The sequence below is a fragment of the Pelophylax lessonae genome, assembly GCF_965119305.1.
Source record: "Pelophylax lessonae genome assembly, chromosome: 8".
Classification (NCBI taxonomy): domain Eukaryota; kingdom Metazoa; phylum Chordata; class Amphibia; order Anura; family Ranidae; genus Pelophylax; species Pelophylax lessonae.
In genome coordinates this window covers 173,889,308-173,961,396 of record NC_138775.1, presented here as the reverse complement: position 1 = coordinate 173,961,396, position 72,089 = coordinate 173,889,308, and the positions used below count along the sequence as shown (strand labels likewise).

At 44.3% G+C, this 72,089-nt stretch overlaps 1 protein-coding gene across 1 annotated transcript; it reads left to right on the top strand.

Annotated features, from left to right (window-relative positions):
* Positions 1-22,138: 22,138 nt before the first annotated feature.
* Positions 22,139-65,530, top strand: LOC309561489 (pancreatic alpha-amylase-like; the record flags this gene model as incomplete). The annotated part of the gene is given in 11 exon segments (XM_082265436.1): positions 22,139-22,306; positions 32,430-32,576; positions 40,890-41,087; positions 41,232-41,462; positions 42,686-42,819; positions 45,760-45,882; positions 48,885-48,984; positions 49,087-49,208; positions 60,310-60,435; positions 65,190-65,343; positions 65,345-65,530. Coding segments are annotated over 11 exon segments (1,539 nt in total). The 3' UTR covers positions 65,381-65,530.
* Between the last annotated feature and the right edge of the window lie 6,559 nt (positions 65,531-72,089).

The window sequence follows — 72,089 nt, the reverse complement described above, 5'->3', positions numbered from 1 at the left end:
AAAGAGTTGGAATTCTATTTTCAAATAAATGATACAAAAGATGCACCAAAAGACATAGTATGGGAAGCTCATAAGGCCTATATGAGGGGCATATTTATCTCAAAGGGGACCCAAAGGAAAAAAGAAAGAATAAAAGATAAGATTAGGCTAATGACAGAAGTACATCAATTAGAGCAAAAACATAAAAATACACAAGATATATTAATAAATAATTTACTTGAGGTGAAGAGAGAAGAATTGAAAGATCTGCTAGAACAGGAAATAAAGCAGGAAATGAAAAGATGCATAAAAGAAAAATACATTGAAAGTAATAAGGTTGGGAAAAATCTAGCAAAAATCCTGAAAAAGAAGAAAGGAAAAAATTTTGTAGATAAAATTAAAAATAAAAATGGGGAAATAATTCAAACAACGACAGGAATAGCCAAAGAATTCCAAAACTACTATGCTAATCTTTATGCAGTAAAGAAAGGTGAGATACAGGGGAATGAAACAGAAAGGAGGGAGAAAATCAAAAAATACCTTGTAGACGCAGGACTGACAAAGATAGATGAGGAAAAGTTAACATTCTTAGAAAGACCAATCTCAGAACAAGAAATAGAGAGAGCCATTAAAGAAACGAGCCTAGGTAAAAGCCCAGGACCGGATGGGTTTACCATAGGTTATTATAAAAAATTTAACGACATTTTAATCCCAAGATTTAAAGAATATATAAACGGAATAGGGACTCAGTACGAGATGAGTAGAGAGGCCCTGTCAGCATCAATCACAGTTATACGGAAAGAGAGAAAAGACCCGTTACTATGTTCTAGTTTTAGACCCATCTCCCTACTTAATGTTGATACAAAATTATTCACAAAAATTTTGGCCACTAGAATGAAGAACCTAATGGGGGAGTGGATACACAATGATCAAGTAGGATTCATCCCGGGGAGACAGGGACGGGACAATGGGATAAAAACTATACTGTTGATAGACCATATGGTAAAAAGCAGAGCTCCCAGTCTACTCCTGTCAATAGATGCGGAAAAGCATTTGACAGGGTAGACTGGGAGTTCATGATAAACACTCTAGTGGAGTTGGGAATAAAACCTAGAATGTTGGCCTGGATCAAAACTTTGTATAATCAACCAACTGCAAAGGTAAAGGTCAATGGAACTTTGTCAGACTCGTTTAAAATGCTCAATGGAACAAGACAAGGATGTCCCTTGTCTCCGATGTTATTTGTCTTATCTTTGGAATCACTACTGGCAACTATTAGGAATAGTGTGGACATCGGGGGCATAAAGGTGGGACAAGTGGAGCATAAGGTATCTGCCTTTGCAGATGATATCCTGCTTTACATAAGTAATCCGAGGATCACTTTGCCCAACATAATTAAAATAATGAAACAATATGGAGAACTATCCAATTTAAAAATTAATAAAAAAAAATCAGAAATATTAAATATTAATATCCCTAAACAAGAAGAGGAGATGTTAAAAAAAGAATTTCAGTTCAACTGGAGAAAAGATGAGATTAAATATTTAGGGATAAAATTAACCCCAACTCCAGAAAAACTCTACAAAACAAATTTTCTAGAACTTCTGAATGAAGTAAGATCAGAATTAAATAGATTATCCCCGAGAATCTTTTCCTGGATAGGGAGAATAAATACGATAAAAATGATAATCCTGCCCAAAATTATATATAAATTCCAGATGATTCCGATTTCATTACCTCAAGTATTTTTTAAAACACTTAAAAGATTAATATCCCGCTTTATTTGGAAATACAAAAAGCCAAGGGTAAAGTACACTACACTATGTAAAGGTAAGGGACAAGGGGGACTAGCCCTACCCGACTTTAAAAATTATTATTTTGCAGCAATACTCACAAGGGTGATAGAATGGACAAAAAAAAATAATGATAGAAATTGGGTGGTAATAGAAAGCACGATGAGTGGTACACACCTAGCAAAAGTTATATGGATACCTGAGAGGTTTAGAAATCTGGACACTAACACGCATATAATCACAAGACATGCTATTAAGGTTTGGGATAATATACATAAAAAAGAAAATTGGAAACACAATTCACCACTGATCCCGTTACAGGGCACAAAATTTTTTGCACCAGGGGAAGAGAAGGAATTAGGTAAATGGATAGAAGAAGGAGAAGCACAATCAGGGGATATAGTAGAGAAGGGGAAAATTATAACCTTGGCGGAGCTGAAACAAAGGAAAGAAAACTGGAAGATAAATGAGTGGAGATATATCCAACTAAAGCACTTCACATTGTCACTACCGCAGCCATTGAGAGATATAAACGACCTCCGCCCTTTTGAGCAATTATGTCTTAAGGATAAGATAATAAATAATATTTCGAATGTGTACAAAATACTGTTAACAATAACAAAAGAGAGAGGAATATCATTAAAAGAAAAATGGGAAAGAGACCTCGGCCCGTGTAGTAACAACAAACAGTGGGATAAGAGCCTTCAATTAGTACATAAATCCGCGATAGACACCAACACGGAGGAGATGAACTACAAATTGATCACAAGGTGGTACAACACTCCTGATAAGATGGGAAGAATTCAGGTGGAGAGTTCAAGACTTTGCTGGAGGGGATGTCAGATGGTAGGGACTATAGCCCATATATGGTGGGAGTGCCCAAAAATTAAAGTATTCTGGAGTGAAGTTATAGAATTAATAAGTAAAATTACTAAAATAGATATTCCCTTGGATCCTTGGAAATGCATGTTTCATGGAACCCATATGTCAGTGAAGCAATATAAAAAAACATTACTCCCTCACTTATTAAACTCAGCTAAGAGCTTGATTCCCTTTAATTGGCAAAAAGAAGAGGCCCCCTCCAGGAAAGATTGGCTGTTAAAAGTAGAGAAAATAAGAAAGTTGGAGCAGCTGAGGACCTGGGAGGAGGAGGAACAGGGGAATGAAGAGGAGATTTGGGATGAGTGGCAAGAGTTTAAGGACACAAGGGAATACAGAGAAATAATAGGAGTCGAATGATAAGAAGAGACGGGGGGGGGGGGGGGGGGAGGGATAAGGAAGGGAGGGGGGGAAAAAAAGGGATAAAAGGTAATATGTGTAAAATGTATATGAAAAAATTCTCCAGCGATTGGAGTGTTGTAAATAATTTTTTACCTGGAAAATTTAATAAAGAAATATATAAAAAAAATTAAAAAAAAAAAAAAAAAAAAAAACAATATCTCTCAAGAAATATGAAGATTTAATCCCACGTTACACTGTGAGACCTATAGGCTGTTGCCATGAAGTCTGTGACTCCTAAATACTCAAAACAGTGCTTTAGATGTGTATTCCATGTACTTCAATGTAGGAGACAGACAGACTGTCACTGACAGGCTCTCCCTATTGTCTATCTATTGAGGTGTGATGTGGATTGTGTTTAGTCTGTCTTTTCCATTGTTAAATGTTAATGACCTCACATTGTTTCTGTCCAGATAGCTATATAATTAGTTCAGGTTAATTCTATTTCTGTATACAATTTCATCTGAATGTGATAATGTAATCAGGCAACCCCTGACCTGTGTGTGGTAATCTGATTAGGAGGGGGGGGGGGGTTTCATGCTGTATATAAATTCTGTGTGACTGTACAATAAATGGAGATTCCAGTACAAGCTAAGTTGTCGGTAGGGATGAGCTTTGAGTTCGAGTCGAAGCTAAGTTCGACTCGAACATCGGTTGTTCGATCGTTCGCTGAATGACGAACAAATGTGCTTCTTCGCTGTTAATTTGAGCGCTCATAATGCACTGCGCGCAAGCGGTGCGTGCAGCACGTTATGTGATTGGCCAAAGCATGCACCCTGACCTCATGCTTTGGCCAATCAAATGATCTCTTCCATGATTGGACAAAAGGCAGGCTGCCTTTAGCCAATCATGGCTCAGGGGTGTGCCCCACACTATATAAAGGCTGCTCGCGCAGCTGCAGCGTGTAGTGTGATTGTGCGGGCGAGGAGACAGGGAGAGGACCATGTTTGAGGCAGGGAGAGAATATTTTTTTTGCAGTTTGTCAAACAGTGCAGTGAGACATTGCTAGCAGTGTAGGGAGGGAGAGAGATTTGTGCTTTTTACAAGTTCAGAGATCAGATAGTGAAGTATATTCAGTAGTGCATACCATACACCATATACCATACATAGATCTCTATCTATATATAGAGCACTTGCGTATACCGATTCATCGCATCTCTATCTATATAGTGCTATCGATTACATCATATCAGGTCATTGTGTATTTTATCAGTCACTTGAGTATACTTTATATCCATCTCATCTCTATCTATATATATATAGGGCTATCAATTACATCATATCAGGTGATTGAGTACTTTATTGGTCACTTGCGTATACTGTATATTCATCACATCTCTATCTATATACTGTATATAGTGCCATTGATTACATCATATCAGGTCATTGGGTATTTTATCGGTCACTTGCGTATACCGTATACCCATCACATCTCTATCTATATATAGTGCTATCAATTACATCATATCAGGTCACTGCGTATTTTATCGGTCACTTGCGTATAATGTATATCCATCACATCTCTATATATTGTAACATGGGGGACCAATAGCTCAGTGGCAGAATGCGTTTTTGTAGTGATTCACTGTAGTCAGGACTGCGGTTTAACCACTTAAGCCCCGGAAGATTTTACCCCCATTCCGACCAGGGGGTATTTTGCGATTCGGCACTGCGTGACTTTAACGGACAATTGCGCGGTCGTGCGACTCTGTACCTAAACGAATTTGGCGTCCTTTTTTTCCCACAAACAGAGCTTTCTTTTGGTGGTATTTGATCACATGTGCGATTTTTTGATCACGCGCTATAAACAAAAAAAGAGCGTCAATTTTGCAAAAATAACAATATTTTTCACATTTTTTTATATGAAATTCCCCCCAAAAAAAATGTAAAAATCAAAATTTTTTAACATTTTCAGCCAATTTGTTTTATGCTACCTATGTTTGGTAAAAAAAATCGCAAAAAGCGTATTTTGATTGGTTTGCGCAAAAGTTATCGCGTTTACTAACAAAGGGAAAGATTTTTGTAATTTTTGTTGTTTTTTTTTTAACGCGTAATGGCGGCGATCTGCGATTTTTTTTGCGGTACTGCGACATTGCGGCGGATAGATCGGACCCTTGACTGACATTTTTGACACTTTTGGGGTTACCAGTGACATTTCTACAGTAATCAGTGCTATATATATGCACTGTTACTGTAAAAATACACTGGTAGTGAAGGGGTTAACTTTATTTGGGAGGGAGGGGCTGTGTGTGTCCCTAGGGGCGTGCTTTCTACTGTGATTGGCTGTGGCTTCAGCTGTAAGGACACTGATCAACGGATCTACATAGTAGATCCATGTGATCAGTGTCTTTGCAGCGAGGAGAATGACAGGCAGCTTGTTTACACAAGCTGCATGACATTCTCCCTCTCCCCCGCCGATCGCTGAGTGGCCGGCGGACATCGGGTCCGCTGGTCACACGCGCGGGGGGGTCCGTGACCACGTGGGAGCGGGAGCGCGCCTCCGGGGGCGCGCGCTCGCTCCCTAGACCCTCACAAGCAAGCAACGTAGCCCTACGTTAGTTTGCCTGTGAGGGGCTGACCGCCGACGTAGATAGTCGTGCGGCGGTCGGCAAGTGGTTAAGGGCATGGCAGCCCATTTTTATTAAAAGGCAAAACAACATAGTTTCCTACGCAGGGGTTCTTCTCCAGTAAATATACATCAAACTGAAAATGCTAGCCCACCTGGCTCTCTCGCTGTAGAAGTACCTCTGCTCTTGGTGCTGGTAACACAGACTATGGACTCTCTGAAGCTGACAGTCCTTAGGCCGTCTCCTGTCTCCTCAGACACACACACACACGTGCTCTGGCTGCCACCTGCAGCCACTGACTCCCGGAGAGTATTGGAGTCCTCCTGACTCCCCATGAACAGACCTCCTGTCCAAAACATGGACACAGAGTTGGAGATTCCGTCCCTCCCAAGAAACTATGAAATCTCCAAACTACAGAGCCCCTTTCAGGACTACCAAAACTTGGAGAAAGCTGCAACAGCAGTCTTCTCTACTGCACATATATGCGCTGTAGTCCTGCACAGAGCCAATGTGCACACTCTGTGTCCTTTAAATGACCACTTTCACCGTGACAGAGTCTCCACCTGTCACAATATATATATATATATATATATATGTAGGGCTATCGATTACATCATATCAGGTGATTGAGTACTTTATCAGTCACTTGCGTATACCGCATATTAATCCCAGCTCTATGTATATATAGTGCTATTGATTATATCATATCAGGTGATTGCGTATTTTATCAGTCACTTGCGTATACCATATACCGTATACCCATCACATCTCTATCTATATATAGTGCTATTGATTACATCATATCAGGTCATTGCGTATTTTATCGGTCACTTGCGTATACTGTAAATCCATCACATATCTATCTATATATAGGGCTATCGATTACATCATATCAAGTGATTGAGTACTTTATTGGTCACTTGCGTATACCGTATATTCATCACAGCTCTATCTATATATAGTGCTATTGATTACATCATATCAGGTCATTGCGTATTTTATCGATCACTTCCGTATACTGTATATCCATCACATCTCTATCTATATATAGGGCTATCAATTTTAATCATATCAGGTGATTGAGTATTTTATCGGTCACTTGCGTATACCCTATATCCATCTCATCTATATCTATATATAGGGCTATCGATTACATCATATCAGGTCATTGAGTATCTATCGGTCAGTTGCGTATACCCTGTATTGATCTCTATTCACATCATGTCCGAAAGGTGGACAAGGAGAGTCAGACGCTCACAGACCTAAAAAAGAGGGCAAGCAGCCTCTGTGTCCACTGTGAAAAGTGGTGGTTACAGTCGACATGGTGAATACTCTGCAGGTTGGGCATGCCCATCCTTTATTTCCGGTGCTGGCTGTCTTATTCAGCCACAACATGTGGAAGAGATGGTGGAGTGAATAGATAAGCCGTCCTCATCCTCCTCGTCCTCTGACACCCACGCTCACAGTAGATTGCCTTTCACCGCAGCTGCCAAAGCGGTCCGTTCTACAGGCTCCTTCTCCACAGCTACTCCTTCTGTCACCCCACCATCATGCACGGAGGAGTCACCTGAACTATTCGATCATAGTGTCAGTGACATGCTGCTGGAGCATGCGAGTGCCACAGAGACTTGCACCCAATCTGCTAGCAGTACACCACCACTTGATTTGAGCAGCAGGCAAATTTCACTACCCCAGTTGCTGAACCGTAGAAAGAAATACTGTCCCAGCCATCCACATGCTCAGTGTCTTAATGCTAGCTTGGCCAAATTGCTAGCATTACAATTGCTGCCTTTTCATCTGGTAGACACTGCTCTCTTTTGCAAATTTGTGGAATGTGCTGCACCAAAGTGGCAGGTCCCAAAAAGGCATTTCTTTTCGCGTAAGGCCATTCTGGTAGGGTTTTGGCCTCGCTGGACAGAGCAGTCAGCAGGAAGGTGCACATTACTGCTGACTCTTGGTCCAGCAGGCATGGACAGGGATGCTACATTTCGTTCACGGCGCACTGGGTAACTCTGCTGGCAGCTGGGAAGGATGCAGGACAGGGTTCGGTGTTGCAGCTTGTTTTGCCACCACGCCTCCAAAAAGCTGGTGCTTGTTCTGCCACATCTGGCTACTCCACCACCACCTCCTCCTCCATGTCTGTTTCTGCTCAATTGTCCTCTGAAGCAGCAGCACTCCCTAAGTGTTCAAGGGGCTACGCAAGAAGTCAGGCTAAAAGATGCCATGCCATGCTTCAACTGGTCTGTCTAGGGGATAAGAGTCACACCGATGCAGAGATTCTGTCAGCTCTGCAGGGGCAGGCTTAGAGATGGTTGACGCCATGACAGCTTGGGCCAGGAATGGTTGTATGGGACAATCGCACCATCCTTCTCTCCGCCCTCCGACAGGGACACTTGACACATGTTCCATGCTTGGCACATGTTGTGGATCTGGTGATGCAGCATTTCTTGAGCAGATACCCGGGCTTCCAAGATCTTCTGAGGCAGGCCAGAAAAGTCTGTGGCCATTTCCGCCGTTCTTACAATGCCAGTGCTTGCTTATCTGACATTCAACGGGAATTCAACCTGCCCACCAACCGCCTCATTTGTGACATGCCCACCAGGTGGAACTCAACGTTGGCAATGCTGCAGCAGCTGCACACGCAGCAGAGGGCCATCAATGAGTACCTGTGTAGGTATGACACAAGGACAGGGTCAGGGGTGCTTGGCCTTTTTTGATATAGGATGCATGCACCGTCCTGTCACCATTTAAGGAGGCCACAAGGATGGTGAGCTGGGATGATGCATGCATCAGTGACACTATCCCTCTAGTCTACCCGCTGGAGCACACGCTGCGTGGAATCATGGACAGGGCACTTGAGGCAGAAGAGCAGGAGGAAGAGGAGGACTTCCTATCCACACAAGGCCCCCTTTATGCAGATATCATTCCTGCAGGGCCACAAAACACACAGGAGGAAGAGGAAGAGGAGGAGGAGGATTGTGGCAGCATGGATATAGAGGATAGCATACAGTAGTCTTCAAGGGATGGTTTTGATTCCCCAGAAACCCCAGGAGTTGTACGTTGTTCGGGAGAGGTTGCTCCTTAGAGTTCATCCTTGGTGACCCAGAGGACTCAGAAGCTCATGCCTCCACCAACTTATGTTGCATGGGCTCCCTGATTCTGCAAAGCCTGCAAAAGGACCCGAGGATTCATGCTATCAAGGAGAGGGATAATTACTGGTTGGCAACCCTTCTTGATCCATGTTACAAGGGTAAAGTTGCAGAGCTCATCATGCCTTTGCAGAAGGAGCAGAGGATTAAACATCTTGAGCAGGATTGAAAAAAGAATTTGTGTACCACCTTTCCAGACACTGGGAGGTCAACATTCTCTGGACATGTTTCTGAGGCATCGTTCAGCCAAAGGAGGAGCGGTGGAGAAGGCGGTCGGCTGACCAATGCCTTTAAACAGTTCTTTAGTCCCCTGCAGCACCCAACCATCGGCAGCGTCTCCATCATATGGTGCATGATTATCTAGGCGCAAGAGCAGACTTGGAGGCCTTTCCAGCTGAGCATCCACTGGGTTACTGGGTCTTGAGGATGGACCACTGGCCAAAACTTGCTCAATATGCAATGGAGCTACTGGCCTGTCCTGCTTCCAGCATGCTTTCCGAATGGACGTTCAGTGCTGCTGGAGGTTTTGTGACGGGACAAAAGAGTGCGTCTGTCCACAGACTCTGTTGACCAGCTTACTTTTAGCAAAATGAACCAGTCTTGGATCAACAAGAGCTATTAAGCCCCTGATGATGATGTAACTGATGGAATTTGCTAGGGGTCTGCCATCCCTTGAAGACTGCATGTGCTGTCTATCCTATTCCTCTACCTTGATTCTGCTAGATTCCAACAATGTTTTTGGTTTAGGTCACTACCAACCCTCAAGGCCTAATTTTTTCTGCACTTGTATGACAGGTTCATACAATTTAAATGTTGTATGTACTTTTTAACAGCAGGCTCTGTCCCTTTGCCCTTTGCCCAGCAAGAGTAACTGTGAGGGGTTACAGTGTTCAGGCACCACCAACACCAAATGCCCAATTTTTTGCACCTGAATGACAAGTACATGCAATTTCAAATTTGTATGGATTCTTACCAGCAGGTCCCATTCCTCCGCCCAGCAAGAGTAACTGTGAGGGGTTGGTTACGATGTTCAGGCACCACCAACAACAAAGGTCCAATTTTTGCACCTGTATAGTACATACAATTTCAAATTTGTATGGAATTGTTACCAGCAGGTCCCATTCCTGTGCCCAGCAAGAGTAACTGTAAGTGGTTAGTTACAGTGTTCAGGCACCACCAACAACAAAGGCCCAATTTTTGGCACCTGTATAGTACATGCAATTTCAAATCTGTATGGAATTCTTAACAGCAGGTCCCATTCCTGCGCCCAGCAAGAGTAACTGCGAGGGCTTGGTTACGGTGTTCAGGCACCACAAACAGCAAAGGCCCAATTTTTGGCACCAGTATAGTACATGCAATTTCAAATCTGTATGGAATTCTTACCAGCAGGTCCCATTCCTGCGCCCAGCAAGAGTAACTGCAAGGGGTTGGTTACGGTGTTCAGGCACCACCAACAGCAAAGGCCCGATTTTTGGTACCTGTGTAGTACATGCAATTTCAAATTTGTATGTAATTCTTACCAGCAGGTTCCATTCCTGTGCCCAGCAGGAGTAACTGCGAGGGGTTGCGGTGTTCAGGTACCACCAACACCAAAGGCCCAATTTTTGGCACCTGTATGACAAGTACATGCGATTTCAAATTTGTATGAAATTTTGACCAGCAGGGTCGTTTCTGCGCCAAGCAAGATGATTCTGAAGAATCATTTAATATACTTCCCAAATTCCACAAGCTATGTGCCAGAAAGAGAAATCAGAATCGTCGCTGTCGTCACTTTCCGTACCTGATGATGAATTTTCAAACGAAAGTTCTTCAAGTAACTGGGTTTCACTGTAGCTATTTTCCCGTTTGTCTAAAAGTGCTTTTGCGCAAAAAGAACGCTTTTTAGATGCCATGGTCGTTCAAAATTTTCCAGGCACAAAGCACTGGAAAAGCACATACAGGGCGCTGGAAAAGTCACCAGGTGCAATCCTGTGGTGAAATGGCATGATACAGTGTGATCCTTTAGGATCACAGCTTTTTATCATGTCATTTGTGTATTTACACTTTTGAATTTGCCTCCAGTTCCACCCCCCTGCGTCGCAATGCTCGCAGGGAAGGGAACCGGAAGGCAAGTGTTGGCAATTGGCCATGCACAGAGCGGGGAGAGAATGTAAGGACGCTGGGGAGGACAGCGGGGGATCGCAGGGAAGGTGAGTAACATTCTGGGGTAGTCTCGTGTGTGGCTCGGGGTTACCGCTTTTGGTACTGAAAGTTAACCCCGAGCCACACTCGGGAACACTGCCAGGGAGGTTAAGCCTCATTAAAATCAGTAAATCACTGCTCCTTTAAAAACTATTGTTTGAAATGAAAAATATGAAAAATATTTTTCATTGCTACATGTTCCCCAGGTCAGTACCCGGACCCCCATACACTTTTTTGGGGCAATAACTTGCATTTTAGCATTTAAAATGAGGCCGTATGATTTTCGAGGTTCGAGTACCATAGACTTCAATGGGGTTCGTTTGTTCAAAAAACTGTGTTCGGCTCATCACTAGTTCCCAGCCACGGACCAGGCCATCTCAGAAAATACAATGAAAAATATGCTCCTTTCTCTCAGGAGAACCCTATTCAATGATTTTTCTGACATATTTACACCCCTGAATGATACTTCAGTTACATAGTTAGTGAGGTTGAAAAAAGACATCAGTCAATCCAGTTCAACCTTTGATGTTTGTGTTTGTGTGTATGTGTTTACTGTTGACCACACATTGTATACCCCTTTATGTTGTGGTCTTTAAGGTGCCCATCTAATAGTTTTTTGAAACTATTGATGCTCCCTGCTGATACCACTGCTTGTGGAAGAGAATTCCACATCCTTACTGCTCTGACAGTAAATAACCCTTTACTGTTTTTCCTGTAGTTTCCTCTAGATACTGTACAAACCCACTCTAACAAAATCCAGCACTTGGAATCTAAAATGGCGAATCTTTATGCCGTACATAATAATCTTGTTGATGCCTATGCTAACCAAGAATCCGAGCTCCAGCATCTCAAAATAAACTATTGGACCTAGAAGACCGCTCAAGGCGGAATAACATTAAATTTAGAGGAATACCCGAATCCATACCCCCAATGGAGCTGAACAACTTTATCCAATGCCTTAATGAAGGCCCTCAATCCATCTCTAAGTGACATTGAATTGTGCATAGACAGGGCCCACCGCATACCCAAACCTAAATTTCTGCCAGACACTGGGAGACACTGGTGCGCATTTACTATTACCATGTGAAAGAGTGTGTTATGGTGGTGGCAAAACAGTGCCCGGTAGTACCGGATGAGTTCTATAGTATTTCCCTATACACGGATATTTCACAGCAGACAGTAATGAACATCGGATAGCCAAAACGCGTATGGCCTCACTGCATCGCTGCCGCCTTAGCTTGGAACGCACTTCCGGTTACGTGGAACGCATAGTGTTCCGGAAGAGCCACAGCCTCGCTTACTACACAGTTTATGACGATTCTTATGCCTGTTTTACTGCGATATATGTGAGTACTTTTCCTTAATAAAATTAAACGCTTTTAAATGGTACTACACTATACGAGCCTTCTTTCCTCTTATGTGTACCCGGAGTACATCTGTACTCTGAGTCACCACGCCATAAGACCCCCATTGATCGTCCCCAGTCACCTATGGTGATAGGATCCCTACTGAGGATACTTCCAGAGGAACCCAGGACCACTGAGGAACATAGGAGTCACGCTCGATCTGGAATATAGGCTTGTTACCCCTGTAGGGGTTCCCCTTTCTGGTAAGTGCGGTCCTGGAAGTGAGGGGAGCACCATTAGCCCATCACACCGACCACACTTGAAGAACCACTGGAAGCACTTTAGTCACCTTTGAAGAGAAGCTGCACCAATTTAAGCCTACATAGGAGCACCTAGTGTGCAATTGGGACTATTTATATTTTTATACTAACTCCTAGAGAACTATATTTCACCCACAACACTCAATATTTATCTTCTTATCCATTTTTGTATTATGCGATTTTTGGAATCGCATCACTTTACATCTTAAATTCTTTATTAGATTACTAGGATCCACTTGCACTTGCCCCTCTTTGGGGCTTGCTCTAATTTGATTGGAGCTTATTCACTTTTGTTTCTGTTTCTTAATGCGACTTTGGAATCGCATCACTTTGCACTCTTAACTAATTAGCACTTTTATATTTAGGTTACCATTTCTGATACCACTTAGCATCCATCTGCACTTGTCTCTTTGAGGCTTGCTCTATTGGATTGGATCTCATTCACAATCAGTCACTAGAGCACTTTTTTCTTTGTACCCTGATTGTTATTTGCACTTTCTATTTGGTTTACAAAGTATATTTTTATTACTTACTGTATGCATGTAGTCACTTTATATTGCTGCAAGAGATTCACTTATATCTTCTTATTACCAAGGATTTTTGTCACATCTGTATTTATCTGATGTTTTACGTTTGATTGATGTTTTATTGATACATATATTAAGTGTATACAATTTTCAGTCACACATTTATTTACCTGGGATAGTGCAATTATAATTTATCGAATTTATATACCTCTAGACATCTGACAGCGCCATTTACCTCCCCATCTAACTTGTTAATTTGCTGTTCACTTGTGTGAACAATCTAGAGGTAGGCTGCAGTTAAAACTTCCACATTCTCCTTTATGCTAAGCGCGGATTTCCCCTCTCTTTAATGAACAGGAGGAAACTCACACCTCTTAAAATAAAATTACGCAATAACAACAATAATCAGTTACCGGTGGGTTTTCCCCACAAAACTCCTTGTCACCTGGTAAATTGAATCCCAAATACAGTGAGGACAAAGGCATCCAACTCTTCAAACAATGGCAGCTGCTCCCCCCAGATGCACAATCTCCTGATTCGCCCTCCCCGGAATGGCCTAACATGGACCCTCCATCCAGTTTGACAAATGTGACCTGCACGAAGGCTTGTATCACGAGTCAGGACAGAACACAGCTACACTCTTCGGATGTTGAACCTCGCGTCTGAAAGGTACTTTTTTCCCCAAACTTTCCCCAAACAACAACCTTTGATATGCCTTTGAGGATTATGTCCATGAATACTAAGGGCCTTAACAGCCCCTTTAGCTGCACTATTAAAATAAGCCCATTCGGGGAGCGTGTCCTGAACATGGCGGTGTGAGGAAGCACATTGCTTGAGCTCCGGCCACCTCACCCTGTCCAACACGGCTTTACTGCCACTATCTACCCCGTAATGAGCACCGGCCACAGGAGAGGACCCAGGAAACCTCTCCGCACCTCGCCCGGCTTGCAGCTGCACCGGTATTTCCCCCGGGACCCGCTCCTCTTCAGCCCACGCTGGTCGACCCCAGACACGTGTGGCCGACTCCGCGCCCATGGCATCCGCACCGGCATCGCCGACTGCCCCACTCCTCTTCGAACTCGGGTCACAATCCCCGTCTCCCACAGCTCCCTCCATGAACTCCCTTACTGCGTCTACTTCTCAGGGGGACGCGGGAGACCTCTGGGCCCTGATTCAGGCCTTGCCCACGAAGTGGGACTTTGAGGCCCTGGCTCTGCATTTGGAGGAGGCCCACGCCAAGGACATACAAGCGGTATGCTCTGACGTCCAACTACTCACCGACAGGGTGTCCGTGGGAGAGTCGTCGGTAACTTCTCTTGAGGCGAGAGTTTCGCGGCTAGAGGCTGCCCAGACTGCACAGGCTGTCCACGTTGGGGAGCTGCAACTGCGCCTGAAGGAGATGGAGGGCCGCAGCCGCAGGAACAATTTTCGGCTGCGGGGGATCCCGGAGGCCACGGGCCAGGAGTCACTGCAACACACAGTCCGGGCCATTTGCCAACGTCTAGCTCCTGACATCCCGCCCGCCTCCCTAGAGTTTGACCGGGGCATAGAGCACTGGGGCCCCGGTCCTCCGATGCTGAACGGCTGCATGATGCCATATGCCGGCTGCACCGTTATGCCCATAAACATGCCATCATCAGACAAGCCTGGGAGGCTGGCGACGTGGACTTTGACTGGGCCAGAGTCCGGATACTGCCTGACCTGTCGCGGGCCACTCTCCAGCGCAGGGCCCTGATGCGCCCCTTACTGGAGCGGATTCGACAATTGTGATGCACATACCGGTGGGGATTTCCTATTTCCCTCACGGTCCGTAAAGGATCCTCCTCATTTTCGGTTCACCACCCGGTTGATCTCTCAGCCCTCTACACCTTCCTGGATATGGAACCGATTTCGGTTCACAACTGGCTGCAGCATCTCCAGGGTCCGGGCCGAAGGCTACCATCCACCCCCGGCCGGGACAGGGGCTTCCAGCCTCGCACACCCAGAGGCCAACGACTCCATCCGGAACCGGCGACGGCGGTGCGGGAGGACTGACGGACCTCCTGGTCTCGCCCCTGAGCATGACTTCCAGATGAGGACTTAAACTCTGCATGTTCACATGCATCCCTTTCCCGTAGCTGCTCTCAATTGGAACCGGTTTCTTACACTTCCCCCCGAGACCTTGGATTCTTCGGCTTTCCCCTGTGCTTCACCCTCTGGAACGATGGGTCAGACACCCGGCCGCTGTGGCCGCCATGGCCCCCGATTCTTGTTTCCCACAACACCCTATGCAGATTGAGCAGGGACTGCTCCCCATCCCAGCCCCCTACCTTACTTACCATGATCTCTGTGGGACAATTGCCGACTCGCCATAACCACCCACCTCTGCGCCAATCTGGAGAACCTGGATGCCTTTCAGCCCTGCTCTATGGCATACGAGAAGTATCATCAGTTTTGGCTTTAACTTTTTTAGTTTTTTATTACTTTAGTGACTTTATACTGCTATAGATGGTTCTCGATATAGCGTTAGGCTGCTAGCCATTTTGCACTGCTTGCCTTAAATCTGACAGATTGTACGATGCTATGTTCATATGGGCATTTAGTAGCGGGGGGGAGGGGGGGAGCTGGCTTGTGTTAAAACTCTAACTGGAACAGTCCTGACGGAGGGGGTGGATGGGTGGGGGGACAACACTGCCGCCAATTTAGCGTGTGTCCGTCCTCCTGCTCCCCGGCCCCCGCAGTGGCTCCTACCGGCTGGGGGAGGGGGAGGTGTGACCGCGGATGAGCCCCCAAAACTGCGAAAAGCATCTGGCAGTGAATGGGGACACATGTTGGTCTGGGAGGAGGGGGCTGCATGGTGGTTGGGTTGATTGCGGGATGCTGTCCGGGCCCCGGGGAGGTATTGCTCCGGATGGGGGCGGGCACCGCGGTTTGGCGGGAGGCGGCTGATGGCTCCCGTTGACCGGTGGTGGCCTTGGCCTCTGGATGGAACAGGGGAGGTGTTGTCCGGATGGTGATTGCTGGATAGGTGTGGAGTGTCTGCACTGGACTCCCTGCTCTTCAATATGGGTATGACTCAGGGAAGGCGGACCACTCTTCGGTACTGTACCCCTGAGACCGCTGGGATAGAGGTCCCCTCCCTCTGAGCGTGCGGGAGCATGCAGGAGTCTACCTGTGTTATTGTACCTCTTCTGTGGCTATGGAGGCACAGTGCCCCAGGATTGGGAACCTGCGGTGCGGGGGATGCCTCTATCTTCTCACTTTATTGATGACACTGAGAGGATGGAGGCTCCAGCTGCACGTGTTCATCTGTTATGTTTTGTTTTTATTCACTATGTTTTTGGCAGTACATTTTGTTTATTGCAGTTATGACAGGGGGAGCTCTGACCGCAACGCTCACCTTCCCCTGTATCGTTTCCATGTTCAGGCCTACCCCCCATTAAGCCCACACCCCACCATAGGGTTTTGTCTCTACTGGAGAGAAAACCCCGGGGTGTCATGGTTTTGGTTCTTTTAGATTTCCCCCCATTTACCTACCCTTGATATACCCTCCCTCTCCTTCTCAGATATCTCTGGTTCTTCCCCCTTTTCCTTCCCACTCCTCTTCAACACTTTACCCCCCCCTCCTATCTTCCCCCTTTCCCTCCTCTCCCCTCCTTCTCTTCCTTTATTTCACCCCAAGCTGTTCCCCGTCTACTGCTCCTTATGGATCCTGTGCGGGTGACCTCGCTCAACGCCAGGGGGCTCAATGTCCCTGAGAAAAGACGCATGCTACAAGGTGAGCTGCGACGTCTTCATGCGGACATCGCTTTCATCCAAGAAACCCACTTTAAAGTGGGGAGTTTTCCCAGAACAGATTCTACCCATGCGTGTACCATGCTGCCAACTCTGAATCCAAATCTAGAGGGATGTCTATCCTGATCTCAAGTCGTCTTCCCTGGACCCTCCTGGACGGCCGGGAGGATCCGAGGGGCAGATTCCTGGTCCTCAAGGGCCACCTGGGGGAAGTTAAAGTTACCCTCGCCACAGTTTATGCCCCTAATGCTAACCAGGAGGTCTTTTTACAGAAATCCCTAACCTCTCTGTTGGACTTTGCGGAAGGCAAACTCCTACTGGACGGTGATTGCAATGTCCCGCTCGACCCATCTCTGGATACCTCCACGGGCACCTCATCGGTCCCCCGAGGCACGCGTCGACAGATCCAGGCCCTATTGCATGACCTCCAGCTCGTTGATGCATGACGTATACCGCATTCGGGCGAGCGGGACTATACGTTCTTCTCAAACCCAACAAGCCCCTGATGGTATTAGACATCTCATAAACTTAATTTCCTGGGCTAGATCCTCAGGAGTGCCTTCTCTGCTCCTCTCCCTGGATGCAGAGAAGGCATTCGATAGGTTCCACTGGGGCTATCTCCAGTTGGTACTTAACACATTTGGAATTGGAGGGTGGTTACAAACTGCCATCCTAAACCTTTACTCCACCCCATCAGCTCGGGTACTTACCTCAGGGATCACTTCTAAAGCCATAAAAATATCTAACTGCACCAGACAAGGCTGCCCCCTATCACCACTTGTATTCACCCTCATTATGGAACCACTGGCCCAAAGCATTAGAACAAACCTTAATATCACAGGCCTCTTTATAGCTGGTATAGAACATAAAATAAGTATTTTTGCAGATGACGTTATGCTCATACTCTCCATTCCTCTGACATCCTTACACGAGTCACAGAAATTGTTAAAGAAATTTAGTAACGTGTCCTATTATAAACTAAACACCACAAAGTCCCAAATCTTAGGCATTAATGTACCATCACCTATGCAATCCTGACTAGCCGAAAAAATACCCATTCAGCTGGTTCCAGCAGTCCCTATGATTTCTAGGTACTTAATTAAACCCACACACATCTCAGCTTTATAGTGTAGATACAACTTCAAGCCTTACTGTAGATACAACTTCAAGCCTTTCTTGGACATGTTACCCCAACAACTATCCCACTTAAGAAACCAAGAATTATCCACAGCTAAGAGAATAGCGACTTTGAAAATGCTGCTTCTCCCTAAACTCCTTTACCTGTTCTGCACGTTGATAATCCCCCTACCACATACATTTCTTACTTCTATCCAGAAACAGTTTACCCAGCATATATGGAATCATAGGCCTCCTAGATGTTCTCTCAACATTATGATGAGACACAAAAAACATGGAGGAATGGGGACCCCTAATATTATGGCTTACTACAAAGCCTGTGTTTTGGACCAAATCAAACATTGGCAGACCCCCTCCAAACACAAAACATGGTCAGTTATGGAAGCCACGCGTCCCTCAAGCAGACCTTAAATCGTCTCTTATTGCCGCTAAACTGGGAGCCCTACCTCTGACTCTTGCTATTTCGACAATTCAAGCCTCCTTTAAGATATGGTCAGAATTTTCTATTTCACCAACAAATGCAGGTACACTGTGCAAAATCTCTACCCCGCTATCGGTACTGCAACTTTTCTTACCTTGCATTGACTTAAAAGTATGGATAGACAAAGGCCTCACTCTAGTGAAGGACCCATTTTAGGATACTACATTCCACACTTTTGAAGACCTATCCTCTCTTTACAACCTTCCCCCAACAGCACATTTTACCTACCTACAAATCCGATCCTTTCTTCATAAACACCCCCTACCTCTATACCTAGAATTGCCAGTCTCAACACATGCATTCCTTCAAGAAACAATAATCCCCTTAAGAGGAATATCATTATTCTATAGCATACACAACGCCCACGATTCCTTTTCCAAAACAACTACCATTAACAAATGGGAAGAAAAATTTGGGTAGGACTTTCCCAGATATCTACTGGGAAAAAGCCTTTTCCATCACATATACCTCATCCAAGTGCATGAACCATTGGTAACTTTTCCAGAAGGTAATTAATTCTTGGTACCTTACCCCATTTAAACTCTCCAAGTTCTATCCCTCTCATACAGCCCTTTGTTGGAGAAAATGTGGAGAGGCAGGTACATTGTATCACATATTTGGTCTTGCATATTACTAAGGTCATTTTGGAGTAAAATCTTCTCTATATTGTCAGAGATAGGTGGCCATCATATCTCTCCTAACCCTGAGCTTGCCCTCGTACATTAGACTATTTATGATTTACCAACCAAATAGAGAGTAGTGACTATACAACTTCTTCTGGCAGCAATACGTACTATTACGAAACTCTGGAACTCTCCAAATCCACCTTCTCCTAGCAACATTATCATCACTCTTAACCATCAATGAGAGATGGAAAAACTACTAGCTTTTATGAATCTTACTGTCGGGTTCTTTGAAGACAAGTGGAATTCCTGGCTATCTAACTCTAAATGCTCGGTCAAAATGTGAAAACTGTGCTTTAAGTCCTGTTTATCTCTGGGTTAATGTAAAAGATGGTCCTTGTAATGCCAGTATATGAATATGCTCACGGTATTGACTGAGATGTCCGACCCCACCCCTCCCCATCTCCATCTCCCACCCTCCAGCCTTCCCTTTCCCTCTTTTGTTTATTCCCCTTACCCCTGATAGATGCAACTAGACTACTTGACCTATGACACGTAGAATTGTTCTCTCTTGTTTAAATATATAGGTATTGTATTTTATGATTAATTTCATGGTATTTTTCAACTTAACACTTACAGAAGTAAGCTACTACCTGTTTGTGATCTCATTACTTTTTGTCACTGTATCACATTATTTACTTCAATAAAGATATATTGAGATTAAAATATTCCATGGACTTAACATGCCTCTCAGCAAATAGCTTAGGGCAGGGATTCCCAAACTACGGCCCTGCAGTTGGTTAGGAACTACAATTCCCATCATGCCTAGTCATGTATGTGAATGTCACAGTTTTACAATGCCTCATGGGATGTGTAGTTCTGCAACAGCTGGAGGGCCATAGTTTGGGAATCCCTGGCTTAGGGTGCCTACTTTCCGAAAAGGGGTCATTTGGGAGGGGTTTTGTGCTATCTTGGCATTCCATGACCTCCGAAACTGTGATAGGTAGTGAGGAGGGACATCAACAATTTATGCCCTTAGAAAGCCTGAAGGCAGTGATTGGTTTTGGGGGTCCTGTACGCAGCTAGATTGCCAAAAAATCTCACACATGGGTTTTCCTCATACTCAGGAGAAGCATCAGAATGTATTTTGTGGTGTAATTCCACATATACCCATGGCATGTATGAGCAATATATAATTTCAATGACAACTTTGTGTAAAATTGTATTTATTTATTTATTTTTTAATTGTCATACACCTGTGAAAAAAATATATATATATTCAATGGGCTGAACATGCCTCTCAGAAAATTCCAAATTCCTTGGGGCATCTACTTTCCAAAAAGGGGTAATTTGGGGGGGGGGGGGGGGGGTTGTACTGCCCTGCTATTTTAGCACTTAAAAAAAATGAGATAGGCAGTCAGAAATTAAAAGCTGCGTAAATGACAGTATATACACTATAGTTTGTAGATGCTATAACTTTTGTGCAAACCAATAAATATTAAATATACACTTTTTGAGATTTTTTTTTTATCAAAGTCATGTAGCTAAACACATTTTGGCCTAAATGTATGATAAAAGTTGAGTTTATTGGATATTTTTTATAAGAAAAAGTACAAAATGTCAAATACCACCAAAATAAATCTCTATTTATGGGGAAAAAAGGACATACATTTTGTTTGGGTACAGCATTGTATGACTGCACAATTGTCAGTTAAATTCACACAGTGCCAAATTGCAAAAAATGGCCAGGTCATTAAGGGGGTAAATCCTTCCGGTCCAGAAGGGGTTAAGGGATGTTAAGGAGATCTTGGCTGACTTTAAAGCCCCGTACACACGTACCGATTGTCGGCCGCAAATATTGTAGGCTTGTAGGCTTGTTAGTATGAAGCTTCCGACAGCCGACAGCGCATTTTCGGCCGAACAGAATCTGTCGTACAGGCATTAAAATTTTTGTAGGCCAACACCAGAACAGCCGATTGTTCGCCAGTCAGTGCAGATTTCGGCCGACAGACAGCAGATTTGCAAGACTGGGCATGCTCAGAAAAGAAAAAAGACAAGGAAAGTTAACCATCACATGACATCACTTCTGCAGTCGGCTGTTGTTGGCCAACAAAATTCGTGTGCAGTCTTTAGCACTTTTCAGCGGACAGGACAGCCCTGGACAAAAGACGGCCGATCGTTTGGCCGACGATCGGTACGTGTGTACGGGGCTTTACTAGAGAATTGTCCAACCAAGTGACAATATGGTGTGTAAAGCCTCGTACACACGCAACGATTGTTGGCCGTGAATTTTCAGCCAACGTCCGATCGGCCAATTGTCGGCTTGTTAGTATGATGATTCCGACAACCGACTGTGACTTTTCGGCCGAACAAAATCTGGTGTGCATGCTATAAAATTTTTGTTGGCCTTCAACAGAACGGCCGATTGTTCTTCAGTCAGTACAGATTTCGGCAGGCAAAAATGTGATGAGCAAGACTGGGCATGCTCAGAGAAGAAAAAACACACGAAAAGTAAACCAGAACATGACATCACTTCTGCAGTTGGTTTTTGTTGGCCGATAAAATTTGTGTGCAGTCTAGAGCACATTTCAACCAACACAACATCACTGGACAAAAGACGGCCGATCGGTCGGCCAACAATCGTTTTGTGTGTACGAGGCTTTAGATACCATACTACCACACTATACCACAGGATCCCCAAAAAAAAGGATCTGAAATAACAAGTTTAAGAACATTTTTTTTCCTATTTAATCTCCAAGATCTAGGGAAAAGCAATTGTGATGAACTCTATTTTCCTTGTTTATCTGTTACAAACACTTCATGCATTTGAGAAAAACAAACCTGCTTGTAGGAATTTCCATATTATCATCACCTGGCTTCTATCACTCTAAACAATCACAGGTGGTCATTTGACACGGTTATGCAACACCCACCATTTATAAGACCAGTAGTATGAGAGTATCTTGTCACATTAGCAGGCAGGATGAAGCTCCTAGTTCTGTTGTTGGCAGTTGGGCTTTGCGCAGCCCAATACAACCCCAACACAAGAGCCGGACGGACATCAATTGTCCACTTGTTTGAGTGGAGATGGGACGACATTGCAGCAGAGTGTGAAAGATACTTGGGACCCAATGGGTTTGGCGGAATCCAGGTAAGTAGACAATACCCAAAACATCACCCAGATAAAATTTAGAATTCCACTTATTTGTTTTTGAATAAGAAGAACTCAGGACAGCAGTATGATCTGACAGGGGTTGTAATCTTTCCTCACTCTGTGATGTTTTAGCAATAGGTACACATCTTTTTCTTAGTAGCTGTAAACTGGACACATTTTGTTCTATTAAGCAAAGTGATGGATGGATTGCAATTTCTACTCTAGGGTTATACTCCCTATTTATTGTAATAAACATCAGCTCTGCTAGTTTATAATCAATCAGGCTGATAGCTAGCTAGTTGGTTGCTAGCCACAAACTTTCTTCTACCCTCTATTTGTCTAGACTTCTGAAAAGGCTTGTCTAATGGATATCTAGTATATTGTACTGTTGCTCCTGAGTCTTGAATACTAATCTCTAGGCTGTTAATTGCTGATAGATTTCTGTAGTCTACTACTTTTCGGATATCTCACCGGTTCTCCTTGAATTGGCTTTGAATTGAAGAATCCCTAATTCTGAATTTCTGAGTTCAGCCTCCATGCCCATTAATCCTTTTCCATTTACACTCTCCAATGCAAAATTACTTCTTACAACTCTACACATATATGGGCTCTTTTCAAATATCTGCTGCAGGGGAAGTTTATACATTTTATTAAGATGTTTAACTGTAATGCCGGTTCTCACACCTGTGATGAGGGAACCCTGTGAATCCACTGCGGGTTCTGGCATCGCACTTGACTCGCAGACAGTTCACACTGCCATATGCGAATCACTGGGGGTGTCAATACAAAGTTAATGACGACCCCCCCCCCCCCCCCCAGATCGGCTTGCATATTGCAGTGCAAACTGTCAATTTGGACATGAATTGGATCACATAGGTGTGAACACCCATGTGATCCAAGTCTGGTGCAGACCAAATAAAGGGTTCTGTGGGACTTTGGTCCAAATGCCATGCAAATGCAGCCATACTTTCTGTACGGCTGGATTTGCAATGCACAGACATCGCATGTGATTTGCAGTGCACTGCGAATCGCATGCGACATTGCATATTTGTGAACCGGCACTTAATGGTAACATAAGGCCTCATGCACACTGGACTTTTTTTTTTTTTTTTTTTTTTTACAGCTGCTGTTTTTCGCGTCAGATGTGTTTGTCGGGTTTTTTTTTTTTTTTTTTTTTACAGCCAGAAGCCGCCCCTAACAAAAACTGCTTATGTGCAACTGTGCATGGACACATAGTATAACATGCTGGGGCAGTTATTGGCTGTAGAAAAAAACAAAACTAGTTGTTTTTGAGTGGTTTTTCAGCTGTGAAACTGCTCTAACCTCATAAAACACTAACTGGCATTTTTTTAAGTGGCTTTTATTCCATATTTTTTTAAGCCTGGGTTCTGTTTTGAGGTGTTCACAGAATATAGCCTGGGTTCACACTGGTGCATGCTGAACACCACATGTGATTTGCACCAAAAAACACACCACATTCCTGTGCACGTCACAGGAGATGTCTGTGCGATGCAATTTGAGACCTATATTTTGTATGGCTTAAATTGCATCACATTTGTACCAAAATGTTGTAGGACCCTATATTTTTTTTTTTTTTTTTTTTCCACACCTAATTGCATTGCATGGGTGTGAACACCCATGCAATGTGATTCTGGCAAGCGCACTGCATTTTGCAATCATTTTGGGATATTGTTCATGGAAAATTAAGCCTTATTGGCATTGTGCCGATTTGGCAAGTGATTTGTCATGTTGAATCGCATTTCAAATCGGAGCCTATAACAGCAGTGGTTCACACTGAGAGCAGGTTTGAAATCATTCAGCTGAACGTGCACAATTTCAAACTCGCATGTCTGTGCGACTTTGGGGGGCGATTTGACAGACATCTGTAGGGGGTCATGCACAGATGTCTTTTACAATTGCCCCTGAAGTCCCCAAAAATAGTGCAGAAACTACTTTTGGGAATCTGTGCGGCGCCGCAATGTCAGTGTTTCACCAATTCAGACAGTGACCTTGTCGGCAATAGGCTCTGATTCAGGATGTGATTTGACATGTCAAATCTGCCCAATGTAAACTGGGGCTTAAAGTTCAATGGACTGGTATGATTAGCGCATGGATGGTGAATATCATTTGTGTGTTTTTAGCTTAAAGTTCAATGCACGGCACCCCGAAACAGATGCAAACTGCGGTGAGCTTGACAGAATCGCATGGGACACTTTTGGGGCTACTAGTGACATTACTACAGTAATCAGTGTTATACATATGCACTGTTACTGTAAAAATGACACTGGGAGGGAAGGGGTTAACTTTATTGGAGAGGGAGGGGTTGTGTGTTTCTAACTGTGCAGGGATGTGGCTGTGTGTAACAGCAGAGATCAACGGTCCTACATAGCAGGACGGTTGATCTCTGCTGTTACACAAGGGAGAATGACATGCGGCTGTGATTAGCCGCCTGCCTTTCTCCCTCTGTAACTGACGATCGCCTCCGGCGCCGCGCGCTCGCCCCCTATTGGCTCACAGGCTAGTGACGTACCGGTACGTCACTTTGCCTGCACGGGGCTGACCGCCGCAGTATATGTACTTGCGGCGGTCGGCAAGTGGTTAATTTAAATCTACTGTAGATGAAATCCAGACTACAGTGTAGAAAGCAATCTTTACATTAGCCTATTTCCTTGACGGAACATGTTCACCAAGTCCCTGCCACAGGGCCCATACAGTCAACCATACTAGTGCCAAGTTTGGGTAAAATCCAGTTAACCTATTTTTTAACTGTGAGCCAAAAACTGAAACCCCTTGCAGGAAACCCATCCTAACATTCACAGACCATATAAGCTCCATTTAGATACTTGTAGTAGACTCTTGAGGAAGGCGAGAGTGTTCTGTACTAAGGCAGCCTTAATTTTACTCATGAGCTTGATGGCATAGTTTGCATTAATTAAACAAACAAAAGAATATACTTCATTAGTGTTGAGCGAACACGGACTGTATTATTCGTGTTCGTACCGAATAATTGGATTTTTTGTACCCGGACACTTTACTGTATGTTCGGGTAAAAATCTGTGTTCGGTCGTTTTATTTCCGGGTTTTGCATGCTTTGGCGCTCTTTTCATGGCAGGCTTTCAACAGCCAATCAACAATTGTTTAACTGGTGTGCCTTAAGCCATCCCAGCCATGCCTGCAAATGTCTCAGTAGCTGTGATTGGCCGTCTGACGCATGTGACCAAGTCTTTATAAGTTCCAGGCAGCCGCATCGTCTTCATTCTGCTGCTTAGATCAGGGACAGAGCACACATCAACGTGCTGGCTGCTGATTAGGGAAAGACAGGCAGGAAAAAAACATTTGTGTCCGGATAGAATTGAGGGACAGGTCGGAGTGTTTAGGCAGGGCGAGTTGTAGGCATTTTAGGGATAGAGTCTGCTGAATTATAGGGTCTGTGTCTTCTACAAACTACAATCGATATTGCTGTGTGGGGTCTGCACTTAGTCCCGATCTACGATCTCTTCTCAATCCTGTTAGGGAGAGGCTGCTGCTGAATTTTAGGGAAACTGTGTTCTACAAACTACAATCGATATTGCTGTGTGGTGTGGGATAGGAGATAGGCAGGTGTCAGTGATCCACATCCATTTTTCTGTGTGTGAGCTGCAGTGAACACAATCTTTTTGGGGTGCAGTGAACACAATCTTTTTGGGGTGCAGTGAACACAATCTTTGTGGGGTACAGTGAACACAATCTCATACTTCTGAAGATTTGAGGGTGCTGCCTGTTCCATACTCCTCCTCCTACTGCTCAACCATCCTTTTAGGGGTACAAACAATAGTAATTGGGGCCTAGTGTGGTGGTGTACGTGTGAGATACATACACTTTCTTTTAGATCATATTTTCTATTCTGCTATTCAATTAAAACCTTTGGGGATCAATTAAATTGCGTGATAGTCTGTGTCGGTACGTGTGAGATCCACCTTTCCAAGTTTTTGGGGTTCATCTCATACTTCTGAAGATTTTTTAGGGTGCTGCCTGTTCCATACTCCTCCTCCTACTCAACCATCCTTTTAGGGGTACAAACAATAGTAATTGGGGCCTAGTGTGGTGGTGTACGTGTGAGATGCATACACTTTTTTTGGATCATATTTCCTATTCCGCTATTCAATAAAAACCTTTCTAGGGCAAGATCTTAAATTACAGAAATATGAGGAGACCGTCAAATAAGGGCCGTGGCCTGGGTCGTGGTGCTGCTGGTAGAGCTCCTGTTGCAAGGAGAGGACGTGGTCGATCTGTGCCAGCTACACGCACAAGTGAAACACCTTCCTCAAGTGTGAGTAGGCGACAGAACCTGCATCAGTATTTGGTAGGGCATCATACGCCCCTAGAAGTGATGAGGCCAGAACAAGTGGAGGCGATAGTAGACTGGTTTGCTGCTGACAGTGCCTCCAGTTCCTTCACATTGTCTCCCACCCAGTCTACTGCAGAAAGGTCACAGTTGGCACCTGCAGCCGATGTCCAACCGTCTTTCACCTCACCCCCTTGCAAATCAGGCAAGCAGTCTGAGCCCCAAGCCATACAGCAGTCTCTTCTTCTTTTTGATGACTGTCAGCAGGGTTTCCCAGGGCCATCCACCTAGCCCTGCCCCAGAAGTGGAAGAGATTGAGTGCAGCGATGCCCAACCACTTATTTCTCAAGATGAGTACATGCAAGGATCATCGCAGCACGTCTCCGATGATGACGAAACGCAGGTGCCAACTGCTGCGGCGTTCAGCATTGTGGAGACCGACAAGGAGGGCAGGGGTGAAGACTGGGTGGAAGATGATGTGGAGGACGATGAGGTCCTCGACCCCACATGGAATGAACGTCATGCAGGTGACCTGAGTAGTTTGGAGGAAGAGGCGGTGGTCGCACAGAGCCACCAGCACAGCAGAAGAGGGAGCAGGGTGCAGAAGCGGAGAGGCCGTGCCCTAGACACTACGCCCGCTACTGCCCAACGCAGCAAGGCAACGAGCGCACCAAAGTCAGCTCAAAGGAGTTCTCTAGCGTGGAAGTTCTTTAGAAAATGTGCTGATGACAGGACACGAGTGGTTTGCACCCTGTGCAATCAGAGCTTGAAGCGAGGCATAAACCTTTTCAACCTGAGCACAACCTGCATGATCAGGCATCTAAGTGCAAAGCACGAGCTGCAGTGGAGTACACACCTTCAAAACCAAGAAACGTCTCTGGCTCATCCTGCTTCCTCTTCTGCTGCAGTCTCGGCCGCTCCAGCCACATCTGTAGTGATACCGGCACCTGCCACCCCGCAAACAGACGATCTGTCAGCAACACCACCACCTGGGTCACCAACAACCATCTCCACAATGTCCCGTGGAAGCGTTCAGCTTTCCATCTCCCAAACACTTGAGAGGAAGAGGAAGTACCCCCCTACCCACCCGCGATCCCTGGCCCTGAATGCCAGCATTTCAAAATTATTGGCCTTTGAAATGCTGTCATTCCGTCTGGTGGAGACGCCCAGTTTTAAAAAGCTTATGTCGGTGGCTGTCCCACAGTACGTCGTGCCCAGCCGCCACTACTTTTCCAGGCAAGCCATCCCTGCACAACCAAGTGGGGGAAAAAATCAGGTGTGCACTGCGCAACGCCATCTGTGCCAATTTCCACCTAACTACTGATACGTGGACCAGTAAGCACGGTCAGGGGCGTTATATCTCCCTAACGGCACACTGGGTAAATGCAGTGGCGGATGGGCCTGAGGCGGATAGCAATTTGGCGCAAGTCCTTCCACCACCGAGGATTGCAGGGCGCTTCAGTTTGCCTCCTGTTCCTAACTCCTCCTACTCCGCTTTCTCATCCTCTACCGCCTCCTCATCCGGACAGCGTAACACCTTCACCACCAACTTCAGCACGGCCAGGGGTAAACGACAGCAGGCAGTTTTACAACTTGCCTGTTTGGGGGACAAACCACACACCGCGCAGGAGTTGTGGAGGAGCATGGAACAGCAGACAAATGAGTGGTTGCTGCCAGCGAGCCTCAAGCCCGGCCTGGGCGAAATCTCATAGCAGCTCTGGGCCTAGCCGGTTTGACGCACATCCCTTGCCTGGCGCATGTGCTGAATTTGGTGGTGCAGAGGTTCCTTAAAAACTACCCCGATATGTCAGAGCTGCTGCAGAAAGTGCGGGCCGTTTGTGCGCACTTTCGGCGTTCTCACCCTGCTGCTGCTCGCCTGGCAGCGTAACTTCGGCCTTCCCGCTCACCGCCTCATATGTGACGTGCCCACAAGGTGGAACTCCACCTTGCACATGCTGGAAAGACTGTGCGAGCAGCAGCAGGCCATAGTGGAGTTTCAGCTGCAGCACGCACGCGTGAGTCGCTCTGCGGAACAGCACCACTTCACCACCAATAACTGGGCCTCCATGCGAGACCTGTGTGCCTTGTTGCGCTGTTTTGAGTACTCCACCAACATGGCCAGTGGCAATGATGCCGTTCTCAGCTTAACTATCCCACTTCTATGCCTCCTTGAAAAAACAATTCGGGCGATGATGGAAGAGTATGTGGCGGAGGATGAAGAGGTAACCTTTCCAAGGCTTTCAGGGCAGTCATTCGCAAGGGGCTCCGAGGGTGGGTTCCTGCACACACAAACGCCAGGGACACAATTGTCCAGCAGGGGCACAGTTCTGGAGGATGAGGAGGAGCTGGAGGAGGAGATGGAACCATGTTCACAGCAGGGTGGCACCCAGGCCAGCTCATGGCCATCACTGGTGCGTGGCTGGGGGGATACAGAGGACACGGACGATACACCTCCCACAGAGGACAGCCTTTCATTGCCTCTGGGCAGCCTGGCACACATGAGCGATTACATGCTGCAGTGTCTCCACAACGACCGCCGAGTTACACACATTCTAACTTGTGCTGATTACTGGGTGGCCACGCTGCTGGATCCCCGTTACAAGGACAACGTACCGTCCTTAATTCACTCACTGGAGCACGATCGCAAGATGCGTGAGTACAAGCGCACGCTGGTAGACGCCATGCTGCTGGCATTCCCATCTGGCAGCAGTGGAAGCACAAGGCAGAGGAGGAGGAGGTCGCCAACGCAACCAGGGCACCGCCAGCACCTCAGAAGGCAGGGTTAGCATGGCCGAAATGTGGAAAAGCTTTGTCAGCACGCCACAACAAACAGCACCAGCAGCTCAGATGGAACATCTTAGCAGGAGGCAGCATTTTACCAACATGGTGGAGCAGTATGTGTGCACATGCCTACATGTAGTGAATGAGGGGTCTGCCCCCTTCAACTTCTGGGTCTCCAAATTGGGCACATGACCTGAGCTTGCCCTTTACGCCTTGGAGGTGCTGGCGTGCCCTGCAGCCAGTGTATTATCTGAACGGGTATTTAGCACGGCTGGGTGCGTTATAACAGACAAGCGCAGCCGCCTGTCCAGAGACTATGTGGACAAGCTCACGTTCATTAAAATGAACCAGGCATGGATCCCACGGGACTTTTTCGTACCTTGTGCAGATTAGCAATGGATACCGACCTTACCCACCCATTGTTCCATTTTTGCTCTTTCTCACTCTTTTGGGGTGTACCCTCATTTAAAATTTGTGAAAAGAAGCAGTGTTGGCTACCTTGTCCTCCTCCTCAGGGCCAGATTAACGTAGGGGCTATTGGAGCTGCAGCTCCAGGCCCCTACCTTTTTTTATATAGGCCCCGGGTTGGCCATATTCACTGTTACCGCTCTTCTGTCACTTGTAAACACAGAAGTCTGGCTTCTATGCTCGCTTCCCCAGGCAGCACCCTCAGAACCTCCCCACACAGCGCGAAGGAGGGACAGTTGCCGATGCATGGATGTGTTTATGGGCTTCAGAGACAGCATCCCATGTTGAATTAGGCATGCATAGCTGCACCCTTCCTCCTCTGGGTGCATGGCAAGGCACGGCCCTTAAGGCCCTTCAAAATCCTCAGCACCAAGCCCATGATGCTCTTAATCCAGCCCTGGTCCTCCTCCACCGCCGCTTCCACCTACACCGCCCATAGGTGTGCGCAGCCTATTGCATTAAGGTGTGCACCCCAAAGTTGAAATACACATGCATGTGTTTGCCAGCAGGGAGAGTAATGTATCTGGGCCATGTACCTGTAGGCAAAGAGAAATAGAGCAGAGCAGGTCCGAGGGAGATCTTTCCCATCTCCTCACTGGCAATGCTATGTGCCCTAGGTGATTAGGGTGTGCCCAGGCACACCCGGCACACCCTGTGCGCATGCCTATGTCACCGCCACATCCACCACCACCTCAACCTCCTCAAAACTCCATATGGGCCTCGTCCTTCAGAGATGAAGAAGAACATTGTTTTATTTTGTTTTTTTTTTTTTTTTTGTGTTAAGTTATTTCCCTATCCACATTTGTTTGCAGAGCACTTGCCATGCTCTTAATTACGTTTTGCAGCACTCTAGCCCTTTCCTTTGGTGTTTTAGAGCCATTTTAGTGCCTTAAAGTTCGGGTCCCCATTGACTTCAATGGGGTTCGGTGTCCGGGAAAAGTTCGATAAAAGTCCGGGACACGGACCCGGACTTTTTTTAAAGTTCGGCCGAACACGGACATCTAGGTGTCCGCTCAACCCTATACTTCATGTGTTACCATCCCACATGCTTTCCACGGGAACCCCAGAATTTCTTGGGTGACAGCCAACAGTGGTGCCATCCAAAGCAAAAAGGAAAAAAATGCCAGCACTTTGCCACTTGCTTACACAGATATCTTCAAGTGAAGATTTAGCAGATAAACATTTCAAGGACATAGAGGTCTCCTTATCAAAGTCCTTGGTTACAGTGACCTGGGCATCCTTAAAATGTGAGTCTGCTAAATTTTAATGCAAAGTAAATTGCACACACTAATTAATAAACCCAAGCAATCGTCTATGGCTATAGTTTTAAAACCAAGATGTTGCCCAAAATGAAGTCTATTCAGCAAAAGTCCAATGATGGTAGGACTTTTATGTTGCAGCACTTCTTCCTCTGTTAATGCCCTTTTTTTTTCTACAAAGGATCAATTTTCACTGACTAGAAGGGCCCAAGCACTGTTAACCTTGAGTAATAATGGATTTGTATAGTGCCACCAGTTTGTGCATCCCTTTTTAGATACTGTAACAAAGATGTTTTGCCACTATTTCCCTTGAACCTAAAGTTGGCTTTCTCTTTATCCCTCTTAGGTCTTTTACTTGAACACAGCAGGGGCAAACTTCTGCATAGCCATTATAGGTCATGGTCTAGGCCAGGCTCTTTCAACCAGGGTGCCCAGGCACCCTGGGATGCCTTGAGGCTTCTCCAGGGGTGCATTGGCAAAATGTAAAGGAGAGGAAAAAAAAACAGCAGGTGGATGAAGCCTGCATCTTAGTTACACAAAGACACAGGTTTTTATTATGCACTGTTATGACTTTTAGACACTGGCATCCTAACAACCAATGATATCAGTTGATAAGGAGGATGTTGGTTGCCTCCACAGCATCCTTGTTTGACCCTTCTCTTAGCACTGGGGTGACATTAGCTGATCTAAAGGGGTAAAATTGAGGGAGAAGAGAAACATTGGAATACTAGTCAGTACCAGTGTGAAGTATATTTTTGTTTTGGGGGGGGGGGGGAAAATCACCTAATGTTGGGTGTCCTACGTGTGGATGTTGCTGCATTGTGTAAAGCTATTAGAATATGGTGCCTTGAGACCATATTCCATGAGTCCATAATTTTAAAGGGTGCCTTGATTATAAAATTGTGAAACTGGTCTAGGCTGCCAGAGTTTTTTTAAGGAGGCATACAGCCAGAAACGCGTCAGCAACAAATTCAGAGCCGGTTCACACATATGCAATATAATACAACCCTACAGGTATAAAAAGCAAAATTGCAAATCCCCTCCAAATGTTATCCAAAAATCTTACAACTTGACAACCTTTTGCAACTTGTAGAGATTTTCATGGCTAGTAAAACAACCAGTTTTCAATTTTTATGTTTTGTTTATTCTTATCTGTGGAATTAAAGTAAATCTATCGAACTGTATTTGTAGTAATACCATTCTATCCGACTAATAAAAAGTAGACTTTTAAACCCAGTGGTATAATGCAGATATTTTCAGCACATTGCATGTCTTTTGCATTTTACAGGTTTCTCCTCCAAGTGAAAATGTTATTGTCCGCAATCCCTGGAGACCCTGGTATGAAAGATACCAGCCAGTCAGCTACAAACTCTGCACCAGATCTGGTAATGACCAGCAGTTCAGAGACATGGTGACCAGATGTAACAATGTTGGGGTAGGTGAATCAATATTTTTTAAGACCATGTTTAATGGTAAAACATAATTTATTATACACACCGATTTTTCAGATAGCTCAGCTCTACAACATAGTCATGTTTTAGATGCAAATCATAATGGGTAGGTGCTACATAAACAGCAGCTAACTAATAATAAAACATATGAAAAATAGCAGTACATGTGATTGTAACTTGCAATGCCTTATGTTGGAAGACTTGTTTTTTATCATGACTTTTATTGAAGGCAAAAATATATTTTCCCATAATATTGTGTTTGTTCGACCGCTGCGCAAATAACAGTGTGATACAAATATTGCAACGATCTCCAAGTTGTTCTCTAGGGTCTCTGCTAGGGTGTGTGTGTGTGTGTGTGTGTGTGTGTGTGTGTGTTCATTCTAAGTAATTTTCTAGCAAAAAAGTTGATGTTTAACCTGTAAACAAGTGTCAGAAATAAAAAAGAAAAATAAGGGGCTATAGAACAACCCCCTGGAAGGGCTGCAATGAGGGATGCTCAGACCAACTTAGTAGAAATTTCAAATACAACTTTATTGAAGAGCAATTGACACATTGTCTAAAAATACCCCTATACGGGGAAACAATGTGCAAGGGTTAATAACCAACAACAAGCAAGACAGATGACCTAAAACAATGACTCACACTCACAAGGCCGGGCACACATTCATTCCCAAAGATCTGACCAACAGATACCCAGACAAGCTGCAAACATTCCAAACCGGAATATGTGAATGCATGCTGCTATCTCATGGGTCTGCTGGTCGGCATGCCTCAATATATTAGATAGGCTTATTCCTTATAGGACCACAGACTTCACCAAAAATTCATCAAATTCAAAGACATCGTAGTGTATGTTCCCATCTAGTCAGCCTTATACTTCTAAGCCAAAAAATGAATAGTAATACAATTCTAAAGTCCGCTTAGCGGGAATTCAAATAAATAAATACTGGTTCATTATTCAGACTTAGACCAAACCGTTTCACTCCTGTTCTTAGATGAATGATGGTAATTTTCGCTCTTTAACTTCCATAACAGTCCCAAAATGGGGGAGTGAGACTAGAGGAATGTCTGCATGCCGAAACTGACGGGCTATATATAGTATCAGTCCTTCAGAATGGACAGTGATGGATGTCCTGGAAAAGGTGAGGTATGGGCCCACTGAAATTTTGAAGTGGCGATGTCAGACCAACATGATCACCCTGCCACAGAAGAGTCTCTCCTTATGTGTGGATGTAGGTGCGGGAGCTGGGGAGAGACGCAGTGTAACTTAATGACTGCGCAGGCTCACACCGTGATTAGGCTGTATTTAGTATAGGCAAGTTGCCGTTGGCCCATCAATGGCCTTTCACTGGAGTGCATTGGCTTAACTATGTGCCCAGAACAGCCGGTGTTCACTGCCTTTACTCTATCCCCTATTTCCAAAAATGGCTTTGGCTCACCGTTCTCAGGCTACTTCTGGAGGAAAGGCTTCTGTGGTCCCTCTAGCGGGTGAGATGGAGGCCCGACAATCACGTTCGGCTCCGGCGTGCCACGAGGAGGCAGCGTGTACCGTATTTCACGGTGTTACAATGCCATAAGTGGGAGCTGGAACGCATCGGTGGCTCTTGCGTGTGACGTCAGCGCGTTTCGCGTGACGCACGCTTCGTCAGGACCAAGTGTCAGAAATAGGCCCAGTCCTTAAGTGGTTAAGGCAACCTGACAACACTGCTGTCATAAAAGTAGGAGCTGCCTCCTTTTGACTTGTACATTATCGTTTCTCCTCTCGCCTTTCAGGATGGCAACACATGAGATGAGAGGCTCCACCCTACAGGAAACACAATCAGTTCACAGCTGTTTAAAGGCCCCACCCTTCCCCTTTTTCCTCCAGTATTGATTTTCTCCTACAGTGAATTTTTTTTTTTTTTTTCTTTGATTGAAGATTTGAGTCGGGGTGGTCCCCCTGTGAGGCAGGTTCAGGAACACTGGTGATGGCCACACTCTTCCTAAACGCCTTTCCTGGGCTTCTCTCAGGTCACCTCGGTGACAGTCACAACTGTGGTGGTCCCTCCGCCTGCTACCTACTCTACAGCAGGGAGTCTCGTCCTGTCCTCCCATGCAGGCACAATGCCGGAAAGTTCAGCCACAGGACATAGCGGTGGCCTGGAAAAAACTCGGCACGCGCCAAGCCTCGTTTTGAAACCGGAACTTCTGGTTTGTACAAAGGTAGAGGCAGAGCATGCACAGCACAACCCAGAAGTGGGAGTCAAGCGCAGGGGAGATGCTGGACGCGCATGGTGACGGTAAGGTGGCAGACTCTCCAGTTAACAGGAGCTGGAAAGCTGCCACAAGTGTTAAGCCCGCCTCAACCCACCTCATGGAGAAGGAGGGAAAGACAGCACAGGTGGCTGCAGGCAAGAGTAAATTGGGGCCTGGTAAGTGCCATTTCCTTTTTGTGGGGTAATGCCAGTGTCAGGCTTAGTCCCTGGTAGTTACCTGTGGCCTATGGTTAACTTATTGTGGGGCAGGAAGAGTCATCTTTTATTTTTCTCCTCTTCTCTTGTAGAATCCCCAGGTGGAACCCAGGAGGCCTCTGATAAACCAACCCCTGTATCAGCTAGCACTAGCTCCTCTAAGAAGTGTGGTAATTGTGGGGAGAGATTGCCCAGATCTCACACAACACCTTTTGTTATAGGTGTATGGGCAAACTGGCTGGTAAGGAGGCCTCAAGGTTAATGACAGATTTCCTTAAATATGTTCAAGAGTAAATGCTAGCCACTATCCAGTCCTTTTCGCACCTCTGTAGTTTCAGCCCAGGTAACAGACTGCTCAAGTTAGGGAAGAGGACTTGGAGCCAGGAAGTCAGGCAAAGTCTGAGCTTCACTCTGGGGAGGTGGTTGATGTGGACCCAGATAGTGAGGCAGAGGAGACCCAAGTTAAACACAAATTGGTTTGGTCTGGAAAATCTTGAGGGACTCCTTCAAGCTATTTATGCTACGGAAGAAATTTCGGAACCCCCCCCCCCGAGGAGACTTCAGCACAGGATAAGATGTATAAAGGATTGGTTAAAAACCAGTCCAAAGTATTTCCTGTTCACCAGTCTTTGAAAGATGTAAATCTTCAAGAATGGTAGGTTCCTGAAAGGAGGTTGGTCAGACCAAAGGCGTGCAAAATTGGGACACCTCCCTGTCTCAAGTGACTAAGAGGTCTGACCTCTCCTCTGAGGACACAGGGAATATCCGATGCTACGGACTGTAAGTCAGAATCTCTCGTAAAAGCCTGGGATTCCAACTCCACTATGGCCCTCAGCACTGGCTGCAACCTGCGTAGCTAGGAATGCAGATTTCTGGACAGAAACTTACAAAATGCCTTTCACAAGCAAGTAAGTCTCTGGAGGGGTTGGATTCTCTCTGTTATAGGGAAAGCTGTCGCTTACCTTGCTGATGCAGCGGTTGAGTCAGTGATGGCCTCAGCTAAGACCGGCGCTCTCATTAATTCAACTAGGAGGGCCATTTGGGTAAAAGCTTGGGAAGGTGACTTTACTTCAAAGGTGAAGCTGTGTGGTCTACCTTTTTTGAAGGGTCCTTGCTGTTTGGCCCAGGCCTGGATAAGGTTTTGTCCAGTTCCTCTGAGAAGGGGAAGGCATTTCCTAGCAAGCCCAAAAGAGCTATAGGGGAAAAAAAAAATTGTGGGCCCCCTGGGGCAAAGTCAGCAGAGCCAAAAGGAAGTGAGGCTTTGGTAGAGGTAGGCAAAGAAATAATTGGCCCCCTCCAGGTTCGAGCACAAAAGATATTAAGTGACACCAGAGTCAAAGTGGGGGGGCAGACTCATTTAATTTCCCAATGGGAGGAAGTTTCAGGCATTCCATACTTCCTCACCTCATTCAGGAAGGCTACTGCCTAGAATTTTCATCCATACCCCCACTGGAAGTGACTTTAACACATCCTCCAAGTATGTACTAAAAAGCAGAGCCCTTTTGAATGGGGTTCAAGAACTAGCTGAACAACTAGTGATGGTTCCCATTCCAGAAAGTCAGCTTTACCAAGACTTTTATTCCCACGTGTTTGTGGTACCCAAGCCCTCGGAAATACCACTTTATCATATACCTCAAACTTAAAGCAGTTCCTAGGGTACAAGAGGTTTTCAATGGAAGGTATTTATGCAGTTTGCAAAAACCTGTTGAAAAATGTGACTACTCTGGATCTCAGGGATGCCTACCTACATGTTCCCATTCATCCGGAACACCAAGCCTTTCTGAGATTTGTGGTGGTTACCAAAGAGGGGATTGCACATTGGAAGTTCAGGGCACTCCCCTTTGCCCTTTAGCAGCCAGTCCAAGGATTTTTACCAAGATCCCAGCCTATCTTCCATCTACAGGGAATGGCTTTGATTCCTTACCTGGCAATCTACTGATCTTTGGTCCATCGGCCGACCAGGTGAGATCAAACACCCAGAAGGTGTTAACAGTCCTACAGATGCTAGGCTGGTTGGTCAGCATGGGGAAAAGTCATCCCTGGAGCCGGCCCAGGTTCAGACCTATTTAGGGTACCGGGTTGATGGTCGCCCCTTGTGCTCCAGGAGAGAGATCCTGAGAGTTCTGGGGCTCATGTCAGCCAGCAGTAATTTGGGTGCTATTCAGACCTTCAATTCTTCCACCTTTCCTCCTGGGACAAAAAGATTGAGTCCCCAGATGAAGTGTGATCTCACCCTTCAGATAAAAGCCTCCCTGAAGTGGTGGTCCATACCAAGCAATTTGGAGAAGAGCAGACCTTGGGGTCAGTCGAGCCCAGTCACCACAGATGCAAGCACCTGGGGGTGGGGGCTCATCTAAAGGAAGCCAAAGCCCAGGGCACGTGAGACAAGGAAGTAGCCCAGTCCTCTTCCGATTTCAGAGCAGTGGGTGAAGCTCTAAGCCTTTGAGTTTCATTTCAGGCATGGACATTCGGGTCTGCTACAACTGTAGCTTACCTGAATCACCAAGGAGGTACCAAGTCCAGACCCCTTTTGGAACTAGCCAACAAAATCCTAGGCTGGGCCAGAAGGAAGGGTGATCTCCCGGTCAGCCATTCACCTAAGCAACTGGGAAGCAGATTTCCTCATCCGCCATCTAATAAGACCGGGGGAGTGGGAGCTGAATCCAAAGGTATTTTAGACCTTAAGTCTGGAAATTCGGTTGCCCAGAAATAGACCTATTTGCCAGCCTACTAAACGGGAAGGTAAGGATATTCTTCTCCCTTTCATGGGAAAGGGATGGTGGGTCTGGATGCTCTGGCCCAGAGCATCCAGGCCCACCTCTAGCTCTAATCCCTCGTTCTACAGAAGCTCGGGCTTTCGTCGGGCCACCGCCTCCTCCTGTAAAACATTTTGTACCTGGTGTAGGCAGAAGCAAATTTCTTCCATCTCTGTCCTCATTATCTTGGATTTCCTACAAGGTGTGGTGGTTAATACCCTTCGGGTACAGGGTACAAATAGCAGCTCTGTTTTTCTAGATTCAAGACTTGCAAAATAACCTTTTAGTTAAAAGATTTGACGGCCAGGGATAGCTACCCCCATCCACTAGATGGGTTCCCTCCTTGGGACCTGACTAGGATTCTAGAGGCATTATCCAGAAACCCTTTTTGAACCTAAAATTATTTCATATATATGCAATACCAAGTGCCCATTTACTCACCATGCTCAGATGCATGTGCAGAACAATTTAACTAATTTCAACTACCTGCATTCCTGTTCCTAGGGAAGATACGTTTCTGAGCTTTCTTTAGCAGTTTAGAGAGGCCACACCTGAGGCCCTCAGTTGTCAAAACCAGTGTGCAGATAGACAGACAGGAGCCTAATAGCTCACAACTTATCCAAAAGACCCAGTTACTCTGGGGCGCACCTCCCTAATTGCTACCAGTGTACTAAAGTTGTTTGGGGTTTCCCCCTGGGATCCTTCAAGTTGTACGCTTGTTTCCAGAACTTCCTTAGCCTTCACTGCTGTTTATGGGAATAATCTCATCCCCACTCTTTAAGCTGTTATTTTTCGGAACCAGGAGAAGTGACCTTGACTTCACAACATACCATGGGGGTGAATAAAAAGGTTGCTGTTTTCAATTTTGTTACGCGATATTTGCGCAGCAGATTTCCAGGAAAAATACTTGTATAAATTTTAGTGCACAAATGCAATATAATTTTTTTTTTTTTTTTGGTAAAGCATAAATGGTGAGGTTGCGCCACGTAAACGGATACCTAAAATGTCACACTTTAAAGCTGTGTGCACCCGTGGAACAGCACCACCATACAGTAGCTAAAATTCCCCATAGGTGAGGCCCTAAAAGCCTCTTACCAGTCTTAAAGTTATACCTCGTGTGGTGCGATCACCATTTGCGCACATAGGCAATGCACACATGTAATCTCCTTTGCATGGGGTGGATGGCTTTAAATGTTTTCTCATCCTATATTTTTTTTTTTTCTACACTGTACCTAGAAATAAGGTTGACCCAAAAATATTTATATAACAATGGATAAACATCCCTTGTAATAGCATGGACAATGACGGGTGCCCTTTATTGAAGCTCTCTATTCTGCCCTCCAAAGCATCTGATAAAACATGTGTATATTTTTTTTTTCAAATGCTTTCACAAGCTGTAACTGCTTGTTTACAACAAACCAAAACCAACAGTGACTAAATCGTCATCGCTTCCAGTTTTTGAGATCAGAGGAAGGAACAATGTCAGTTTATTTCACTGTCTTGGGGCATGGGCAGCCACATCCTATGTCCAAGACAGTGAAATAAACTGACATTGTAACACTGTTACCAGTCTTCTCAATGAGGAGAGCCTGTTACAAGCGGGAGGGGGAACCTCTGAAAAGTGATCAAGCGGCTGTATAGCTGCTCGATTAATTTTACTTTGTTGGAAAATGCTGGCCCTAAAAAAAAAAAAAAAAAAATTCCTGAAGAGGAAGTAAACTTCATTCTCTTGCTTTTACCTATAGGTAGTGTAAATATCTCCTAAATGGCACTGTTTAGGAGACCTTTACATTGTATGCAGCCAGTGACATCAATGGCGTATACGTTCTGAAGGAATGGCCACCTGTGTCGGGAGTGACATTGTAGCTCTGGCCAGTCAGAGCTGGAGTCGACGAACCCGGAGGCAAAATGGGTGAAGATGGAGGCGCCTGTAGCACTGACTTCTTGGTGCGGGAGGGCTTAATTTTCAGCTTAAGTGGATTTTTTTTTTTTTTCTATATAGTGTGATGCATACTAGCACATAATGGCTTTACCCCACAGGTTCCCCCCCCACTATATATATATATATATATATATATATATAATTATTAGTTCTAGCAGTTTACAACAGCTTTAATGATAGCTGCAGTGATGACCAAGATATCACCATTCCTGTCCCAAGACATACGGTACATTCTAAGGGTGAGAGATGCCTAAAGAGTGGGGGCACTTACTTTGAGCTATGAATGGGGGCACTTACCTTGAGCTATGAAATGTCCAGCATAGTTCAGGGAATTGTTGCATAAGAGTGATGAGACCCATTTCTCACAGGAGGGGGGGGGAGGGGAACCCAGAGTCCAGCATCTTAAAGCAGGAAGATGCAAGTAGTCTCCTTCTACTGCTGGCTCCCCCCGAAGGAAAGCTAAATGACAAAAGCCTAGCTGCATATATGTTGAACTGGTCCAGTTCAACCACAGAGAAAAACAAATAGTAATCACTCTTATTCGTGGCAATGAATATATCCTTACCCAGAGTAACCCTCTTTAACAGGGACAGGTCTGCCACTTAACCCAAGCCGCTCCTAAACTGAATCTTTTTTTACAAGCTATAGTGGCCAACCTGGGGAACTAGCACAGCCATTTTTGTGTTCACTGTTTTACTGAAGTAGTGATTCTCAGCTAGACTGTTATAGAATTTTTTAGACTATGCTAAGTAGTCACATGTTACCCTGATTAGGCTGTGAACATTTCTGTGAAGAGTACATGTTTGCTTTTCTAGTCTTCTGTTTGATATTCTGCAGTATATGCACGTCAGATGCCATTCTGCCCCTGTTTTGCATTTATTCTTATTTTGCCCCTTCGTAAACTTCAAGTTATGAGTCTGGTCATTTGGCCGAGTACCAGTTCTGCAAGTACAGTACCAGTTGGTACTAACACTAATGTATAGTTGCATTAAGTACTTGGCCTAATTTATATATATATATTTTTTTTTTTTTTTTAACTAATATCCCTAATTTGTTATACTATGTGTACCAATAATGCATCTTTATACACCTAAAGTTTCAGACCCTTTGGATATTTATGATATATAATTTTGGTTCCTCCTTATACAGGTATACATCTATGTGGATGCTGTCATCAATCACATGTGTGGCGCTGGCATGGGTGCAGGCACGTATTCAACTTGTGGCAGCTATTTCAATACAGGTTCAAGAGAGTTCCCTGCTGTTCCATATTCTAGTTGGGATTTCAATGATGGAAAGTGTAAAACTGTCAGCGGTGAAATTGAGAACTATAGGGATGCTGATCAGGTAGAAAACCTGTAATATCATTTTAACCTGTAATATCATTTTATCTTGTCTGTCTAATCTATCGTAGCAATATGCACCTTGTCTTATGACGCAATGGAATTAATAAATGGCCAACAAATAATGAAATTTATTTCCCACACCTAGGTTAGAGATTGCAAACTTGTTAACCTTCTGGACTTGGCTCTAGAAAAGGATTATGTGCGTGGAAAGATTGCAGACTTTATGAACAATCTCATTAACATTGGAGTAGCTGGTTTTAGATTGGATGCTGCCAAACACATGTGGCCTGGAGATATTAAAGCCATTACAGACAGACTGACAAACCTCAACACCAGCTGGTTCCCTGCTGGAGCTAGACCTTTAATTTTTCAAGAGGTAATCTTGTTAAAATCCTACAAAAACTGTGTATTATACAATATTCTGTGGACCAATATTGAAGATATTGGTGTGCTAAGTTTACCCTACAATATAATTCTACTGTTTCTAGCCCAACAATGTTGGTTATTGACTATCTGTGCCTTTAAAGCGATCTGCTAAACAAAATTTATGGATTAATCCAAAGCCTTTAAAATGCTTTTCTAAACAGTTTGCATGAAGGTTGGACATGGGGGGGGGGGGGGGAGAGAACCATTATAGTATTATACTACCTTGCTTACCCATTAGCGCTACCTTTTTTTGAGAAAAACTTAATGTTATAGCATTCTCATCCTCTTAAGACTGTCCTTACATGGCTCAATGTTCATTTAACTCTCAAAAGAGGCTGGGTTGAAAATTGCTGGCTCAACAGTGACTGCATGCAGTCAGATGTGGTCACTGTTCTGAATTTCAGCAAACAATGGGTCTTGATGGCTGCTGAATACAATAGCAGTTTAGCATGGATTGAGGTGCCCATCAGATTTATTTTTTTCTAAACTATGCACATAGTCTTGCATACATCCACAAATAAAAATATTTTTTTTTTCTTCTGTATGTAGGCATTCCTTTTCCCTAACCCCTAACGGTCAAAAATTAGTCTTAACAAAAGCTTTAAGTGGTAGTCAGTCAGTATGTGGTACAAGGCACAAACGCCTGGGACATCGTGTCAAAATGTGATCAAAATTTCCCATCCTGTGTGAATGGGGCAATTTCAGTCTCATCTTGTGATCGCTCAAAACCACCATTTCTTTGATTATAATGGAATAGAAAGCTTGCTTGCACTATTAAATTCCCACATGTAAGGCCAATTTTACAAGTAACACAAAGACCAACCTGTGCTGTAGGCGAATGCAAACAAGACAAGGGCCTATTTACTTGACAGGCTTTTGCCAGGCACTTCAAAGTCACCTGTTTACACCAGCTATGAGAACAGAGGTGGAATGTGTTAAGTGTGAATACTCATATTTGTCCCTGACCCCCAACATCCATGCATTTTTGCTTTTCACTGGCAAAATTCAACTCCCAAGAGACTAATCACTCTTCCAACATATATGGCTTATAAACCACAAGATGTAGAGTTATGGAGTGTACCAATCACCTTTTTGTTTACATGCATCTTTTACATGGATGGATTTGCCCCATAATGCTGCTGCACAAAGATCATATATAACATGTTGTTTCAGGTAATTGATCTTGGAGGTGAGGCCATTTCTGTCAGTCAGTACTTTGGAATTGGCCGTGTCACTGAATTTAAATATGGAGCCAAACTCGGTACAGTCATCCGCAAGTGGAATGGAGAAAAGATGTCGTATTTAAAGTAAGAAAGTAAAGGATAATTTTTGTTGGATAATGTGAGTCCATATTTTATAGTCATGCATCAACCACTTTTTCTCCAATATCTTCACAAATGAAGAAAGAAGCCAAAGTAAAAGCCAGTTTGTTTACATCTTTTACTAAACCAAAATTTGCATTGATCTTAACTTTAATTATAGGCATTTTTAACATTCCCCATTTTTTACTGCTACTACCCCTGAAGGGGCTAGATGTCTCAATCCTTGCTTCCCGCCACGACTCTTCTTACCTTGCTGCCTTCTTTTTAATAAAGGCAGCAAAAGTGTAGCACCCTCCTAGATGGGTGCGAAGAAAAAGCAGTATGCTCCATCTCCATCTGCTTATCAGGGGAGCCTGATCTGTTAGTCATGCCTGTTGCATGTGTCCAGGTGCGAGTCACTTGGTCTGAGGGTGTGTCCCCACTGTATCCAATAGGGGATTTTTGTGGGAGGGCACTACCGCAGTGCATCCTGGAATTGACCATAAAAGCCAAGGGCACATGTGACGGGTTGTCTTTGGCAGGAAGCAGTCCCAAGAGGAGGGTGTTGGCTGTCTCTCCTCCTGTCTGAGAAAGGTTGTTACAGGCAGTCGATCTAGTGAGCCAGGTGTGGAGCTGAGCCTCAAGGATCCTGGAAAGCTGATGGTGCTGCTGGCAGTCATCTTGGAAAAACGGTGTCCCAGAGTACCGGGGGGGGCTTGCCAAGGGGTCCGCCCAGGAAGGGGGACCACTTCAGAGAAGTCGGAGGATAGGTCAGCTCACACATTATGCAAGAGAAAAGGGGTGCCAAGTAGAACCCTGAAGACTAGGGGTAAAGAGGGTGCCAAGCGGGGCCCTGAAGAGTAATTCACTACAGTTTGCTTATCAAATTATATAGGTAGGGTGAGGTAAAGTGGCGCTGCCTGGTAACATATAATTACCATAAATGCGGTTGAATTGTGTGCAAATTAATAAAATATCATAAAAGTATCAAATTAGTAAATTAGTGGGGGTGTCTCTAAAGTGGTATGGTGCAATGTGCATTAATATGGTGTCTATTGGTTTCAGAAAGGTCAAATATAAAATCGTGCTTCATATAACCTAAGCTACAAATATATAAACACAGTGCATTCACATTTTATAAATACAAGCAATCCTAAAAAGTGCTTGTGCAGTGAACAAACTGAAAACAGTCCAACGATCTATTAACTTGCTGAGTGAGTCTGTGAATAAAAAATCAATATATTAGATCGTTGGACTGTTTTCAGTTTGTTCACTGCACGAGCACTTATTAGGATTGCTTGTATCAGAGGCGTAACTAGAACCTTCAGGGCCCCGGTGCAAGAAACCATGAAGGGCCCCTTGGACCCCTGGCCGGGGGGCTCTTCTCTAAGCCTAGGGCTCTTCCCACTGATCCTGGGGTCCTTTACTCACGTTGCAGGGCCCTTTTATTAGGGTCCCGCTGCGGGACCCTTTCACAAATTCTGCAGTGGGCCCCTTTCCTTCCATCTTGGGGCCTGCAGCTACAGGAGGAAAAATGAGTACAGTGATTTCTCTACATGCTGTTCCTGCCGCCCCTGCTATCCAGGTGTACAGGGGAGCTGTACAGGCCCCCTGGAGCATGGGGCCCGGTTGCGATTGCAACCCCTGTAGTTACGCCCCTGGCTTGTATTTATAAATGTGAATGCACTGTGTTTTATATATTTGTAGCTTATGTTATATGAAGCACGATTTTATATTTATATTTGACCTTTCTGAAACCAATAGACACCATATTCTGAAACCAATAGACACCATATTAATGCACATTGCACCATACCACTTTAGAGACACACCCCACTAATTTATTTACAAATTTTGATACTTTTATGATATTTTATTAATTTGCACACAATTCAACCGCATTTACTGTAATTATGTTACCAGGCAGCGCCACTTTACCTCACCCTACCTATATATTCTGATATAGCCTTTTGGCCATATTTTGGGGTAGGCTGCAGCCTTTGCCAATTGTCCACAAGCGCGGATCCTTTTCTCCCTATTGCTTATCAAATTCTTCACTACAGTGGCAAGGTGAAGCAGCGGCCTTGCCGCACTGAACATAGTTGGAAGGCCTAAAATTGTGGCGTATCCCACCCATCCCTTCTCCTCCTATCCAAGTTAAAGTACTTTGAATTGCTAATTTTGTTGCTATGGGGAACCCGCTTCAAGCAGCTCCCCAGGAAGTAGTGCTACGTAAGTAAATGCCAGGACACATAAATTGTCTCCAGATGGGCTACAACACCAAAAATCTAGCACAATTTTCTTATAAAATTTCAATAGGTACTTTATTTTTATACTGATTTATTGTTCCTCATAACTACTGAATATTGGTTTGCTTTAAATATACTACGCTTTGGAAGAAGTAATTTTAGTCCTTGTTTTGTGACTTGGGGTCCTTTCACACGGGCGATCCGATCCGCCGGTCATTTCAGGTGGACCTGATTGGCTGCTCCATGCATCCCTATGGGGCAGCGGATGTCAGCGGAGACATGTCTGCTGACACCTGCTGCTCTCCGATCCTGTCCATGAAAACTGGAGGGATGGAAACCCTATTTTCCTTCTGTCTGGCGGATCGGATGAGAAGGGACAGGGGGTCCGTTCTCATCCGCTCTCCCCATAGAGGACAGCAGGGATCTGACGGCTCCGTCTGCGCACAGAGTGGAGACGGGAGCTGTCTTTGCCTGCTCAGCAGGGATCGGCGCATCAATCCCCCGCTGAGCAGAAAAGACCTCGTCAGACGGCGCACTGCGTGAAAGTACTGTATCATTGGCAAAGAATATGGCTTTAGAAATATGCCAGTAAACCAACAAAGCTTTTCTAAAAGAGTATCTTTGGTAAAAGTTTTCAATAACCTGCAACTGATGTTACATTTTTCTAAACTGCTCTTCCTTTATTGTCCCTCTGTAGGAACTGGGGAGAAGGTTGGGGCTTTATGCCAAACGATAGAGCCTTGGTCTTTGTCGACAACCATGACAACCAGAGAGGACACGGTGCTGGTGGAGCTTCTATCCTTACCTTCTGGGATTCTCGGTAATTTACAAAAAAACTGTGTGTGGGTGTGTCGGATTTGAACCTCTGGCCACAGGTGATATGCCAGTAATGGCAATCCGTCAGTCGGCAAGAGAATAATCATAAAAATCGGATTAGGGCAGGCAGCATTTAGCTAATATCATGCACAGGTCCATGGTGACATTATTTAACTGCTTACATACCAGACCAATTCTGGCACTCCCCTCCTAGACATAAAAATCTTTTTTTTGGGCTAGAAATTTACATGGAACCCCTAAACACTATATATATATATATATATATATATATATATATAATGTTTGTATTTTTTCTGTGGGTTTTTTTTTTTTTTATTAACTTTCCCTTTAAAAAAAAAAGATCGCTTTTATTCCTATTACAAGGAATGTAAACATCCCTTGTAATAGGCATAGTGCATGACAGGTCCTCTTTAGAGAGATCTGGGGTCTGTAGGACTAAAAGAAAAGCAAATGGGGAAAAATCCCAGAATACCATCCAAATTTGTTACCAAAGAAACAGGATTTACTAATTAGATTGAGAACACATGGAACTATGAAGGCACTTGCTCATGCACTGTCCTATTGCACTTGGCTCCCCTCCCCCCCCCCCCCCCCCTCAAAGCTAACAAACTAGTGTAGTAGATTTATAGACTGGTATTATAGCAAAAGGATTGGCAAGTGTCTGCCATGCTTCACTGATACCAGTTCAAATCTCCATTTGGCATTAGCCAAGAAGAAACCAAAATAGTTCAAATCAGGGAGCTTCCCTCACCTAAAAGCGGCTCTTAATTTTTTTTTTTTTTTTTTTTTATACAGCCCACTTTCTTTCTTGGTCATTAGCCTAGGCTAATGATGACATGCACAGCCCTCTCACTTTTGGGAGAGTTTGTCAGGGAGGGATGAGTCATAAAAGGGCCAATGAGAGCTGCAGAGCTAGAGGGGTCTGGATGAGGGCGGAGATAACTTGAGACTGCAAAGAGCCATGAGTATTCATCAAGGAGATGGATGTATGATTTGACCCTATTGAAGAGACCACTTTTTTTTTCCATAGACACCCCCACATGCATTTCTGGATCAACGCCTTGCTCCATCCTCACAGGTGCATGTAAATGGCTTTTTTTTTTTTTTTTTTTTTTTTATGGACCTTGAGTTCCTTTCTTAGGTAAACTAGAGCAAATCCCAACATAACTGGTATAAATTGCAGGAACCACACCATAAGATCTGCATATTTTTCCTTATTAATCTTGTTACCGCATTGCCAAAACTTTTAGCAGAATTGTGAACTGTTCAGTGAACTCCCTAATTTTCAGATCCATCCCCAAAAATCTAGAGCCTTTAGACAGGCCATAGACCAGTAGAAGAACAAAAATCCAAATTCTCTGGATGGGTTGATGCAGCGTCCTAATTACTTGAGCTCTTGATTGCTTTACCATCTTCATAACCAGAGCACTGCGCTTCTTTAACTGGAATTTGCACGATCATGCAACACTGTACGCAAATTCATTTTTATATACCTCTTTTTTAATTTTATTTTCACAATTTGGGGTTTGATCACCACTGGGTTTCTTTTGGAAAGTACAGTATGAGACCTTTAGTAAGAGGCATGGCGATTTTTTTTTTTTTTTTCTGTTGCTAATAGTGACTGGACTAAGCAAGTTTTTAGCTGTCATTAATGGGTTAACCATTTGAGCAGCTTGCTTATGGTTGTGGTCTGACTAGCTGAGCTACTCACATGGTCACGGTAGCCAGGCTTTGGGCCAATCCCAACAGTAAGCAAGCTGTTCATGAGTGGAAAACCAATCTCAGCGATATGCCCTTATCCAAAGAACTTTTGCGTCCGTGTATGTACTAGCATCCAAAGTTTACAAATCTCCACATACCAAAAGATCCAGGTTTCTTTCTCCTTTACTTGGTCAACATGACCACCTTCTGCATCCAAGCCCCCCTATACGACAATGGTTCAATCATTTGCAGGCCTTAACTAGCTCTCTGAAGAGGGCAATTTTTAAATTCCACACTATGGGGTTTTACTGGTTGGATTTCTCCCATACTAAACAATATAAGCAAATGCTAGTGGGCTTGTTACTCACCCCCTCCCCCCCCCCCTAGGGGGCCATAGCTGTTCCCTCCCTGATGTGTTTTTTATTTCCTGGCCATACAAGACCTTGGTGCCCCATCTAGCACAGATCTGCCTTCTTTCTTCCTTTTCTTCCTTCTTTTTCTTCCTTTTTCTTTTTCTTCCTTTTTTTCTTTTTCTTCCTTTTTTTTCTTTTTCTTCCTTTTTCTTTTTCTTTCTTTTTCTTCCTTTTTCTTTTTCTTCCTTTTTCTTTTTCTTCCTTTTTCTTTTTCTTCCTTTTTCTTTTTCTTCCTTTTTCTTTTTCTTCCTTTTTCTTTTTCTTCCTTTTTCTTTTTCTTCCTTTTTCTTTTTCTTCCTTTTTCTTCTTTTTCCTTTCTTCTTTTTTCCCAAACCCTTATAGACCATTATTTATTTATCACCCATGCTTAGTTACTTTTTGTTCCCATGAGATATTGCTTAAATATTTCAATATGGCACACTTCTGTTTTATGAATGTTTTCACAGTTCTAACCATTGTCTAAATATAGTGCCTTGCTGGGAGCCATGAGAATTGTAATTAGTGTACTTATGTACTCTGAGCTTTGCTTGAAATGCAGATCTTTGTAACCATTTTGTGGGAAGTTTGGATATTCTTGTTCACTATGGGTGAAAATGAAACTGGTGTACACCTAATCTGGTGCAGCTGTGCATAGTAACCAATCGGCTTCTAACTTCAGATTTGACCATAAAACCTAGAAGGTTGGTTGCTATGCGTGTATGCACCAGCTTTAGTACCAGATTTTGCAAGCTCCAGTTTTAGTAAATCTCCCCCATTGCATATAAAAAAAGGTGATGGTGCAAGATCGTCTATAAATGATCACACATAGTACATCTAGTGAGTGTGTGTATGTTTATTATATATATATATATATTTTTTTTTTCATTTTCAGTCCTTACAAGATGGCTATTGGCTTCATGTTGGCTCATCCTTATGGCTTTACACGTATCATGTCCAGCTTCAGATGGCCAAGGAACTGGGTGAATGGCAAAGTAAGACATACTATCTTTCGCACAACAGATCAGGATTGCAATTACTATGTGAGATTTATGAAAAGTGTATTCAAAATGTTCAAATTTTCACTTTGCTGATAGGATCAAAATGACTGGATTGGTCCTCCAAGTTACTTTAATGGCTCTACCAAGCCAGTTACCATCAATGCAGACACCACATGTGGCAATGACTGGGTTTGTGAGCACAGATGGCGTCAGATTAAGTGAGTATTTGGTCATTACCTTAGATTGAATCTAAATGGAGAATATTTTTTTTTAATACAAATTGCTATGTATCATAACCGTAACAGGCCCTATAACAATGTATGAGATGTTGGTATATACAGTAATGAACAAATCTATTATTCAATTTAAGTGGAACTCCAGGCAAAAGCCTCTTTATTCTTCACTGTAAAAAAGTTACCGTTTGGACTGCAAGTATAAGGGAACCTTTGTCATTCACCCCTCTCCTTGCTCAATCACAGAATGTCTTGCAATCTGTGAATCGGTCACAACGCAAGACATGCCGTGAATGGAGAAGGGTGAAAACTCTATATAAATTGTGAAAATAAAATTGCTTCTATTTACAGTAGAGTACACCTGCCCAGAATTCTGCGTTCAAAGTGAGCTGGTTGCTTTGCCTTGCCAATTGCTTGGAAGCCTGTGATACTGAAATATCCAGTATCCTAAAAATGGCTGGTCTTATTTTCACATTTCCTTCTGTGCTTATATCTCTGTCCAAGTGTATGTCTTTTCTGATTTAAAAAAAAAAAAACAAAGGGTAGGGATGAGCTTTGAGTCAAACGTAAGTTCCACAGCTACTCCTTTTGCGCCACCATCATGCACGGAGGAGTCACCAGAACTATTCGATCATGGTGTCAGTGACCTGCTGCTGGAAGATGCGCAACAATCTGAAAACTTTGATGTTGGTTTGCAGGTTGATGCAGGGAATAACGTGGTCCTAGAGAGGTTGACAATGACACAGGAAACTAGCAGTCATGTTCCCACAGCTGCAGCATACTGCCAAGTTTGCTCCAGTGATGAGGGAGGGGGTAATGAGGTCACTGACTGTACTTGGGTGCCTGACAGGATAGAGTGGGAAGTGAGGAGGAGGAACATTTCCAACGAGGCAGGATGTGCTTCAGGGGCTGCCATAGGAGTAGCCAACCTATTGCGTCACAGCACAGAGCTCCACAGGTGCAGGGTCCTGAAAACTGCCAGTAGACTTAAAAAGTTAATTAGTGTGGGCTTTTTTTCAGCACGTGTGCAGTGAACCGCAGCGTTGCTGTTTACATCTGTCTGAAGCAGCTCAAGCGTGGCCAGAACACCAGCTTCTTGGGCACCACATGCTTGACAAGGCATATGACTACTTGCCGCCATGCAGTCCGTTGGCAACAGCACCTGAAAGGCACAAGATTAAAACAAGCATACATCGCCTTGCTCCTCATCTGTGATCTCTAACCCTACTATACCTCATGCCTTCTCAAATACCAGCATTGAGAGGGATGATGGTATAGCAATGAGTGCCACAGAGACTTGCACCCAATCTGCTAGCAGTATACCACCACTTGATTTGACTAGCAGACAAATTTTACTACCCCAGTTGCTGAACTGTGTAAAGATATGCTTTGCCAGCCATCTACAGGCTCAGCGTCTTATGCTAGCTTGGCCAAATTGCTAGCATTACAATTGCTGCCTCTTCATCTGGTAGCCTATGCTCCCTTTCGTGAATTTGTGGAATGTGCTGCACCAGTGGCAGGTACCAAAAAAGCATGTCTTTTCACATAAAGGCCATGCTGGCTCTCTACCATCATGTGGAAGGTAGTGTGCTGTCCTCATTGGACAGGGATGTTGCATTTAGTTCACTGAGCACTGATAAACTGCTGGCATGTGGTAAGGATGCAGGACAGGGTTCAGTGTTGCAGCTTGTCTTGCCATCACTCCTCCAAAAAGCTGGTGCTGGTTCTGCCACATCTGGCTACTGTTTTCCTCCAAAGCAGCAGTGCTCCCTAAGCGTTCAAGGGGCTATGCAAGCAGTCAGGCTAAAAGATGCCATGCTTCAGTTGGTCTGTCTAGGGGATAGGAGTCACATCGGTGCAGAGATTGTTAGCTCTGTAGGGGCAGCGGCTCAGATGGTTGATGCCAGGAATGGTTGTATGCGACAATGGCACCAACCTTCTCTCTGCCCTATGACAGGGATGCTTGGCACATGTCCTGAATCTGGTGGTGCATTTCTTGAGCAGATACTCGGGCTCTCCTCCTGAGGCAGGCCAGAGAAGTCTGTGGCTATTTCCACTGTTCGTAAAATGCCAGTACTCGCTTATCTGACGTTCAACGGGAATTCAACCTGCCCACCAACCGCCTCATTTTTGAAATGTTCACCAGGTGGAACTCAACATTGGCAATGCTGCAGCAATACATACAGCAGAGGGCCATCAATGGGTACTTGTGGGAGTATGGCACAGGGTCAGGGGAGCTTTTTTTTTTATTTTTCATGCCAGTGGCTTTTGATAAACAACGGGAGCAAGAGGACTTCCTTTCCTCACAAGGCCCCCCCCTTTATGCAGATATCATTCCTGTTGGGCCACAAAACACAGGAGGATTGCGGCAGCATGGATATAGAGGATGGCATACAGCAGTCAAGGGATGGTTTGATTCCCCAGAAACCCAAGAAGTTGTACGTGGTTGGAGGTTGCTCCTGATGAGGTCATCCTTAGTGCCTACAAAAGGACCCAAGGAGTCGTGCCATCAAGGAGAGGAATCATTACTGGCTGGCAACCCTTCTTAATCCACATTACAAGGGTAAAGTTGCAGAGCTCACCCGGCCTTCGCAGAGAGCAGAGGATGAAACCTTTGAGGAGGCCTTGAAGAAAAATGGGTGTACCACCTTTTCAGACACTGGGTGTTTTAACATTCTGTGGACGTGTTTCTGAGGCATCATTCAGCCAAAGGAGCGGTGGAGAAGGTGGCTGGCTGACATACATTTTTTTTTTTTTTTTTTTTTTTAAACAGTTCTTTAGTCCTCAGCAGCACCTAGGGCTGTAAGGTTTAAGCTACCATCGGCAGTGTCTCCATCCTATGGTGCAAGATTATCTAGGCGCAAGAGCAGACTTGGGAGACCTTTCCAGCTGAGCATCTACTGGGTCTTGAGGATGGACCACTGGCCAGAACTTGCTCAATATGCAATGGAGCTACTGGCTTGTCCTGCTTCCAGAGTGCTTTCCAAATGGACGTTCAGTGCTGCTGGAGATTTTGTGACAGACAAGAGTGCATTGGACAAGAGTGCATCTGTCCAGACTCTGTTGACCAGCTGACTTGTCAAAATGAACCAGTCCTGGATCAACAAGAGCTATCAAGCCGCTGATGCAACTGATTGATTTGCCAGGGGTCTGCCATCCCTTGATCACTGCATATGCTGCCTATCCTATTTCTCTACCTTAATTTTGCTAGCTTCCTACAATGTTTTTGGTGTAGGTCTTCACCAACCCCAAAGGCCTATAATTTTTTTTTCTTGCACTTGTATGACAGGTGCATACAATTTAAATGTTGAATGGGATTTTTTAATGGGCCCGGTCCCTGTGCCCTGCGCTCAGCAAGAGTTAACTGAGGGGTTGGTTACGGTGTTCAGGCACCACCAACACCAAAGGCCCAATTTTTGGCACCTGTACAAGTAATGCAACTTCACATTTGTATGGAATTTTTAGCAGCAGGGCCCGTTCTTGTGCCGAGCAAGAGCAACTGCGAGGGGTTGCGTTGTTCAGGCACCACCAACAACCCAAGGCCCAATTTTTCTGCACCTGTGTAACAAGTGCATGTGATTTGAAATTTGTATATAAATTTTTTTTTTTCCTTTTAGAACGTCAGTGTTGCTGTAGGAGGCTACATACGTAGAGATGGGCTACTTTCAGGCACATTAAGGGGACCACCAAGGCACGATATTTAAATTTTTTTTTTTCATTTTTATAGTTTCACTTTAAGCCTCATTAAATTCCAGTAAATCACTGTACCTTTTTAAAACGTTGTTTTTTAAAAAAATTTCATTGCTACATGTTCCCCAGGTCAGTACCTGGACCCCAAAACACTTTTATTGCCCAAAAAAAACTTGCATTTAGGCCTTCAAAATGAGAGGCCATTCGATTTTTGATGTTCGAGTCCCATAGACTTCAATGGAGTTTGCGAACAGAGGAAGTTTGTTCAAACCATGTTCTGGTGCCCGAACCGGGGGGTGTTCAGCTCATCACAATAAAAATGAGTCCTAAAAATACATTTTGGTCCCCCACATTGTAAATCTTAATGTAATAAGCTGTTTTTGTAAACCTAAAACAATTGCCTAATAGATTTTGGATATAAATCCGCATACAAATATAGCATATTTATTTCTAGTGCACGTTGGGCACTGCATGAATTTACTTAAATGTAAGTTGATACATTTTTTTTTTTTTTTTTTTTTTTTTTTACTTTGTCTAGTGGCCTGCGAGTCATATTCAGTTCTCTAAATCCTTTTTAATGCTAGTTTCTTCCAGAACTCCAAATTTGTTACCATAAATTCCTAAACTCAAAATACCATCAGTTTTGAATAGGGTTGAGCGAACCCAGACTGTATTCGGTACACGGACCCGAACATTTTACTGTATGTTCGGAATACAGTCCGTTCGGTAATGTTTCATATTTTGGCGTGGTTTTAATGGCACAGTTTCAACAGCTTCAAGGCAGCCAATCAGCAAGCGTTTAACTAGTGTGCCATCACAGCCATGCATACTAATGGAATGGCTGTGATTGGTCAATGCAGCATGTGACCCAGCCTCTATATAAGCTGGAGTCACATAGCGCCACGCGTCACTCTGCTCTAACTATACTAGGGACAGTAAAATAAAGAGTAGGATGTATAAATATGGAACTATAAAACCCACTCACCCGGCGCACAAAGATTAAAAACACCTTGGTGGTTAAAATTAACCTTAAAATAATCCTTAAAATAGTGTGGTTTGAATCATACAAATAAAAACAAACCGTATGTCAGCAGCTGCTATTAAGACCAGAGATAAATAACAAGGTGCACCTAAATGGCTAAAATAGCTACAAGACACACTAGCAGCGCTTAATATAGAGCTTCAGTCCCTATAGATAAAGTGAACGTGTGCAATGTCCATCCATAGATTGGAAACAAATGCAGAGTCCAAATGCTTAAATTCCACCACCGTGCAGGTATGATATGAGCTGCCTTCACCACACCACCGTGCAAGCCCTATGGGACAGGAACAGGAGGCAAACTAAAGCGCCCTGCAATCCTCTGGTGGAAGGACATGCGCCAAACTGCTATCCGCCTCAGGCCCAGCCGCCACTGCATTTACCCAGTGTGCTGTTAGGGAGATATAACGTCCCTGACCGTGCTTACTGGTCCATGTATCCGTAGTTAAGTGGACCTTGCCACAGGTGGCGTTACGCAGTGCATACCTGATTTTGTCACCCACTTGTTGTGCAGGGAACGGTTGGCTTGCCTGGAAAAGTAGTGGCAGCTGGGAACGACTTGCTGTGGGACAGCCACCGCCGTAAGGCTTTTAAAACTCTGAATCTCCACCAGACGAAATGACAGCATTTCAAAGGCCAGGAATTTTGAAATGCTGGCATTTGGGGCCAGTGATTGCAGGTGGGTAGAGGGGTACTTCCTCTTCCACTCCAGTGTTTGGAAGATGGAAAGCTGAACGCTTCCATGGGACATTGTGGAGATGGTTGTTGGTGACCCAGGTGGTGGTGTTGCTGGCAGATGCTATGCAGGGTGGCAGGTGTCACTGTCACTACAGAGGTGGATGAAGAGGCAGAGACTGCAGCAGCAGAAGAGGAAGCGGGAGGAGCCAGAGACCTTTCTTGGTTTTTGAGGTGTCTACTCCACTGCAGCTCGTGCTTTCCACATAGATGCTGGTCATGCAGGTTGTGCTTGGGTTGAGAAGGTTTATGCCTCGCTTCAGGCTCTGATTGCACAATGTGCAAACCACTCGTGTCCTGTCATCACATTGTCTGAAAAACTGCCATGCTAGGGAACTCCTTGAGCTGGCTTTGTTGTGCTCGGTTCCTTGCTGCGTTGGACAGTAGCAGGCGTAGTGTCTAGGGCACGGCCGCTCCGCTTTTGCACCCTGCTCCCTTTTCTGCTGTGCTGGTGGCTGTGTGACCACTGCCTCTTCCTCCAAACCACTCCGGTCACCTGCATGACGTTCATTCCATGTGGGGTCGAGGACCTCATCGTCCACATAATCTTCCACCCAGTCTTCACCCCTGCCCTCATTGTCAGTCTCCACAATTCGGAATTCTGCAGCAGTTGGCACGTGATTCGTCATCCGACGTGCTGCGATGGTCCTCCCATGTACTCGTCTTGAGACATTAAGTGGTTGGGCATCGGTGCACTCAATCTCTTCCACTTCTGGGGCAGGGCTAGGTGGGTGTCCCTGGGAAACCATGCTAACAGTCATCAAAAAGAAGAGACTGCTGCATAACTTGGGGCTCAGGTGGCTTGGCTGATTTGCAAGGGGGTGAGGTGAAAGTGATGGACATCTGCTGCAGGAGCCAACTCTGACCTTTCAGCAGAAGACTGGGTGGGAACCTTTCAGCAGAAGACTGGGTGGGAAACTATGTGAAGCAACTGGAGGCACTGTCAACGACCCAATCTACTATTGCCTGTACTTGTTCTGGCCTCAACATTTGTAGAGGCGCATTAGGCCCTGCCAAATACTGCTGCAGGTTCTGTTGCCTACTCGCAGCTAAGAAAGGGGTTTCATTTGTGCGTGTAGCTGGCACAGATCGACCACATCCTCTCCTTGCAACAGGAGCTCCACTAGCAGCACCACAACCCAGCACTAACTTAGTGGAGCAGTATGTGTGCACACACTAGACGTACTGAATGACAGGTCTGCCCCCTTCAACTTCTGGGTCTCTAAGTTGGGCACATGGCCTGAGCTTGCCCTTTAAGCCTTGGCGGTGCTGGCCTGCCCTGCAGCCAGTTCATTAAAATGAACCAGGCATGGATCCCACAGGACTTGTCCATACCTTTTGCAGAATAGACATGTATACCTGCCTTACCCAGCCAATGTTGTATTTGATACTCCTTTTTGGGGTGTACCCTAATTTAAAAAACAAATTTAAAAACCAAAACCAGTGTTGGCCACCTCGTCCTCCTCCGCCGCCACTTCCTCCTCAACCTACTCCATATGGGTCTCGTCGTCCTACATCATTCAAGATTACTTTGTTTGTATTAAGTTATTTCCCTATCCACATTTGTCTGCAGAGCACTTGCCATGCTCTTAAGATTTTGCAGCCCTCTAGCCCTTTCCATGTGTTAGAGCCATTTTGGTGCTCAAAAGTTCAGGTCACCATGGGTTTCGGGATCATGGTCAAGTTTGGGAAAAGTCCGGGTCATGAACCCGGACTTTTTTTTTCCAAGTTCGGCCGAACCCTGACATCCAGGTGCTCGCTCAACTATATTGAATACTTTTAACTCTATTATTGTATAAAATATATATATTTTTTTTTTAACCACTATCATACAGCACTTCATCTAGTGAATGGAAGTAACATTAATTTATGTTTTAGCTATTCTCTTCGGGTTGAATGTTCGTGAATCTAACAAATGCCATAATTATGGGCAATAGATGGAACTGAAAAGTTTTGGTAAAAATTTCTTTTAGCCCTAACTCCATTAAGTGGCCGAAATGAGGTATTTTCCTGGTTAATTTTTAGTATGAATAAAAACCTTTCACCTGGAGAGGAAATAGTCAAACTTTCTTTACATGTATCACTAGGCAAAACTGTTTTCATTTGAAAAGAAAAAGGAGTTAGACCATCTGTCACTTTATCATGCCAGTGGTGAGAGTCTCCATTCTATTTGTACTGTTGACCATTGTGAGCAAGTGATGGGAAATCCACAACTAAAAAATGGATTCCTCCACACAATCGAGCAGCAGAGAGCTGAAAAATCGGCTGGGTTGAAGACTCCAATGGATCCCTGGACAGGCAAGTGTCCAAATGTTAGTCAGCAGCTACAGGATTTGTAGCTGCTGACTTAATTTTTTTTTTTTTTTTTTGAAGGAGCCTGGAGCTCGTCTTCTGATCTCTTAAGACGAGCCCCTTTTTTGCAGGCATGTAACACAACAAATTGTCTATACTGTTTAAATCCAGTAAGGCACTGTCTCACCCTGCTCTGCACATACTCAGTAGTTCTCTCTTCTCTGCACTGTGCCTGAAATCAGAGCCACTAGAGGTTGATTCATTAACGGCTTAAAGATTTACTGTTGCTGTAGGGGAAAGAAGGCAACAGGAATGAGATGTTGTGGGAACAGATTAAGAGGGAGAAAAGAAAAGCAGGTGAGGTAACAGGACAAACCCTGCTGCCAGGGAGACACCAGAGGTAATCTTAAAAAGGCCATAAATGGATCAAAATTCAGCTGGTTCAACAGACTGGTCAAATGTTTGTTTATGTACGGGCACCTGGTTGCGCCGATGTCAACCTATTGATCAAGTTTTGTACAACCACCCTTTGTTTGAGGGAAATCTGTGCTTCTGGCTATAGCTGCCAGCTCTATAAATCGTCTGTCAGCCATCCTCTCCAACTGAGCCAAGACATAAAATCAAGGCTGGAAATATAAATATTTTAACTAAAGGTTAGTTTTTGAAACAAGGGGGGTTTCCAATAAGGAAGGGACTTCCCTGGGTTTCAACAAAATGGCCTCCAGCAAGAAGAAACTGGAGCAATTACTAACTAATTTTAGTAGCCTAAGTATTAATGTGGAATGTATGCTCTTTTGGTAAAGAACATTGGTATCAACCTATTATTATGGGTAACGTTCCACTTTAATAAAGTTGCAAGCTTTTGGGAAAAACTATCAGGTTTTATTTCTTAAAACTGTTCTGAATCCCACATAATTATACAGTCAAAAGATGTCACTGTCCAGATGGTTCTTTAGTTACAGAAAAGTGTATTGTAGTATCTTGCAATATAGCAGTGGTAAAGCTTAGTACATGCCATGTTTCATACAACAGACTGAAATAACTTTTTATATAGACTTCTGGGAAAGGCATATAGCTAGTGAACCAAATGACAGCGGGGGTAAGAATTTTGAGAAAACCTGACTCAACACTGAATACTATTACCATGGTACCAAGGATGAAAAAAGTGACTTACTGAAATTTGTGGAAAATCTAAGTATGCTGAGAACATGTACTTTCTGATGACCTCAAAATGCCTGATTTAATTATATGCTGTATTCATTGCATTTGCATGGTTTTCTACTGTGTTCTCTGGTTTACCTGCCAAAGAATACTGGTTGATTAGTCATATTTTTCCAAAACTGGTCATACTTTATGTACATGTATGAATGCCTTTCTCAGGCTGAGATATGAAGACCTGCTACTGCTAGTTAGGCTAGTGTGAGACTTGCTATCACTAAGTATAGCACCTTCTATTAACTAGGGATGATCAAATGGTTCGGGTCCACCATCGGTTCGGACCGAACATTGGGTGGTCGAGGTTCGGCCGAATTTAGAACTTTTTGCCCAAAAAGTTTGGAATTCGGCAACCAGAACCGACCAAAATGCAATGCTTCAGGAAATGGGCTTTAAAAGCCCGTGATTGGACCAGAACCATTAGCAAAAGCCAATTGAGGGGGCAGGAGAATGCTAGGAATGTGATTGGAGTGACTAGGGGGTCCCTAGACCAATCATTAGTGAATACGCCCCCCCAGTATATAAGATCGCCCTCACCATATTCCTACCATTGTTATACTGGACATGGAAGAGAGTGGAAGCAGTTCTGTTAATTTTACTTTAAAGTGTCATTTAGCTATTTTTAGTGTGAGGAAAGGGATATCTAGTGTAGTTAGAGTGCTCCTTTACACTTAAGTTAGCTTCAAAAACTTAGTTTCTGTAGGGTAAGTGTAAGGGGACAGTAGTGTAGTGTAGGGTTAACTGGCAATGACTGCTATGGCAGGGTGACAAAACCCTTCCATAGCAGGGTGACCGCTATAGAGAAATGATCATTTCTCTGAATTGCTTCGGGACAGGCATATGGCTTCTCACCAGCCAAGCATTTTTTATGCTGCAGGGGCTGCCACTGCCAGTGCTTTTTTGAGGACATGTTTGATGTCAGACATGACATCTGAACATGTGTATAGGGGGTATATATACACATATATGTCTGTATATATACCCCTAGACATATATAGGTGTGATAGTAGCAGAAATGCTTGCGCTAATGAAATCATTTACTGTAATATCACACCTATATATGGCTAGGTGTCTATATACATATAATTGTGTGTATATATACCACTATACACAAGTTCAGATGTTTTTCCTGACTGCAAAGAACCCAAAAAAATGCCTGCTATTAAACCGGCAAGGTGTTACAGCAGCGAAGCCAACCTCCTGTGCTGAAAGTTTTTTCTAATACAAACTATCTTTTTTTTTTTTTTTTTTTTTTTATGGTCCTGGACATGCTACAGAGCTGAAACTTCACATGTACACTTTTAGACCCCCCAGATACTAAATCCAAAGTAAAAATCAATCTTTTTTTTTTTTTTAATTTTTTCAATAATTGGCTTTTTTATTAAAAATGACAATTTTAAGTTTTTTTTTTTTTTTTTTTTTTTTTTTTTGTGTGATTAATAGTTAGTGGGGCATGACCCAGAACCCTAGGCACTTTTTAGGGGCATTTATTGGGTTTTAGGGCTTAAAAATTGTGTTTTTTGATTACCGAAGTTCGGGTCCCATTGATTTCAATGGGGTTCTGAAATCCGGGCTGAACTTTCGTGAAGTTTGGATGTTCTGGCCGAACCGAACTTTTCAAAAGTTCGATCATCCTTACTATTAACACCATTATGGTGCATTCAGCCAACATGTCGTCTCAGAAGGCAATTTTTTAGTTTTGGATATAGTGGAGGGGATAGAGCAACTGCTCCTGTCTACATCCCTTTTTTTTTTTTTTCTTTTTTGTTTTTTTATTTGTTTTTTTGTTATCACCCTCTTATCTGTCCTGTTATCACCATGAATGGAAAAGATGTCACTTTTTGTTTGTCCCCAAAACCATAATGGAGGAGAAATATTCCAATGGAGACCCAAGATCTAGTGACGGCAAGGAACTCCCTCACTCTAGAGGGAGTAACTTCCTGTTTTGGCTATAGGACAAAAAGCTAAGGGAAATCTCCCCAATGGGACATGGTTACCAAAAAAAAACTGACGGGGGCTATAGCCCTTCTATACTCTTGCCCTTTTTGCTTTAACATATCTTTCAACATTCCTAATAGTATGTTTGTGTGTTCCTAATTGTGTTTTCCTTGTTAGGAACATGGCCATCTTCCGTAATGTAGTAGATGGACAGCCCTTCTCAAACTGGTGGGATAATGGAAGTAATCAGGTGGCCTTCGGTCGTGGAAACAGAGGCTTCATCGTCTTTAACAACGATGACTGGTAAATGTTTTTTGTTGTGCATATGACTGGTGATTGATTTTACAGATTAGAAGGGTAGTAAAATGAAAAGCATGGTGTAAACATTTGTCTTCTTGAGATTAGAAAAAAAATCCATCCTGTAGTGACTTTATATATGCTAGTTTATTTTGTGGTAAGAAAGAGCAATAGCATATATTAGTGGTTCGAAAGCTGAAGGTTTTTGTACCTTAAAGCTGAACTGTATTCACCTTGGCTCCAGCGATGCGTCATCCCTGAGCTCACCATTCTGCTGACGTCTTTGGCACTGGCTGAGCAGGGAGGACATCACTCGGTCGCATGCGTGGGAGTTCAGTCAGATTTAGCATTACCGAATTGGTACAGTAAGCTGGTTCACTGTTCAAGGGGGGGACAGGCAGGTAGGTACATTTTAATTTTTAATGTTGAAGAGACAATGCATCTTTTGCATTAAATTTCCTGCCGGTTCACCCTTAAATTTTAGGCCCAAAGTTCCACTTTAAGGTAAAAATCTTAATCAGTTCAGCTCCCACCAGCCCCTCCTTATACTTTACCTGGGCATAATTTCAATCCAGCACTGTTAACCAGGGCAGCACTTCTCTCCCTCAAAGGCTCATGGACAGCAGCGGGAGCTAAAGGTCAGGCTGCTCTGTGGCAAGACCATTGCGCAGAGCCGGTATGTGTTTATAGTGTTTGGGGGGGAAAAATGCATTTTAATCACTTCAATACCGGCCCATAGTAAATTGACGTCCTGAGTTTAAAGCTAAATACCGGTGTTAATGGCAGCAGATAGCTGCCATAACCCTGGTATTTTTTTAAACTGCAGGCGATGGGCTTTCCGATAAGGGTGGTCCCAGCAGTGGATTCGCCGCAAAATCACCCTCCGGGATGGCGGAAGGGGTGCCCCCCCCTCCCGCCGCGTCCCGGTCCTTTTCCCCGCTTACCGGACCCGCCGGCAGCGGGGAAAACGATCGGGTCCCGGATCCTCACAGACAGGATGTCGAGTGAGGGCAAGCTTGCCCTCACTCGACTCTATTGTCTTGGAGGACCGGAGTGACGGCAAACATCGTTGCTGAGCAACCGGCTTAAAGGTCCCTTTTTTTTTTTTTTTTTTTTTTTTTCCCCTTTCCATCTTTATTAGTGTACTTGTGAGATCTGAGGACTTTTTGACCCCAGATCTCACAAAAAAGAGGTCCTGTCATGCCTATTTCTATTACAAGGAATGTTTACATTCCTTGTATTAGAAATAAAAATCAATTTTTTTTTTTTTTTTTTTTAAAACGGTGTAAAAATAAAAAATAATAAATAAAATAAATAGTAAAAAAAAAAATAAAGCATCCTGTCCCCGTTAGCTCGCGTGCAGAAGCGAACGCACACGGAAACCCCGCCCACATATGTAAACGGTGTTCAAACCACACATGTGAGGTATCACCGCGATCGTTAGAGCGAGAGCAATAATTTGAGCCCTAGACCTCCTCTGTAACTCTAAGATGGCAACCTGTAGAAATTTTTAAAGTGTCGCCTATGGGGATTTTGAAGTACCAAAGTTCGTCGCCATTCCGTGAGCGTGCGCAATTTTGAAGCATGACATGTTGGGTATCTATTTACTTGGCGTAACATTATCTTTCACATTATGGAAAAAAATTGGGCTAACTTTTACTGGATTCTTATTTTTTAATTCAAAAGTGATTTTTTTTTTTCCAAAAAAATTGCGTTTGGAAGACCGCTGCGCAAATACGGTGTGATAAAAAATATTACAATTTCCATTTTATTCTCTAGGGTCTCTGCTAAAAAAATATATAATGTTTGGGGAATCTAAGTAGTTTTCTAGCAAAAACAACTGATTTTAACTTATAAACACCAAATGTCAAAAATAGCCCTAGTAGGCAAGTGGTTAAAAAGGCCATTGTAGAACAATATATAGAATTACATGGGTCAAAACACATTTTCTAAAATTTTTATACTTTTTTTTTTTTTTTTTTTTTTTTTCCCCATTGATTTAATTCTGTTTGGCAGTCAGGTGACTGCACAGCCTCATCGTGGCAATTTTGTTCGGAGTGGGGGAGAGGTCTGCTTGGGGGGGGGGGGGGGGGGGTTTATTTACACACACACCTGCATGCACACAGGAAGTTTCCCATCCGCTGCATGACACTGCAGATGGATGGTGGGCTGAAAAATGTCACACAGACTGGCGGGTAGACTGGACTATAAAAATAGAGGGTGAGCTGTCTTTCATCATGCATCTGTGTGTGCGCTGTGTTCCAGAACCAGCAGCAACTGCCCACAAATGCATGCTCATCGTGCATAAGCACAACAACCAACAGTGAGCCCAGGGACAAATTGACCAGAGCAGTATGGATCTATTTCTCTGCTTGTCATGGTCACTTTGAAACGGGAACCCCAGGATCACTAGGTTTTTAACCCCTTCCTGGCACCTCTTTTAAACAGTTTGAAATGCCCAGGGAAGGGAAACCTCTGCGACCATATGACCACTGTGAGTGGTCACTAGTGATGTCGCGAACATAAAATTTAATGTTCGCGAACATCGGCAAATGTTCGTGAACCGGCGAACATTGCGAACCGCCATAGACTTCAATAGGCAGGCGAATTTTAAAACCCACAGGGACTCTTTCTGGCCACAATAGTGATGGAAAAGTTGTATCAAGGGGACAAACACCTGGACTGGCATGCCGGAGGGGGATCCATGGCAAAACTCCCATGGAAAATTACGTAGTTGACGCAGAGTCGGGTTTTAATCCATAAAGGGCATAAATCGCCTAACATTCCTAAATTATTTGGAATAACGTGCTTTAAAACATCCAGTGTGTGTACACGATCAGGTATGATGTTGTATCGATCAGGTAGTGTAAGGGTTACGCCCGCTTCAGTGACAGACCAAACTCCCCGTTTAACGCACCGCAAACATCCGCAAACAGACCAGAACCGACCAAAATGGGACAGGAACTGGGCTGTAAGGGTTAGGGTTAGGTTTAGTGTTAGGGGATGGGGTTAGGGTTATGGTGAGATACTTAGGGTTAGAGTTAGTAACCCTACCCCTATGCCTCTAACCCTAACCATCTAACCCTAAGCACTAAAAATAACCCTAGCCCTAATTCTAATTTTTTTTCTGGTTCTGGACATGCTACAGAGCTGAAACTTTTTAGACTCTCCCCCCCCCCCCCCCCCCGACACCAAATCACACAAAAAAAGTTCTTAAATTTTCATTTTTGATAGAGAGCCAATTATTGGAAAAATTTAAAAAAAAAAAAAAAAAAAAATTCTTTGGATTTAGTGTCTGGGGGGGGGGGGGGGGTCTAAAAAGTGTACCTGTGAAGTTTCAGCTCTGTAGCATGCCCAGAACCAGAAAAAAATTACGAGTTAGGGTTAGGGTTATTTTTATGGTTAGGGTTAAGGTTAGAGGGTTAGGTTTAGTGTTAGGGGTTAGTTAGTAACCCTACCCCTAGCCCTAGCCCTAACCCTAATTCTAATTTTTTTTGTTCTGGTTCTGGACATGCTACAGAGCTGAAAATTCACAGGTACACTTTTTAGATCCCCCCCCCCCCGACACTAATCCCAAAAAAGTCATGCCTGCCTCCAAAAATGCCTGATAAATATAGAGGAAAAAAAATACTCAAATAGCAGCCCTAAGAAGGGCTTTTTGGGGTGCTGTCCTTACAGCAGGAGTGTACCAAGAACACTGACTAACAAGACCGGGAACACTGACTAACAACTGTCCCTAGCTATTAACAGCAGCAGCACTTTCCCTGCTCTCACTAACACGCTGCTTCAGAATGATCTAAGATGGATGCTGCCCTTGCTTATTTATAGGAGGTGGGAGGGAGGTATGCTGATTGGCCTGGAATGTGTCTGCTGACTGTGAGGTTCAGGGTCAAAGTTTGCCTCAATGATGATGTATAGGAGGCGGACCGAACATAGCATATGTTCGCCCACCGAGGCGAACGCGAACATGCGAAGTTCGCCGGCGAACAGTTCGGGGACATCTCTAGTGGTCACACTATCAGAAGCGGGTCCCCGTAAGCTGCTTATCTTTAGCTTGGACTGAGAGCTGACTTTGAAGCTCAGTTTTTGTGCTGGTGAGCGTGCTCTCTGCACAAATATCGGCCACCCAGTGATGCAGATATGCAACCTGTGGGTGTTTAAGTGAAGCTCCACTTATTCGCACCCTCCCCCTCCATTGCCACATTTGCGACTTTTTAAGGGGGAGCGGGTACCTGGTTTTGACAGGTACACAATCCCACTTCCTGGCAAGATTGCTGACCAGTGATCTCTGTAAATTTCCAGCCCCTCCTCCCCTATGCTGCCTTCCGGGACCTATGTGCATCCCAGAAGACGGGACCATTCAGAAAGTGCACTGTGACTCGGGCATACAGTAGACACTGGCTGTGAAGCCTGAAGGCTTCACTGCCAGTTTCCCTTAATTGCAATGCCGGTGCCTGCACCCGAAGCCATTGGATGAATCAGCTTGGAGTGCTGACACTGCGGGATTTCCGAACAGGCAAGTGTTCTTATATTACATGTCAGCAGCTAGAGTATTTGTAGCTGTTGACTTTATACTTTTGTACCGGCTTGAACCTGCTTTAAAGCCCGTGCTTTTGCCTTTATACATAAGTATGATGGGTGGTCGTAAAGGTGTTAAAGTGATAGAATATATGTAAATAATATAAATTAGATGTACTGCATCTTAATTTTAGGGGTAACCTACACTTTAGGTCATAAAACACCTGTCATTTAACTTGCAGGCACATGGATGTTACTCTGTACACTGGTCTTCCTGCTGGAACCTATTGTGATGTCATCTCAGGCCAAAAGGAAGGTTCCAGATGCACCGGTAGACAGATTAGTGTGGACTACAATGGTAATGCTCAATTCCAGATCAGCAACAATGATGAAGACCCCCTTCACTGCCATCCATGTTGATGCCAAACTGTAAAATGCTCTAGAAATTTAATAAAAAAATCTATTTCACATACAGTGAAGTGACCTCTCTGTGGTGGAGAAAGCGGAGTTCATATTTAGATACATGTAGCACATCTCTTTACATGAGAGATTCACTATATAGTGAAAAAGTTTAGTTGGCCTACTTGCATTGTTTCTAATCCTGTCTATATTTACAATTAATAATTTTAATAAAGGAAAAATTAGACTACCTAGTCCATGTGTTTCATAATTTCTTACATACAGTAAGCCAAACACGTGTGTGTGTGTGTGTGTGTGTGTGTGTGTGTCCCTACAAGGTAGGTGCTAGGTAAAAGTATAGTGGGCCTTGGCTGCTTAACAGCAGGGCTATGATTTAAGCTGGGCTGTCATGTCTCCTAGGTGTGGCTGCTGAGAGGGTAGTCTCCCCACTGGCTCTATGGGAGGATTCTCATTGGGCAGTGGAGGAAACCCAATCAGTGGCTCATTCAGGTCTGTATCTACCCCAGAAGGCAGATTCTGCCTCAGAGGATTCTGGGAGTGGGTAGAAGTTTGAGGGGAATGCATGACGGAGTCCCAGGAGGGAGGGTACGGCTGTCTCCTCCTGTCAGAAGGATCGGGTGGCTGCCTAGAGCTGAGCTGTAGAGGTGACCCGGTGTGCCGAGGACCAGTGGTGAAGAGGGGTTCAGTTCCAGGAAAGCATGCCAAGTTCGTGAGTACAGTGAATTGCCCAAGGGTCGGCCTGAAGTGTAGAGGGGACCACGCTGTTAAAGGTCCCAGGGAGCCAGCTAGTGTCAATGGGGGTGCCTAGTGAGAGGACCCTGAAGTGTCAGAGGGGGCGCCAGCAGTTGGGCCCTGAAGAGTTAAGTGTAGTGTTAGGGTTGCAGCAGCACAAGCGGTTACAAGGAGCTACCGCAGTCAGTGGAGGGAGCCATTCGCAGGACTATTGAGCTAGACAGTGCCAAGAGTTACTACAGTCCTGTATCTTCTGAGTTAACCAAGGAGTTAGTCGAAGTTTCAGCAAAACAGTATCTTCAAGCGCCAGGAAGCGATAGTCAGCATTCAGCTGGTGTCAGGACAGTACGAACAGGCATTTTTCTAGTGTCCCAGTTAAACCTAGTTGAGCCAGAGGAGTATCCCACTCATTCCCTTCTCCTATCCCCATCACAAAATAAACGAAACAAACCAAAGATGCTGGAATGGTCATGGTCTCGGCTCTCACACTTGGGGTTTCAACTTAAATGTGTTGGGAAGTGTTACCGGTAACAATGGCAGACCCACATCAGGCCTAATGCCTGGAAATCCAGCTATATACAGCTGCAAGAAAAAGTATGTGAACCCTTTGGAATGAAATGGATTTCTGCACAAATTGGTCATAAAATGTGATCATCATCTAAGTCACAACAATAGACAATCAGTCTGCTTAACCGCTTGCCGACTGCTCACAGTATATTTACTGCGGCAGTCAGCCCCTCACAGGCAGAGTGACGTAGGTCTACGTCGCTCGCCTGTGAGGCTCTGGGGAGCGAGCGCGCGCCCGCGGAGGCGCGCTCCCGCGCGGTCACGGACCCCCCCCGCGCGTGTGACCAGCGGACCCGATGTCCGCCGGTCACTCGGTGATCGGCGGGGGAGAGGGAGAATGTCAGGCAGCTTGTGTAAACAAGCCACCTGTCATTCTCCTCGCTGTAAAGACACTGATCACTCGGATCTAGTATGTAGATCCGTTGATCAGTGTCCTTACAGCTCAAGCCACAGCCAATCACAGTAGAAAGCACGCCCCTAGGGACACACACAGCCCCTCCCTCCCAAATAAAGTTAACCCCTTCACTACCAGTGTATTTTTACAGTAACAGTGCATATATATATAGCACTGATTACTGTAGAAATGTCACTGGTAACCCCAAAAGTGTCAAAAATGTCAGTCAAGGGTCCGATCTGTCCGCCCCAATGTCGCAGTACCGCAAAAAAAATCGCAGATCGCCGCCATTACACGTTAAAAAAAACCACCAAAAATGACAGAAATCTTTCCCTTTGTTAGTAAACGCGATAACTTTTGCGCAAACCAATCAAAATACGCTTTTTGCGATTTTTTTTTTTTTTTTTTTTTTTTTTTTTTTTTTTTTTTTTTTTTTTTTTTACCAAACATAGGTAGCATAAAACAAATTGGCCGAAAATTTTAAATTTTGATTTTTACATTTTTTTTTGGGGGAATTTCATATAAAAAAAATGTGAAAAATATTGTTGTTTTTGCAAAATGTACGCTCTTTTTTTGTTTATAGCGCAAAAAGTAAAAATCGCACGGGTGATCAAATACCACCAAAAGAAAGCTCTGTTTGTGGGAAAAAAAGGACGCCAAATTTGTTTAGATACAGCGTCGCACGACCGCGCAATTGTCTGTTAAAGTCACGCAGTGCCGAATCGCAAAATACCCCCTGGTCGTTTAGCAGGAAAATCCTCCGGGGCTTAAGTGGTTAAGCTAATAACACACAAAGAATGAAATGTTGCCATGTTTTTATTGAACACACCATGTAAACATTCACAGTGCAGGTGGAAAAAGTATGAGTTCGACACCCCTGGTCTAGGGGTTCAGTTTAATCGCGGGCTGCATCAGCATTATGGGTTGCCCTCAAAGGGCCGGTTATATCTGTAAGATTAGATGTCCAGAGCACCCCACACCCACTTACATGAGATGTCAAGAGCCCTCCCCCCTCTACCATCAGAAGTCCAGAGTCACCCACCCTTCCTTACATCACAATGCACCCCTTTACCTTGTGCTACTGCCAGTAAGAAGATGCAGGGGGATCTGGGAAGAAAGTGCAGGGTCTGGAGAACCAGAGGGGGGCTGGAGTCAACTTCCAGAGTCTGCTTAATGCTGAGACCAGGGGAGGCAGAGGCAAAGTGGTTTTGCAGCTGCACAGAGGTGCAGGATCTGTAGGAGTCTTGCCCTCCTCTCTGCTGCAGGCTGTGGGGGGGCAAAGACAAGCCTTTCTGCAGCGGCACAGAGGAGTGCAGGATCTGGCAAATGAGTTCTGTCCTCTCTGCTGTGGACTAATGAGACAAGGTGGGGGCAGAGACAAGGGCGGTGCCGCAGCTGAAGGAGAGGTGCGTGGGCCATATAAAAAGGCCCAGGGGGCCGCATTTGACACCTGTGCCCTAGACTAATGACCTCTCCAAGAGATAATTGGAGTGAGATGTCAGCCAACTGGAGTCCAATCAATGAGATTGGAGGTGTTGGTTACAGCTGCCCTGCCCTATAAAAAACAATCCAGTTCTGGATTTGCTTTTCACAAGAAGCATTGCCTAATGTGAATGATGCCTCACACAAAAGAGCTCTCAGAAGACCTACGATTAAGAATTGTTGACATGCATAAAGCTGGAAAGGGTTATAAAAGGATTTCCTAAAGCCTTGCTGTTCATGAATCATCAGTCCACAGTATAAATGGAGAAAGTTCTGCACTGCTGCTACTCTCCCTAGGAGTGGCCGTCCTGTAAGGATGACCAAGAGCACAACGGAGACTGCTTAATGAGGTGAAAGAATCCTAGAATGTCAGCTAAAGACTTACAAAAGTCACTGGCAAAATGCTAACATCCCTGTTAGCGAATCTACAATACGTAAAACACTAAACAAGAATGGACTTCATGGGAGGATACCACAGAGGAAACCACTGCTGTCCAAACAAAACATTGCTGCACGTTTACAGAGCACCTGGATGTTCCACAGCAGTACTGGCAAAATATTCTGTGGACAGATGAAACCAAAGTTGAGTTGTTTGGAAGAAACGTACAACAATATGTGTGGTAAAGAGGCACAGCACACAAACATCAAAACCTCATCCCAACTAAGTATGGTGGTGGGGGCATCATGGTTTGTGGCAGCTTTGCTGCCTCAGGGCCTGGATGGACTGCTATCATCGCAGGAAAAAATGAATTCCCAAGTTTATCAAGACATTTTCCAGGAGAACGTCAGGCAATCTGTCTACCAGCTGAAGCTAAACAGAAGATGGGTGTTGCAACAGGACAATGACCCAAAGCATAGAAGTAAATAAACAGAATGGCTTAAACGGAAGAAAATACGCCTTCTGAAGTGGCCCAGTCAGTCCTGACCTCAACCGATTGAGATGCTGTGGCATGACCTCAAGAAAGCTATTCACACCAGACATCCCAAGAATATTGCGGAACTGAAACAGTTCTCTAAAGAGGAATGGTCAAGAATTACTCCTGACCGTTGTGCACGTCTGATCTGCAACTACAGGAAACGTTTGGTTGAAATGATTGCTGCCAAAGGAGGTTCAACCAGTTATTAAATCCAAGGATTCCCATTTTCCACCTGCATTGTTTGGTTTGTTCAATAAAAACATAACACACAAAGAATGAAATATTGCTATTAGTTTAAGCAGACTGTGATTTGTCTAGTGTGACTTCGATGATGATCAGATCACATTTTATGGCCAATTTGTGCAGAAATCCATATTCCAAAGGGTTCACATACTTTTTTTTCTTGCAGGTGTGTGTATGTATGCTCGATCTATCCTGTAAACCTTCAACATTACATTTCCCAAACTAATTGTATTCTAGCATATGGATGGGTAACAGTGTTCCATATTCACTAAACCAGCCTAATTTTCCTTTAAAACACAGTGAAGGTGTACATTACTTATATGGTACTTAGGAATAGGATTTATATTAGTGATAATGGAATTATAATCAACAAGATGCATAATTCCTACAAACATGGTTGACTAAACAGGAACAGCCTGGAGGCGCTAAATACTGTACTCTTAATTTCCAAACCCAAAAGAAATTTACATTGTGATTTCCACCTGAATTCTAACCAGCTCTAAAGAAACGTGTTCAGTCACCTAATTAATGAACTAGTTCTAGCTCACCCACAAGTGTTTGGTTTTAATAGAAATGTGGGTACAGCTCAAACCCTCAATCCTGGGACAGTGAATTCAAAATTGTAAATTGGTACATTTATTCAGGTGTGGCTGCATGCTGAAAATGGAGGACATGGTTAAAGCAAACAGAGCTCAATAATTCCAAGTGGAATCGGTTTGTTATACTTTTGCTGATGTTCTAATGCCTTCCCTGATCTAAGCTAAACTGCAGTATAGATGCAAAACCTGACTATTGGATGAGCTCTGAGAGCATGGACAGCTACAAAGTCAAAAATTAGTAAATGATGTACTGTCTTTTTAGGTTATTACATACCAAAAGAAAAAACAGATGTAAGAAGATTGGCCATGAACAGAGGCCTGCCAGATGTGGCCCTTTGCTTTCCTTTATCTGGCCCTTGGTGCACTATTCCTTGCACTGATACAAGGCACCCTTTCTCCCCCTGACACCAATAATAGGACACTATTCCTTCCACTGATGCCAATGATGGGACACTATTCCTTTCCTTCCACTGATGCCAATGATGGGACACTTGCTTCCACTGATACCGATGATGGGACACTATTCCTTCCACTGATCACTGATTCCAATGATGGGTCGCTCTTCCTTCCAGTGACCCCCCCCCCAGAGATGAACTATTTCTCCCACTGACACCAACGATGAGGCATTATTCTTCCTCCTACTGACCACAGGCACTTTTTTTTTTTATATTACTCCCACTAATCGCCAAGCTTAGGGCATTCTTACTCCCTAAAAGGCCAGGGCATATTCTACTCCCACATTCCACCCCCCCCCCCTCCAATAAGGTTTGAAAGGCAGTAAACTGGCCCTTTTTGTTTTAAGTTTGGAGACCCCTGGCCATTAAGGACTATCTTTTTTTTTTATTTTTTTTTTCTTTTATCAGTCCATTTTATCCAGCAGGCACTGCTGTAAAGCAACTGTCAACTTGTATCCTCTGTATTGAAGTCAAGGAAAGATTGTCAGTTAGTTTACACACTAGCTTCTGATGGGATGAACAAATAGTTGAAGTAATAGTACTGTGGTGTAGCAATGCACAAATATGATTAACAGTCACTGTAGTACAAGCAACTTGCGAGGACTACTGTGTGTGGCTCTTACAATGCAGCAATCGGGTCTCCTCAGTTCTCTTAATCTGGCTATACACTGCTAGCTTCTTTTTTTTTTTTTGTGCCAGTGGACTGAATACAGGGGCTGGAAAAATATTTTTATCTTGTAAATGAGTTAATAAAATTTAAATGAATGAACATGCTCCAAGAAATGACTACACACCAATTTTTACATCAGAGGAGTCCTTTCACATCAGAAGCCTCCCATCACATCAGATCCCCCTTTTACACCCCAGAAGTCTCCTATCTTTCACATTAGCTTCCCCCTTCACATCAAACCCCACCTTAAGATACCATACCTCCCAACTTTTTGACATGGTAATGAGGGACAACTATTAGAAAAAAGGGTGTAGGCATATGGGACTCCCCCTGTCACACCCCCTTAAAGGAGAATTTACAAAAAAAAAAAGATTTTTTTTACCACTACTATTCCTTTATTCTGGATTTTGACATTTTACAAATGAAGCAATTTAGAAATTGGAATAAAGGTTTAGCACTGGGAAACCCTTTTTAACCTTAAATAGTGCATTTTATATACGACTATACAGATCAGACCGAAATGAGGGACACTGCTCCAAATCCAGGACAGTCCCTCAAAATCAGGGACAGTTGGGAGCTATGAGATACCCCTTTTGATATCAGAGCTGCCTTTTGCCTAGCAGAGCAACCCTTTATATCAGCGCTCCCTTTGCACATTCTCCT